This window comes from Euprymna scolopes, chromosome 46, assembly GCF_053919585.1.
Source record: "Euprymna scolopes isolate OS-2025 chromosome 46, ASM5391958v1, whole genome shotgun sequence".
NCBI classification, from domain to species: domain Eukaryota; kingdom Metazoa; phylum Mollusca; class Cephalopoda; order Sepiida; family Sepiolidae; genus Euprymna; species Euprymna scolopes.
In genome coordinates this window covers 22,122,638-22,194,726 of record NC_136527.1, presented here as the reverse complement: position 1 = coordinate 22,194,726, position 72,089 = coordinate 22,122,638, and positions in this window count along the sequence as shown.

Sequence of the window (72,089 nt, the reverse complement as noted above, 5' to 3'; positions counted from 1 at the left end):
TTTCCCCAGTTTTAGCGTACATGCGGACCAAACTACAACCGTCGTTCGTTGGAAAAAATGGATAGACAGGTTAGAGAATTATTTTCACTATGAACATTCACGACAATAAAAAAAGAAAGCAACACTTCTCCACTATGCAGGAGACGAAGTTTTCGATATTTTCCATGACGTCACAGACCAACAAAAGGGCATAGACGCAACCAACATTTTGGACAACGGCAAATGTAGTTTCAGGTGAAGATGAAACTACAAAAAATCATTGACAAATCATTTTACGCCGCAAAAGACCACGTCCCAAAACATTTTCAAGTTTCGACGGGCCGTGCACAACCTGAATGAAAGCTTAGATTCATACCATGCACGGCTACGGACTCTAGCCTCCACATGCGATTTTGAAGATAAAGACAGAGAGATCCTAGCGCAAATTTTGCAGGGGTGCACATCCTCTAAAGTCAGAAGGAAGGCGCTAAGGGACAACTCTACGCTAAAGCAAATCCTGGATGAAGCTAGGGTAATCGAATTGGCTTATATGCGTGCCGCAGACATGGAGTGTAATGAACTACACGCTCTTTACAGCAACGAGAACCGCACGTAAAATAAAAAATAGGAAAAATTAAAATAAGACAGGTCGTCCCACCAAGATGGGGAGGGATGTGCACAAGTAAAGGGACATAACCCTAGATGAGAACTTCTCTAATAAAGTAAGTTAAAAAATAAAGAAATAAAAAAAAAAAATTGGAAAAATTAAAATAAGACAGGTCGTCCCACCAAGATGGGGAGGGATGTGCACAAGTAAAGGGACATAATCCTAGATGAGCAATTCTCTAATAAAGTAAGTTAAAAAATAAATAAATAAAATAAAAAAATAGGAAAAATTAAAATAAGACAGGTCGTCCCACCAAAGATGGGGAGGGATGTGCACAAGTAAAGGGACATAACCCTAGATGAGCAATTCTCTAATAAAGTAAGTTAAAAAATAAATAAATAAAATAAAAAAATAGTAAAAATTAAAAAAAGACAGGTCGTCCCACCAATATGGGGAGGGATGTCCACAAGTAAAGGGACACAACCCTGGATGAGCAATTCTCTAATAAAGTAAGTTCAAAAAATAAATAAATAAAATAAAAAAATAATAAAAATTAAAATAAGACAGGTCGTCCCACCAAGATGGGGAGGGATGTCCACAAGTAAAGGGACACAACCCTGGATGAGCAATTCTCTCATAAAGTAAGTTCAAAAAATAAATAAATAAAATAAAAAAATAGGAAACATTCAAATAAGACAGGTCGTCCCACCAAGATGGGGAGGGATGTGCACAAGTAAAGGGACATAACCCTAGATGAGCAATTCTCTAATAAAGTAAGTTAAAAAATAAATAAATAAAATAAAAAAATAGGAAACATTAAAATAAGACAGGTCGTCCCACCAAGATGGGGAGGGATGTGCACAAGTAAAGGGACATAACCCTAGATGAGCAATTCTCTAATAAAGTAAGTTAAAAAATAAATAAATAAATAAATAAAAATGGAAAAATTAAAATAAGACAGGTCGTCCCACCAAGATGGGGAGGGATGTGCACAAGTAAAGGGACATAATCCTAGATGAGCAATTCTCTAATAAAGTAAGTTAAAAAATAAATAAATACAATAAAAAAATAGGAAAAATTAAAATAAGACAGGTCGTCCCACCAAGATTGGGAGGGATGTGCACAAGTAAAGGGACATAACCCTAGATGAGCAATTCTCTAATAAAGTAAGTTAAAAAATAAATAAATAAAATAAAAAAAATAGTAAAAATTCAAATAAGACAGGTCGTCCCACCAAGATGGGGAGGGATGTCCACAAGTAAAGGGACACAACCCTGGATGAGCAATTCTCTAATAAAGTAAGTTCAAAAAATAAATAAATAAAATAAAAAAATAGGAAAAATTTAAATAAGACAGGTCGTCCCACCAAGATGGGGAGGGATGTGCACAAGTAAAGGGACATAACCCTAGATGAGCAATTCTCTAATAAAGTAAGTTAAAAAATAAATAAATAAAATAAAAAAAAGTAAAAATTCAAATAAGACAGGTCGTCCCACCAAGATGGGGAGGGATGTCCACAAGTAAAGGGACATAACCCTAGATGAGCAATTCTCTAATAAAGTAAGTTAGAAAATAAATAAATAAAATAAAAAAAAGTAAAAATTAAAATAAGACAGGTCGTCCCACCAAGATGGGGAGGGATATCCACAAGTTAAGGGACATAACCCTAGATGAGCAATTCTCTAATAAAGTAAGTTAAAAAATAAATAAATAAAATAAAAAAAATAGTAAAAATTCAAATAAGACAGGTCGTCCCACCAAGATGGGGAGGGATGTCCACAAGTAAAGGGACACAACCCTGGATGAGCAATTCTCTAATAAAGTAAGTTCAAAAAATAAATAAATAAAATAAAAAAATAGGAAAAATTTAAATAAGACAGGTCGTCCCACCAAGATGGGGAGGGATGTGCACAAGTAAAGGGACATAACCCTAGATGAGCAATTCTCTAATAAAGTAAGTTAAAAAATAAATAAATAAAATAAAAAAATAGGAAAAATTAAAATAAGACAGGTCGTCCCACCAAGATGGGGAGGGATGTGCACAAGTAAAGGGACATAACCCTAGATGAGCAATTCTCTAATAAAGTAAGTTCAAAAAATAAATAAATAAAATAAAAAAATAGGAAAAATTAAAATAAGACAGGTCGTCCCACCAAGATGGGGAGGGATGTGCACAAGTAAAGGGACATAATCCTAGATGAGCAATTCTCTAATAAAGTAAGTTCAAAAAATAAATAAATAAAATAAAAAAATAGAAAAAATTAAAATAAGACAGGTCGTCCCACCAAGATGGGGAGGGATGTGCACAAGTAAAGGGACATAACCCTAGATGAGCAATTCTCTAATAAAGTAAGTTAAAAAATAAATAAATAAAATAAAAAAAATAGTAAAAATTAAAAAAAGACAGGTCGTCCCACCAATATGGGGAGGGATGTGCACAAGTAAAGGGACATAACCCTAGATGAGCAATTCTCTAATAAAGTAATCTAAAAAAAAATAAAATAAAATAAAAAAAATAGTAAAAATTCAAATAAGACAGGTCGTCCCACCAAGATGGGGAGGGATGTCCACAAGTAAAGGGACACAACCCTGGATGAGCAATTCTCAAATAAAGTAAGTTCAAAAAATAAATAAATAAAATAAAAAAATAGTAAAAATTAAAATAAGACAGGTCGTCCCACCAAGATGGGGAGGGATGTGCACAAGTAAAGGGACATAATCCTAGATGAGCAATTCTCTAATAAAGTAATCTAAAAAAAAATAAAATAAAATAAAAAAAATAGTAAAAATGAATTAAGACAGGTCGTCCAACCAAGATGGGGAGGGATGTGAACAAGTAAAGGGACATAACCCTAGATGAGCAATTCTCTAATAAAGTAATCTAAAAAAAATAAAATAAAATAAAAAATAGTAAAAATTAAAATAAGACAGGTCGTCCCACCAAGATGGGGAGGGATGTGCACAAGTAAAGGGACATAACCCTAGATGAGCAATTCTCTAATAAAGTAAGTTCAAAAAATAAATAAAATAAAAAATAGTAAAAATTAAAATAAGACAGGTCGTCCCACCAAGATGGGGAGGGATGTGCACAAGTAAAGGGACATAATCCTAGATGAGCAATTCTCTAATAAAGTAATCTAAAAAAAAATAAAATAAAATAAAAAAAAAGTAAAAATTAAATTAAGACAGGTCGTCCCACCAAGATGGGGAGGGATGTCCACAAGTAAAGGGACATAACCCTAGATGAGCAATTCTCTAATAAAGTAAGTTAAAAAAATAAATAAAATAAAAAATAGTAAAAATTAAAATAAGACAGGTCGTCCCACCAAGATGGGGATGGTTGTGAACAAGTAAAGGGACATAACCCTAGATGAGCAATTCTCAAAAAAAGTTAGTTCAAAAAATAAATAAAATAAAATAAAACTAGTAAAAATTAAAACAAGACAGGTCGTCCCACCAAGATGGGGAGGGATGTCCACAAGTAAAGGGACATAACCCTAGATGAGCAATTCTCTAATAAAGTAAGTTAAAAAATAAATAAATAAAATAAAAAAAAGTAAAAATTCAAATAAGACAGGTCGTCCCACCAAGATGGGGAGGGATATCCACAAGTAAAGGGACATAACCCTATATGAGCAATTCTCTAATAAAGTAAGTTAAAAAATAAATAAATAAAATAAAAAAAATAGTAAAAATTAAAATAAGACAGGTCGTCCCACCAAGATGGGGAGGGATGTGCACAAGTAAAGGGACATAACCCTAGATGAGCAATTCTCTGATAAAGTAAGTTAAAAAATAAATAAATAAAATAAAAAAAAGTAAAAATTCAAATAAGACAGGTCGTCCCACCAAGATGGGGAGGGATGTCCACAAGTAAAGGGACATAACCCTAGATGAGCAATTCTCTAAGAAAGTAAGTTAAAAAATAAATAAATAAAATAAAAAAAAGTAAAAATTCAAATAAGACAGGTTGTCCCACCAAGATGGGGAGGGATATCCACAAGTTAAGGGACATAACCCTAGATGAGCAATTCTCTAATAAAGTAAGTTAAAAAATAAATAAATAAAATAAATAAAATAGTAAAAATTAAAAAAAGACAGGTCGTCCCACCAAGATGGGGAGGGATGTGCACAAGTAAAGGGACATAACCCTAGATGAGCAATTCTCTAATAAAGTAAGTAAAAAAAATAAATAAATAAAATAAAAAATAGGAAAAATTAAAATAAGACAGGTCGTCCCACCAAGATGGGGAGGGATGTGCACAAGTAAAGGGACATAATCGTAGATGAGCAATTCTCTAATAAAGTAATCTAAAAAAAAATAAAATAAAATAAAAAAATAGGAAAAATTAAAATAAGACAGGTCGTCCCACCAAGATGGGGAGGGATGTGCACAAGTAAAGGGACATAATCCTAGATGAGCAATTCTCTAATAAAATAATCTAAAAAAAATAAAATAAAATAAAAAAATAGGAAAAATTAAAATAAGACAGGTCGTCCCACGAAGATGGGGAGGGATGTGAACAAGTAAAGGGACATAACCCTAGATGAGCAATTCTCTAATAAAGTAATCTAACAAAAATAAAATAAAATAAAAAATAGTAAAAATTACATTAAGACAGGTCGTCCCTCAAAGATGGGGAGGGATGTGCACAAGTAAAGGGACATAACCCTAGATGAGCAATGCTCTAATAAAGTAAGTTCAAAAAAAAAATAAATAAAATAAAAAAATAGGAAAAATTAAAATAAGAGAGGTCGTCCCACCAAGATGGGGAGGGATGTGCACAAGTAAAGGGACATAATCCTAGATGAGCAATTCTCTAATAAAGTAATCTAAAAAAAAATAAAATAAAATAAAAAAAATAGTAAAAATTAAAATAAGACAGGTCGTCCCACCAAGATGGGGAGGGATGTGAACAAGTAAAGGGACATAACCCTAGATGAGCAATTCTCTAATAAAGTAATCTAAAAAAAAAAAAAAATAAAATAAAAAATAGTAAAAATTACATTAAGACAGGTCGTCCCACCAAGATGGGGAGGCATGTGCACAAGTAAAGGGACATAACCCTAGATGAGCAATTCTCTAATAAAGTAAGTTAAAAAAATAAATAAATAAAATTAACAAAAATAGTAAAAATTAAAATAAGACAGGTCGTCTCACCAAGATGGGGAGGGATATCCACAAGTAAAGGGGCATAACCCTAGATGAGCAATTCTCTAATAAAGTAAGTTAAAAAAATAAATAAATAAAATTAAAAAAAATAGTAAAAATTAAAATAAGACAGGTCGTCCCACCAAGATGGGGAGGGATGTGCACAAGTAAAGGGACATAATCCTAGATGAGCAATTCTCTAATAAAGTAATCTAAAAAAAAATAAAATAAAATAAAAAAATAGGAAAAATTAAAATAAGACAGGTCGTCCCCCCAAGATGGGGAGGGATATCCACAAGTAAAGGGACATAACCCTAGATGAGCAATTCTCTAATAAAGTAAGTTAAAAAAATAAATAAAATAAAATAAAAAATAATAAAAATTAAAATAAGACAGGTCGTCCCACGAAGATGGGGAGGGATATCCACAAGTAAAGGGACATAACCCTAGATGAGCAATTCTCTAATAAAGTAATCTAAAAAAAATAAAATAAAATAAAAAATAGTAAAAATTACATTAAGACAGGTCGTCCCTCAAAGATGGGGAGGGATGTGCACAAGTAAAGGGACATAACCCTAGATGAGCAATTCTCTAATAAAGTAAGTTCACAAAATAAATAAATAAAATTAAAAAAAAGTAAAAATTAAAATAAGACAGGTCGTCCCACCAAGATGGGGACGGATGTGCACAAGTAAAGGGACATAACCCTAGATGAGCAATTCTCTAATAAAGTAATCTAAAAAAAAATAAAATAAAATAAAAAAAAAGTAAAAATTAAATTAAGACAGGTCGTCCCACCAAGATGGGGAGGGATGTCCACAAGTAAAGCGACATAACCCTAGATGAGCAATTCTCTAATAAAGTAAGTTAAAAAAATAAATAAATAAAATAAAAAAATAGTAAAAATTAAAATAAGACAGGTCGTCCCACCAAGATGGGGAGGGATATCCACAAGTAAAGGGACATAACCCTAGATGAGCAATTCTCTAATAAAGTGAGTTAAAAAAATAAATAAAATAAAAAATAGTAACAATTAAAATAAGACAGGTCGTCCCACCAAGATGGGGAGGGATATCCACAAGTAAAGGGGCATAACCCTAGATGAGCAATTCTCTAATAAAGTAAGTTAAAGAAATAAATAAATAAAATTAAAAAAAATAGTAAAAATTAAAATAAGACAGGTCGTCCCACCAAGATGGGGAGGGATGTGCACAAGTAAAGGGACATAATCCTAGATGAGCAATTCTCTAATAAAGTAATCTAAAAAAAAAAAAAATAAAATAAAAAAATAGGAAAAATTCAAATAAGACAGGTCGTCCCCCCAAGATGGGGAGGGATATCCACAAGTAAAGGGACATAACCCTAGATGAGCAATTCTCTAATAAAGTAAGTTAAAAAAATAAATAAAATAAAATAAAAAATAATAAAAATTAAAATAAGACAGGTCGTCCCACGAAGATGGGGAGGGATATCCACAAGTAAAGGGACATAACCCTAGATGAGCAATTCTCTAATAAAGTAATCTAAAAAAAATAAAATAAAATAAAAAATAGTAAAAATTACATTAAGACAGGTCGTCCCTCAAAGATGGGGAGGGATGTGCACAAGTAAAGGGACATAACCCTAGATGAGCAATTCTCTAATAAAGTAAGTTCACAAAATAAATAAATAAAATAAAAAAAAAGTAAAAATTAAAATAAGACAGGTCGTCCCACCAAGATGGGGAGGGATGTGCACAAGTAAAGGGACATAACCCTAGATGAGCAATTCTCTAATAAAGTAATCTAAAAAAAAATAAAATAAAATAAAAAAAAAGTAAAAATTAAATTAAGACAGGTCGTCCCACCAAGATGGGGAGGGATGTCCACAAGTAAAGCGACATAACCCTAGATGAGCAATTCTCTAATAAAGTAAGTTAAAAAAATAAATAAATAAAATAAAAAAATAGTAAAAATTAAAATAAGACAGGTCGTCCCACCAAGATGGGGAGGGATATCCACAAGTAAAGGGACATAACCCTAGATGAGCAATTCTCTAATAAAGTGAGTTAAAAAAATAAATAAAATAAAAAATAGTAAAAATTAAAATAAGACAGGTCGTCCCACCAAGATGGGGAGGGATGTGACAAGTAAAGGGACATAACCCTAGATGAGCAATTCTCAAATAAAGTAAGTTCAAAAAATAAATAAAATAAAATAAAACTAGTAAAAATTAAAATAAGACAGGTCGTCCCACCAAGATGGGGAGGGATTTCCACAAGTAAAGGGACATAACCCTAGATGCGCAATTCTCTAATAAAGTAAGTTAAAAAAAAAAAATAAAATAAAAAAAATAGTAAAAATTAAAATAAGACAGGTCGTCCCACCAAGATGGGGAGGGATATCCACAAGTAAAGGGACATAACCCTAGATGAGCAATTCTCTAATAAAGTAAGTTAAAAAATAAATTAAAAAAAAAAAAAATAGTAAAAATTAAAAAAAGACAGGTCGTCCCACCAATATGGGGAGGGATGTGCACAAGTAAAGGGACATAACCCTAGATGAGCAATTCTCTAATAAAGTAAGTTAAAAAAGTAAATAAATAAATTAAAAAAATAGTAAAAATTAAAAAAAGACAGGTCGTCCCAGCAATATGGGGAGGGATGTGAACAAGTAAAGGGACATAACCCTAGATGAGCAATTCTCAAATAAAGTAAGTTAAAAAATAAAATAAAATAAAATAAAAAAAGTAAAAATTAAAATAAGACAGGTCGTCCCACCAAGATGGGGAGGGATGTGAACAAGTAAAGGGACATAACCCTAGATGAGCAATTCTCTAATAAAGTAAGTTAAAAAAATAAATAAAATAAAATAAAAAATAATAAAAATTAAAATAAGACAGGTCGTCCCACGAAGATTGGGAGGGATATCCACAAGTAAAGGGACATAACCCTAGATGAGCAATTCTCTAATAAAGTAATCTAAAAAAAATAAAATAAAATAAAAAATAGTAAAAATTACATTAAGACAGGTCGTCCCTCAAAGATGGGGAGGGATGTGCACAAGTAAAGCGACATAACCCTAGATGAGCAATTCTCTAATAAAGTAAGTTCACAAAATAAATAAATAAAATAAAAAAAAAGTAAAAATTAAAATAAGACAGGTCGTCCCACCAAGATGGGGAGGGATGTGCACAAGTAAAGGGACATAACCCTAGATGAGCAATTCTCTAATAAAGTAATCTAAAAAAAAATAAAATAAAATAAAAAAAAAGTAAAAATTAAATTAAGACAGGTCGTCCCACCAAGATGGGGAGGGATGTCCACAAGTAAAGCGACATAACCCTAGATGAGCAATTCTCTAATAAAGTAAGTTAAAAAAATAAATAAATAAAATAAAAAAATAGTAAAAATTAAAATAAGACAGGTCGTCCCACCAAGATGGGGAGGGATATCCACAAGTAAAGGGACATAACCCTAGATGAGCAATTCTCTAATAAAGTGAGTTAAAAAAATAAATAAAATAAAAAATAGTAAAAATTAAAATAAGACAGGTCGTCCCACCAAGATGGGGAGGGATGTGACAAGTAAAGGGACATAACCCTAGATGAGCAATTCTCAAATAAAGTAAGTTCAAAAAATAAATAAAATAAAATAAAACTAGTAAAAATTAAAATAAGACAGGTCGTCCCACCAAGATGGGGAGGGATGTGCACAAGTAAAGGGACATAACCCTAGATGAGCAATTCTCTAATAAAGTAAGCTCAGACGGCAGTTCTCTCACGACTGTTCTATTGTTAACGTCTATGTCTGTGTTATCGTTCTTTAATGCTGTTTGATTCCCGCCAGACAAGAGCCCCCCCCCCTCAACATTATAGGGGGTCTGGTATTTTTTTTATGGGGGTTATTTGGTAATTGTGACCTGGTAGACCAACACAAAATCTGCTTTCAAAAACTTGTTTACTAGGGGTTTTCATGTGTGCTGAAAACGAACATCTTTTATACATTTAATAAATAAGGAGACAACTCAGTTCGAACTATCGAAGCCTTATAATGGATACATTTACTCTTAAATCAAATTTTCACGCTACTGAAAAGATACTTTTCCGCATGTTTCATGTAGCGTAACAGTGTAACACGACGGCCATAAGCGATTTTTGAACCGAATAAAAGCATTAAAATACATTAAAATACATAACTTATCCAGGTAGGTAGAAGAGTAACCTAACCTATCGAACCGAATAAAAGCATTAAAATACACAACTTATCCAGGTAGGTAGAAGAGTAACTTATTGAAACAAATAAAAACATTAACATAGAAAACTTATCCATGTAGGTAGAAGAGTAACTTATCTTGCTTTGTCACTTTTTTGGTTCGTTGGCTTCTCTTAACAAAATTCCCCAAACCGGTGAATTATTATTTTAATTATTTTGAATGCAACTAATATATTTTTTTATTACAAAATATTTTTCTACTTTATTTTTTGTTGCGGTGAAAAGTGAAGATACAGAAGAAAATAATTAAAATTAATTATTGCAGTATTTAAAAAAAAAAAAAAAAAAAAAAAAAGGAAGAGTAACCCTTTTCGGGTTTGTATTACTGTACACATAGATTCGAAAAAGTTGTCAAAAAAACAAATATATAACAAATAAATGTTATCAAAGGCAAGATAAGTTACTTTTCTACCAAACTGGATATAATTCTGGTGTTTTTATTCAATGTAACATGTTTATTCAGCTCGAAAAGCATACAGTGTTTACCGATGTATTGGAAAATTCAAAATGGCGCCCGACTCTCTTTAACACGGTAAGTTCGGGAAAAGGTGTTATAAATAATAAACTAGACAAAATACTATTAGAAATTCGCTCAATATATGTTACCGTGACATAAGTTGACATATATTCGGTATGTTTTTTATAGCATTTTGTCTAGTTTATTATTTATAACACCTTTTCCCAAACTTACCATGTTAAAGAGAGAGTCGGGCGCCATTTTGAATTTTCCAATACATCGGCAAACATTGTATGTTTTTCGAGCTGAATAAACATGTTACATGGAATAAAAACACGAAAAATATATCCAGTTTGGTAGAAAAGTAACTTATCTTGCCTTTGATAACATCTATTTGTTATATATTTGTTTTTTGACAACTTTTTCGAATCTATGTGTACAGTAATACAAACCCGAGTTTTCTTTTCGATTCCGTTCTTACATCAAGTTCCGCTTTTTGATACAACTTTGGGACGAACTATTTTTCGTTACGGGAGCCGGTAAGAAACATGACAATATTACCTTTTATTTTACTAATTATCTTTGAAATAGGCCCAGAAAACTAGTATTTATTCTTAATGGGAATTTTGAGGTTTTACAAGGAATTTATTTAACTTTTAAATTTAGATGAATTTGTCAGTTTCTTCCAACGTGATAACAGTTTTCATTATAATTTTTTTTTTCACCTGTAATTTTTTACATTTAATATCTTTAATTTTTTCTCGTATAGATTAACTTTAGATTAATCGGATTTGTATTACTGTATACATAGATTAATCTTTTAAACAAAATCCAGAAATAATCGGAAATCTATATAAAAAATAAATAAATAAAAATACGAAAAGGCGGCTTTAAAAACTATCATTTTCCGCCATTAAATTGCACGTGCAACGAATTAGAGAATTAATAAAGATGAAACTTGTAATCTGTTCTCTCTCATGTAAATATTAAAATGTTAAATAAAATAATACTAATTTTATCCGTGATATTCACCAAATAGATCGGCTCTATTTCGAAATGATTTCTTTTTTTATTTTTCCTCTTCAATTTTGTTTTCTGCGAACTTGCTCTTCCGTTCGTCATCTTGAATGTTAAGTTGAGCTTGTAAAGTCAATCACATTTGAAAAAATCGTTTCCTTTATAAAAGCAGATAAAGTTAATCGAAAGCAGATTATAAAACAAAAACGTAAGTATTACTTCATGGCGCACGTATGTGTATTTTTTATTTTCATATTTTTTTTTTCACCGGATTAATATCGAATGGTCACTAATCTATCAGATTTTGTTTTTATACTGACTTAAACATAAAAAAAAGGTCAATACGTAATTCTTTATGTTATCAGTGGTGACCAATTATTAATGCGCTTTCACGTACAGAATTGATAACATTTTTCTTGATTTTTGCTTTTTAATGGAATCAAAAAAAAAAGCGAATAATCCTAATGAAAATGTTGATTTATTGTTGAAATTTTTCGCTGTCGATTGTTTTTATTTTAAACTGACTTAAACAAAAAAATAACTTCTTTATCGTTCACCAAAAATAAATAAATAATTTTATAAATTTAATTTTATGTTTTTAACCGTTGCACAAGTTTAAAAAATCAGGTTTTGTTTTCACTAATGACTTAAATATAAAAAAGGTCAATTTCTAAAATCTTTCAAAATTACAAATATTCTTTACAATGACGACTTTTATAGGTTTTCAAGGATGCTGAAAATGAATAAATACTTCAAAAGTTGTGCAGAGAACTAGTTTCTATGACATGAGGAAATTATTTTTTTTCAAAAGGTGAGGATCACTTTTCTATACAAATTTAATGTAACATGAGCACCGACTTTCTGGCCACGCGGTAATATTTGGGGGAGGGGCTGCCTGAAAGCCGTTTTGGTAAATTGTTACTTACTTTCAACCTTAACAGTCATCTTTACCATGACGAATTTTATAGGTTGTTGGGTATGCTGAAAACGAATATCATATTTAAAATTGCCGCAAACAAGTAGATTTATGGATCGTAAGCTAAGTAATTCTTTATGTTATCAGTAATGGGAACCATTCATAAGGAATTACATTGCTTAATATTTGAAAAATTCGTTATTGTCTTGTTAACTGAATTTTTTCTTTCCAAGAATAAGTTTCTTTTCTTCTTTTGTTAAATGTCTTAATATGGGGAAATCACGATGCATGATGAATACCATCTGATAATTTAAAATTAACATCGGTAGATGACACTCGATGACTTTGATGCTCGAGTTTAAAAACAAGAAAAAATATTTCTTTGGTTTTTCTCATAATCTTTTCTTTCATAACTCATTCATAACACTTCGCATACTCTGACAAAATTGTTAGCCGAAATCATCTTCCAAATTTTCACATATAGAACAAACCCTGAGAAAAGAATATTTTTTTAAAATAGAATATAGATCTTACCCAACCTAAACAATTCCCTCTCACTTGTTCCTCTTCCCCACTTCCAAACTCCGAGCCAACTCTAGGCCTTTCCAAATGGATCCTATTATTGTGGTTGACAACACAATTGATGCAAATGGGAGATAACTCGTGTTCAAAATATTTGCAATTTTCAATGTCATGCTATGTGTCATGACTCTCCGTTCCATCAATAGCCTTTCCCATTGATGTTGACTTCTCCATATTGGGATATCAGTTTGTTCTGTGGCTCAATCACTATCCAACTCATTGGACTTTCATCAATCAACGTTGTCCACAGATGTTCCACATGCGCCTTCTGGTGGTTCTTATAAAAAACCAGATCTCCAATCTTAAAATCTACTGACTTTATTTTCTTATCCTTGTTCTCTATCAGTTTTTTCCTAACTTCCTGAATATTATTCCTTACCAAAAATATCGATGCATCACTTTTTGAGTGATCCAGTGTTACTCATCAGCATAGTATACTCTACAAGGCATTACTATATTATCTAATGGCAGAATCACGTCTCTGTTGTCGAGCAAATAGTATGGTGATAATTTCGTTATTTGTAGTTTAGCTTACATGAAATCTGACAGCTGCCAACATTTGGTTTATATATATATATATATATATATATATATATATATATATATATATATATATATATATATATATACATACTAGCATGAGTGCCCAGCGTTGCGCAGGTGTTTGGAGGTGTATGCTGAGCAAAAAAGAAAAAAAAGGTCAATTTTTTTAACTTTAACCCCTATTATGACCCCTTAAAATTTATTGTTTAGGGCTCAAATAAAGTTATTAAGTTAGATCCCTGTCCAAGAAATCTATATCTAAAATTTCACGTGTTTAGACCCAAAATTGTAGGAGGAGTTTGGTAGAGTTCTCAAACGTGAAATCGTTGAACTTTGATCCCTTAATCCCCAAATTTCTGTCTGAAAACCAATGACATCGATTTTCCCAAATCTCAGTACCCTGTATATCAAACTCCGAATCTGTAGGCTTAAAATTGACAGAGTTATTGCATAGGGAAATGTACACAGACACACACACACAGACAGGCACTTTCAGTTATATATATATATATAAAAAAAAAAAAAAAAAAAAAACTCTCTCTCTCTATAGATATTAACTGTAGCGTCTCTAAATCAAAATACGCTAACGGAAACAATTTACTGCACGAGCGTCGCCCTTTTAAAATTCATCATTCAATAAAATAAAAAGCTATAACAAAAATCTAAATGACTACTTTAAATACAGTTCCTGATTTCAAAAAAAGAAAAACCAAAAGGTAATTATATATCTATATATTTTTAAATCAAATTTATTATGTAAATTCAAAAATATATATATTTTTTCTACTCATTTCTATCTCTAACCTATACCAATTTTCTTATTAATTTTCTTATAAATTTTATATCCAAACCTTTTACTCCAATTTTTCAGATTCATCTGCCTTACTTTTAATGCTAGGTTTATTTTTGGTGTCTTTTCAATTCAATAGAAATCCTCCTAAATTTGCTGATGAGGAGACCGTGCTTACCAAAAACACTATGTATAATTATTCTACGTGACTTCATGTATACCACAAATAAAAAGCATGGATTTCCGAAACGATCGTACAGATAATTGACTTTGTTGTTGTTCCTTCTTATGAAACTGATTTTTAATTTAATTAAATTTTGATTTTTAAATTTTAAAAATTTTAAAACTTTTAAATTATAAATCACATTACTTAATATATATATATATATATATATATATATATATATATATATATATATATATATATATATATTGGCTTAACTGTTATGCATCATCCTATGAAATCTTCCTATTTCTTTCTTTGTGTGATAAACTGATGTTGTTACATGATGTATGTTGAGGTCCTTCAATGCCTTCTTCATCACTTTGTTAATATTTTCCGGTCCATTATCTTTTAACAGCTGGGTTGGTGCCCAAATCTGAGGAGAATTTCATCCAACAACAGATGCACCACCATTTCTGGCTTATTAGGAACTGCAAAAGCCTCCAGCCAACCAATATACGATATCAATGAAAATCACTATGTACTGGTTACCCAAAAGTGTCTTTGGGCCTGAAAATATCCAATGCCAGTTTTATGAAAGGAAAAGGAGGCAGACTGCACTTCTGCATTTGAGGTTATTGCTTCATCAGATCTCTGGTTTGGTACATTTGATACATTTCCTTCGTATTCATTCAGCTCCTTAAATAAACACCACCAGAAATATTTCTGCTAAATTGCATAAAACGTCTTTTCCATGACCATTATTGTCCTGGTATTATACTACCACTATTTTTTTATTTTAAGATGCGACGGTACATATAACCTCATCAATAGTTTGTTGTCGGGTTGGGACAAGTAATACACTATTTTGTCCATCTCTATGAACTTTTTCGTTCTGCATCTTTGAATCTAAAAATTTAATTATCTTTCTCTGGTTCCCTAATTTAATAAAAACCCAACAACGTAGGATGGTCGTGCGATACTGATGAACCCTCAAGCTTCTGATATGTTGAAAACTATTTTGGCTCAAACAAAATGATTGAAGTAATTGCTATCATCTATTTCTACCAGGATCCTCATTGTCTCGACTAGAGGTCCACACAAACAGCGTCCTTCCTTCTCAAGTACCATCTCGTCTGCATATCACTAAGTTTATGAAATAAGAAGCAAATTTGTTTTTAACATCATTACCCTCGCTCAGATCATTTTTTTTACAAGGTGGTCACCACTTATCAAGGACTGGAAGCCACTCGGGGTTAAGGGTTATAGTGTGTACAGTACGTTAGTGTTGAGATTTGATAAAGTGTCTTAGTAATGAGGACGCTTCATCCGGAATTTGTTTATGTTGGACTTGAAGACATCCAGGTTGTAGTGAGGTGGGAAACAGGCAGACGGAACAGAGTTCCACAGGCGTGCACTTCTAAGAAAGAAGCTTTGTTCATGGAATCTGCGTTTTGGTTTTGGCACAGATAAAGAGTGGGGAAAATTTTTGACAGTGGTTTCAGCTAGACGTGTGTTTTTTCATGAAAGATCTGTGAGGGGGCACCAGTGATTGGAGCTCAGACGAGCACTTGCCATGGAAGTAACGATAAAACAAAGACAGGCTCGCAACGTCTCTCCTGAGAATGGAGTATATAGCCAGAACTGGACAAAGTCAAATCGATAAAATCTGTGACACAAAATTTGTAACAAACATGCACCAATCATGCGATTGGAGCATCTGTGTACATTCTGTAATTCTTCTCAGGATCAAGATAAGCCAGTATAACCATATCTATGAGCTTTGGTTTTAGGCTATCAAAGGCAAAATGACATGTAATGTCACATTAAAACTCCACATATTTCATCATTAGATGAACTAACTGCTCGACAATCTCAGAAATATATTTTATAAATAATCAATAATATGACGTCATACAAATCCAAGCTCTGACTTTTCTCACACAAGTTGGAGTTGGATTTTATCGATTTGACTTTGTCCAGTTCTGGCTATATACCCCATTCACTAATTTGAACCCCAGATTCTGTACTTCTCCTTAAACCCCACACTGATAGCGTTCACCCTGAGCTTGTACTTATGTAAACTGGCTAGTAGTATCCTATCTATGTGATCTAAGTGACTTTCCATAGTATCTTAGGATATTAAAATATCCAAATACAGTAATTTTACCTGTCTGTACCCTGATTTCAGATCTAAGTTTAGCAAGTATTTGGCTGACCCAAGTGGGGCTTTTATGGCATCAATGACTGGTAAGCTTGTTCCTTTTAGATAATGAAGGACTTGTTTTGCATGAGTTAAGTCCTTAATTGTCAGTTTTGATAAGTTTTTGGATAGCTTTGTTACAGTGTAAAATATATCAGGCATAGTGACAGTCATCAAATAAATTAGATTTCCAATAATTTCTCTGTATAATCGATCGTCTCTTAATTTAGTTTCGATCTCTATATTCTTATTTATATCAATCTCAATGGTGGTGGTTGGCAATCTCACATTCCAAACTTCATCAGGATTTTTTCAATGTACCATGATTGGTTCATTGTTATAGTTTCATTTTCACAGGTAAACTTTATACCGAGAAACTATGACAATTGTCGAAGATTGGTAATTTTAAATTTTTTGTTTCACTTATTTTTTAACATCTTTTAAAGTGTTGTCTCAAAATTGTTGTGAGTAAAATCAAGTATTTATTGCACATATTTTTGGTATGCATGTACACCTCTATGGGACACTGCCTGAATTCTTGTTCTATTAAATAATTATGAAGTGTTAAATTTTAATTGTTAAATTTTAATTGTAAAATTTTAATTGTGAGCGCTTTCTTTTAGACTGTACAGTGATTTATTCAGTTTCCATACAAAATTTGTATTTTTCATTTTAAATCCCTCTGGGGGACTCAAAGTAAATCAGAGCATTTAAATAAGCATTTTTTTATATCCATTTGATGTATTTTTAAATTGTATTGAGCGGCAAGTTTCAATAAAATGGCAAAATATTTTATTTGAGAGTTTTAATGCATTTGCTGAGGTTTCAATCGTCTTTGTTCAACATAATGTTTCAACACTTTACAACTACCATCCTTCTTTTCTACTTACACTATCAGAATACTCCATGAGCAACTCAATCTTTCACTTAAATCTGCCTATGATGCAGGCAGATGTAAGTGAAAGATTGAATTGCTCAGCTTAATCGAAGTACATCCTCACCCCATTTTTCTTAAGTACTCGCAGTTTTTATCACACTTATGTTGAGATTCTCTACAACAAACAAGTCATGGTGGAAAGACTGACTTTCTATCTCTACTCTTAATCGAGCAAGTCCTTCTACAATTAATGGGGACCTATTAGCTGTTCTTAAATTTTTATCACATAATTCAAGTTCCTGTCAAAGTGCGTTAAAAACACTGCTATTTATTACTGACACCTCTGAGCCCCTATCCACCGGACTTGTATAATTCTTTCCCTCAATTTTAATCAAAACAGAATATGATGCACCCATGTTATCAACTATGGCATCAGTATGCCCTTGTTAAGCTGGGTGGCATTGCATGAATGGAGCTCTCCTGGTTTCTCTGGATATGGTTCTTGCAGAATTTCTGTATGTTGCCCACCTCAACAAAATAATAACACCTAATTATCTATCTGCCTCTTTCCTTCTCTCTAGTTTTAAATCCTAGTCCCCTACTCTGTACTTGGTTTCCTCTTTTACGTCCGTCTCCATATCTTCAGGAACTGGCTAGATCCATAGCCTCAACTAGTATCTGCTACAAACCTCCATGGGATAGTTTTTATACTCATTGTATGTATTCGGCCAGATTCTCCATTTAACTTCTTCTAAGGCTTTCTGATAAGCCACTTAAAGATCATGTGGATTGTGTCTCATCACAAGCATCTCCACCTTCCTATCTTTGAGATCTTCTATACAGAATCCCAGTACCTGTTATTTAACTAGTCTGGACTATCCCACTAAAAGCGCCTTATTCTCATCTAACTATCCTGTGCATATAGTCAGGTACCCCTTCTAACCTACCCTGTCTCATGTTTGCTAATTTGACTTTGTTTGTTAGGGTTTGCGACAATTCCATAGTAGTTCTCTAAAGACATTTTCAAATTAACCCATGTTAAACTTTCATTGTCTAAGATGAGTCTGGTCATGAATTGTTCAACTAGGCCCCATGTAATTAAGAGAGCTATCCGATATTTTTCCTCATCCAGTGCTCTGGTCACCCTAAAATACTGCTCTACATGGTCCACCCACCCCCTGTAGCCACCGTCTTTTCTATTTTCCAACATTGTTTTCCTTAGAAGAGATTTCTCTCTTCTCAATCTTGTTACTGACCCCACTGCCTTTTTCAATTCTCTACATCATCCATCCACCTCCTGTAGCCACCGTCTTATCTATTTGAAAATAGCTGCTACTCCATCATAACAATAGCAAATGCTACTGATGAAAGAATAAGATCACAATACAACTTACAATCAATTTTTGTTAAGATGGAGAGTTTGGATTGCGATGTTGATTTGTTTTTGTATAAAAATATAAATTTTATTTTCTCTTTCTCATACTGCATGATATGTGTGTGCCTAGCTAGAGATGGAGAGTGTGAACCAGGAGGTTGGTAGAGTAAACAATGCTTATGCAATGCTCATTCCTGGCTGACTGTAGGCCTCTCATCCTTTTCCTTTTTCTATGGTTTATATATATGACATGCTTTTTGCAGATGCTCTCACCTTCGACACTTGCATGCGTCAAATAGTGAGCCATGTTATTCACTAAGAGTAAGGTTAAAAAAAACATTGAAAAGCTGTAATATGTGGAGAAATTGAAAAATCAGTTATGTTGGAATATATATGGATGGAAAAGGGCAACCCTCTACCATCTATAATACAAGGGATAAAAATCTGTTTAAATGTGTGTATGTATATATGTATGTCTCGCAAAAAAGTTTAAGACGCAACGGATTTTCTTTTTGATTGTCTAGCTTTAATTTATACTTATGTCACTTTCGATGGGCGCAACATCTAACACGTTACATTTTTTTCACTTTCTTTTCCTCCTTCAGGCTAGTTATGCAATAAAGAAGAAATTATAGATGGAGGTGAACAATAAAGCATAATCTGCTTAAGGGAACAATGCATATTCTGATGATCAACTACTAAGCATATCTAGTATAGTATTTAACACGATAAAGAAACCATTTTTTATAAATAATGTTAATATATACATATATATATACTAACATGTGCATGTATATATTTAGTAATAAGTAATAAAATCTGTCTAGAAACAAAATAATTCCGCAAATTCATACTAGGATTGTCTGCTAGGACCATAGTGCTATTGTTATAGTTCTAGGTAAATTCAGTTGTAAGTTACATACTCCTGAATTTTGAAGTTTCAATCCTCAATTTTTACCCAGTCATCACTAACAATCTAAGGGTGTGCTAATCTCATATACTAAATAAAGAGTTCGATTCAGAATTATGTAAAGATTTCTTAGTTCAAAGGAAAGATTCGACAAAAAACACCTGAATAAGATGGAAAGTAAAATAGAAACATTATGAAAAAGATGAGAACATTATTCTGAAGAATCCAAATAATATAATCTAACTTCACCCACAAAATGAAAAAAACGTGATTATTTTTAGTTAAATTAAAAAAAATACTTTTGTTAAATAACCAGTATTTAATGCAACTATACTCATTTTTTTAAAATTCATTACCAATAAATGTTTTGGGTATTTAAGGTTTAAAATAATTATAAATTTCTTCATTAAATTTTTTTAAAGTTGAAATTTATTAGCGTGCCTATCATAATACACTTCATTGGATTTTTCATTTTTGTGGAATCAGATGCAAGCAAACATGAGAGACAAACCACATTCTTGTGAAGTATGTGGTTCTTCTTTTGCATGGAAGTCACATTTGTTGAGTCATATGAAAACACATACGGGAGAGAAACCACATTCTTGTGAAGTATGTGGTTCTTTTGCATGGAAGTCAGATTTGTTGCGTCATATGAACACACATACAGGAGAGAAACCACATTCTTGTGAAATATGTGGTTCTTCTTTTGCACGGAAGTCACATTTATTGAGTCATATCAAAACACATACGGGAGAGAAACCACATTCTTGTGAAGTATGTGGTTCTTCTTTTGCACAGAAGTCAAATTTGTTGCGTCATATGAAAATACATATGGGAGACAAACCACATTCTTGTGAAATGTGTGATTCTTCTTTTGCACAGAAGTCATATTTGTTGAGTCATATGAAAACACATACGGGAGAGAAACTACATTCTTGTGAAGTATGTGGTTTTAATTTTGCATGGAGCTCAAATTTGTTGAGTCATATGAAAACACATACAGGAGAGAAACCACATTCTTGTGAAGTATGTGGTTCTTCTTTTACTCAGAAGTCACAGTTGTTGAGTCATATGAAAACACATACGGGAGAGAAACCATATTCTTGTGAAGTATGTGGTTCTTCTTTTGCACGGAAGTCACATTTATTGCGTCATATGAAAACACATACGGGAGAGAAACTACATTCTTGTGAAATGTGTGGTTCTTCTTTTGCACAGAAGTCAAATTTGTTGCCTCATATGAAAATACATATGGGAGACAAACCACATTCTTGTTAAGTATGTGGTTCTGCTTTTGCACAGAAGTCATATTTGTTGAGTCAAATGAAAACACATACAGGAGACAAACCACATTCTTGTGAAGTATGTGGTTCTTCTTTTGCATGGAAGTCAAATTTGTTACATCATATGAACACACATACAGGCGTTCGATGTTGTGAACTAAGTTCAAGAGAAATATAATAAATTGCTCTGACAGGGATAGTTAGAATCTTTAAAAGATCCCTCGGTTGGAGTAAATTAATGGGAGAATGTTTGACATTTAGCAGAATGCCCTATCCCATCAAAAACAAATCAAATGAAATAAAAAAAACTCGAACCCTATTATTGTGGAGTATATTGTTCTTTTGCATGGAATTCTCCTTTATTTCGTCATATGAAAACATACAGGAGAGAAAAAATATTCTGATTTAATATTTGGGTCTTCTTTTGTATCAAAGTCAGATTGGTTGCAGCATCTGGAAACATACAGGAAACAATCATATCAGTTATTCTAGGTGCCACAGGACTTATGAAGAAGAACCTGAAGTATTACCTAACTAATATTCCTGGTGAACCAAAGGCAAAAGAGATGCAGACAATTGCACTTAAGGTAACAACGAGGATACTAAAAAGAGCTTCCCATTGGTTTCAATAAAAAGCAGGGCAATGTTGACAACTGGAATCTTAGGGAAATATCAATCATACCAGTTATTATAGGTGCCACAGGGCTTATGGAGAAGAATTTGATTTCCTACCTAGCTTATCTTCTTGGTGAACCAAGTGAAAAAGAGATCTAGATAATTGCACTTAAGGGAACATCGAGGATACTAAAAAGCTCTCAGTTGGTTTCAATAAAAAGCAGGGAAATGTTGGTGGCTGGTTCGGCTGCCCCATACCCAGCATTACAAGCTTCAAAGGAAGAAAATTTTAAAAAAGGAGACAAACCATATGCTTGTGAAGTGTGTGGTTCTTTTGCATGGAAGTCAAATTTGTTGAGTCATATGAAAACACATACGAGAGACAAAGCACATTCATGTGTTATATGTTGTTGTGCTTTTGCACTGAAGTCAACTTTCATAAATCATATAAAAACACATACAGGAAATGGAGATAGACACAAAAAACAATACACCAGAATCGAGATAGACACACAAAAAACAATACACCGAAATCGAAATAGACACAAAAAAACAATACACCGAAATCGAGATAGACACAAAAAAACAAGGATGGGAACAAAATAAAAGAGCAGGAAAGTTCCTAGAGGAGCTTAAACAGGAATATATAGACAAAGATGCTTCACTCCAATGGCTAAAGAGCGGGAGACTTCCATTTGATGAGGAAAGACTCATCATGACCAGTCAAGATCAGGGCTTATTCACAAATGGATTAAAAAAAATGGCCGGTTTACAAGCAATGGCCAATGCCGGTTTTGTCACTCAGCAATTGAGAGCCCAAGCCACCTAATGTCTGCATGTCCAATCTTATTGGCCGATGGCCTTTACACTGCCCGTCACAACAAAGTATTTAAGTACCTCCATTGGAAGATCTGTGGAGAGATGCAACTTGACAGAGCAACGAACATATTGGAACATGAACAACCACCGATAACATCAAACAGAAAAGTGAAAAGTGATCGTGTTCTATGACAAAGACATATAGGCGGGCAGATACATAAAAGACAAAGCTATCAAACACGATATTGTAATATGAGACAAGCCCGAACGAACTGCGCTCATTATCGATGTCACAATCCCAAATGATTTTGGTCTTAATAGAGCTGAACGGGAAAAGATAACAAAATATCAGGACCTAAAAAATGATATAAAAACATGGTCTCTGAAAGAAATAAACATTATACCGGTTGTGATAGTAGCAACTGGTTTAATAAAAAAGAACCTTCAGAAATACTTAGAAGCAGTCCCTGGAAGACCAAGCTGTAATGAGATACAAATAGGAGCCATAAAGGGAACAGCATCTATTATTAAAAGAGCCCTTGGATATAAATTTAAATCATAACAGAAAGTGTAATATCCCTAACCCCTCATCCCTTGAATGAACTCTTCCGTTAACTATAAATGCTGCGTAATTAACGCTATTTGTGACTTGTTTTCTTTTGTGAATAAAACCTTTACAAAGGTATTCGGCTTTTCGTTTTTCACTACAATTTTATTCACAAAAGAAATGGACCCAGTACTTCGCCCCGAACGATTCGGCACCGAGTCTACAGCCTTCAATGCAGAAAAAAGTACAAACACTGGAAACTCACGTTTTTGAATTACTTACATATCGTTAACGGCACTGAAAAAACTGGAAACACCCAAACTGACTTCTATGCTTTGATAAATAGCATATAGGCTGATGTATACGAAATAATCAGTGACACAAGCGACTATGCATCTGCGATGAGAGCTCTGGACGCGGCATACATCAGGCCTACTAATATCGTTTACAACCGACACCAACTTATTACCATGAAACAACAACCAGTGCAAACAGTGGATTCTTTCAGGCTACAGTTGGAAAACCTCGCTAAGACATGCAACTTCCAAGCCGTGAGTGCTGAAACAAATAAAAGCCAGTATATGCGGGAGGCTTTTATTAGCGGTATCTCCTCCTCAATTCGGCAACGACTTCTCGAGAAATCCTCGCTAACTTTTCGGGAAGCATACAAGATGGCAAGATCTCTGGAACAAGCAGAAAAACACCCTGCGTGTTACAACCTGGAGAGTGTTATTTCTGCGCCAATAATCGCTTCAGGAGAAAATACGAGTCTGGCTGCAACACAAAAAAAACGAGGCCAAAGGAAATTTGTTTTTTTCTGCAGGAATTCTCGTCATCCGCATCGCCTTTGTCAGCATGGGAGTCGAACTGCAATAAGTGTTTGAAAAAAGGACACTGGGCCAAAGTCTGCAAATCTTCCGTGTCAGCGGTGTTAAATGAAGACACTGATTTCCTGAGTCTCGCATGTCTAGGAAGGAAAAAAGACACTTTTACTAAGTGTAAAATAAATAGATTCACTGTCAATGCCATGATAGATTCTGGTAGTGTGGGGACTTTCATTAACGACAATATTGCAAAAAAATGAACCTCGAAATTATTCCCAAACACAAAGAAATATCATTAGCCGACCCTAAAATGTGTGCAAAAATTGTGGGAGAAACTAAAGTCGATATCTCTCTAAATAATAATGTACACTCTAACATAATAATTGTCGACTTAATCATAGGAAAAGATATTCTCGGCAGATACAAGATGGTAACTTTCAAATTCGATGGACCGGAGGAAGAACTTATTATCGGAGCAGTCACCAAGAATACCTTTTTTCTATCCATGAACGTTTCTCCTCCCCCATTATTTTCTCATCTCTCTACGAAAACAACACCAATCAGCACCAAGTAACGTCGCCACACAATTGCTGATAGCAAATTTATAAGAGCAGAGACTGCAAAATTCTTGGAGGAAAATGTTATAGAAACAGCTACGAATGCGATCCCTCATTATAGACTATTTAAGTACAGCCGTAAATCCACTTCTGGTACTTCTATTCCCCTGTGGGCAAAACCAGGCTAAGTATACGTCAGAGATCATATTAGGTCTAGTAAAAATGACCCTCTGGTTACACCTGCGACGTTACTGGAGATCAACCCTCATTATGCCCACGTACGACTACCTTCAGGCATCGAAACTACCGTCAACATCAGAGATTTAGCTCCCAACACAATTAATGGAGACAACACGTTAGAGAATGGTTGCATGCCACCTGTGAGTAAGCCAGGGAGTGAAAACGAATGTATACAATATCCTGAACATATAGAAGAAAACACCCGTGGGGAACCAGTTGAGAGCGAAATGCTAACTGAGCCGCTGAGTAGATCTGGCAGAATACTGAAATTTCCTGAGAAATACAAGGACTTCATTACTAAGTAAGGCACGAAAAAAAGTTTAAATTATAGGTAAAAAAAAGTTAGAGAAAAAAAATAATGAAAAAAAAAACTTGGAGGGGAAAGTGAAATATCCCTAACCCCTCATCCCTTGAATGAACTCTTCCATTAACTATAAATGCTGCGTAATTAACGCTATTTGTGACTTGCTTTCTTTTGTGAATAAAACCTTTACAAAGGTATTCGGCTCTTCATTTTTCACTACAAAGTGTTAGCTCCAGGAGGGAGCCCCTTGATATCTTAAGACTGTCTGAAGTTAAATCGAAAAAAAAGAGAAAATTTCTTTACTAACTCAGTGTTTGAGAGATAAAGAACTTAAATGGAACATTCGAATATCTATGTATCTCATATAGAGTTCAAGTGTTAGCCCCTGGTTGTGGGCCCCTTGATTTCTGAGAAGTTCGTTTATTTCAGAAAAAGAGACAAACCATGTTCTTGTGAAGTATGTGGCTGTTCTTTTGCAGATAAGTCATATTGGAAATGACCAACCATTTTGCACATGGCTTTCTTAAAAAATATGTCAGAATCAGAAAACAAATTTGCTACGAAAATCACACAAAATAGTAGTTAAAAATACTCCAACTTGCATTTCAGAAAATTGGAAAAATGGGGCAAATAAGAGTGTGACAAGTCTTTTCTGGAGTTATTATTATTATTATTATTATATAAATAAGGGATACGTTATAGACTGATTTTAAAGAGAATGTCTTCACTATAAGGACAGAGTAATAATGACTGCTCACAATCAAAGTTTGATTACCAATGCTGCTAAGTAGATAGAAAGGAAACTGGAATCGTTGGAAAAAATTTTTATAGGAGATAATAAAATTAGACAAAAGAATTTAAAAAACTACCTGGCAAATATATCTGGTGAACCAAGTGCAAAAGAGATTCAAACCAGAGAGAAACCACATTCTTGTGAAGTATGTGGTTCTTCTTTTGAACAGATGTCTACTTCCTTGAGTCATATGAAATGCATGTGAGAAACAATATTTGATGATTTTCCGAAATCAATACCTCAAAATTGTATTCAGCATCACAAAACAAGAACCAGCAGAACAGCGTCTGTCAGGAAACTGGCCAATCATTTTTCACAAGACTTTCTTACAAATATGACAAAATCAGAAATTAAATCTGCTTCAAAAATCACACAAAATAGTAGTTAAAAATACTCCACAACTTGCATTTCAGAAAATTGGAAAAAGTCTTTTCCTGATTTTTTATAAATTTATAAATAAATAATAAGAATAAGTCTTTTCTTGATTTCTTATAATAATAATAATAATAATAATAATAATAATTACTATTATTATTATCATTATTATTATTATTGTTATTATAAGGAATGTTTTGTAGACTGGCTTTAAAGAGGATGTCTTCACTATGATCAGGCTAGAATTATTATGATTGCTCACTATCAAAATTTGATTATCAATGCTTCTAAGTAGATAGGAAAGAAGCTGGAATTTTGGGGAAATCTCTGTTCCAGTAATCATAGGAGCAAATAAAATTACTTAAAAGAATTTAACAAAGTACCTGATAAATATATCTGGTGAACCAAGTGCAAGAGAGACGGTTTGAATCTTAAAACTTCCAACTCCCAAACTTGACACTCTGTTGTCAAAATTTTCAACTCCCAAACACAAACTCTGTTGTCAAACCGTCTAAATCCAAAACTTGACACTATTTAAAGTTTATTTGCACACAACTACGTAGCACGCCTTCTTCTTACTCGTCTTCTGTTTACGTCTGTTTTTATTTACCTTTTTATCATTTGTATAGAAATGCAACAGTCTGCATCGCTCTCGTGATCGGCTATGATAAAACCAACTTGGTAACTTATTTAGTGTTTTTTTCTGTTTTTGTTACAAGACCAAACTTTTAAAGCATTCACACATGCCAAGTAATTTCGATATTTCCTACAAAGTAAAATAAGAAAAACTAAAAAGCTATATTTTTGCAATGTATGTGGCTCTTCTCTAAAAATAGAAAAGAATATAATCCTTTGATTATGTTGATAATTTTATTTAAATAAAAAAAGGTTTTTATTCTCAAGTAAATGTTTAAAATGAAAAAAACACAACTTTTATGCCAAGGTCACGTCTTAACATGTTTTTTTACTACTAAAATTTACTACATCTCAATAAAACATCTATTTTATATCGAGTATTCATGTTTAAATATCTGCTAAAGCGTTATAAGCTTTTTTTAAAGAACAAGGAACGTTCAATAATGACAGGAATGGAGATGAGAGATTTCCCGGCAATGTTTAACTCAATTACAGGAGATTTTTTCACTTTATTTTATAGGAAATTAAATAAAGCTATCAACATTAAGAGGCTTATTGTACTTCATTTAATAGAAAATTAAATAAATTAAATCAACATTAAGAGGTGGGATTAGATCAGCAAATATGTCCCTGCAAAATATCACTCCGATAATGAAATGATGCAACTTGATTTCTCAATTTCTGCATCTTCTACAAAAACTTTCTCCAGAGATGCATTAAACGATGTGAGAAATGTGTAACTCTGTGATGTTTAAATCTAGAAAAAGAAACTAAAAACTGTGGCAATTTTTGTTGTTCTAATTATATTTGAAATTAGACTGTGGCATTATTATTTACTTTTGCAGCATCATGATATCGACAAAGTATAATTTTGTTTCCAAGAACACTAGGTATAAATTGCTTGGTTTACTTAATGTAATATTTTAATCGTATAGTCTTTTCATAAACACATAGTTTTTCTCACTTGCGTTTTCGTTTTCAAGTGATGAAGGCTTTTTGTTTAATGCTCGATTGAATTAGGGTAATTGACTTCTGATCTCGTGGTGGTTGAGGTCTGACCCTCACTTTAGATGAATTTAACAGACAAAAATTACACGTGTAGTAAAACAATGAAGATTTTCTGGTTTTCAAAGCTTTTATTTAAAGAGAAATTTTCGAGAGGAGGAGAGACCATTATCTTATTAACTAATTACTTCTTGATCAGTTTTTCTACGTTAGTTTTAAGGATGAAATTTTAGAGACGCAGACAGTTAGACATGAAGGTTTTAATGGTTTAGATTTTCCTTCAATTTTCAGACTTATTTCGCTTGTATAGAATCCAGATTTAGACTCCCTCAAAACTCTATTCCATACTCAAATACGTGATATACTTTTTCGCTATATCATGTTACACTTGCATTTCTTACGTGTTTAATTATTGAACGAAACTTTCAATCACACCACCTGCAGCATGGCATATTTCTGTTTGCTGACAGATTTTCCTGAGATGTACGGCTCTAAAATTCAGACGTATAATCCCAATTTATAACATTAAGAGTCTTATTTTTCTAGTTTAAAGGTTAGGGGGAGAGAACGAGGTTGACGGGGAGAACGAGGAAGGGAAAAGTAGGGGAAGTGAATTAAAAAATAAAAAAGAATATAAAACGAAAAATACATATAAAAAGTAGTGTTAATGAAGAAATGTAGTATTGGGAATCCCAGCTTAATTGCTATCTAGGTAGTTTGGAAATAGAAAGTTATGTAAGCATATTTTGATTTCTCATCAGCGAGTTAGCAGGGTCAGAAGGTTAGGTTTTACAGGCATCAAACTCAAGTCATCCTTGAACGACCTTGATAGAATGCACCAGAAAGTAAGGTGTGATATGGGAATTGTAGGTAAGCTTCGGATTGACGACCACATGGGCTGGGAGTTGGTCTAGGCAGCAGATGAAGCAGACGGAAAATTGGGTTTCTCCCGACAATCAGGGCCCGAGATGATAGGCTGTCCTTGAATAAAAAATTTGAAGCTTCCAAGCCCATCTTGTTGTTCATTAATGAATCTGTCTGCAGCAGTAAGTACCACTCCCCAGCAAGATGGCAGACCAGCGACCAGAAGATATCATCCGCTGGCCAAAGCAACCAGGTATGTTCAAACTACATTGCGCATACACATCTCAGAAAGCTTCTAAAGCAAAAGAAACTGTGTAAGAATAAGAACACACACACATAGCAGTGAATTGCACGTAAGATACGCAAGATCATGCACACCCACACACGTATATGTAAGAACAGTGATAAACGTAAAAGTATTTGTAACAAGAAAACGTAAAAGTAAACGATTACTAAAAGCAAACGTTTAATAATAATAATAATAAATAATAAATAAGCACACAAGCTCCCCCCTTTCACATATAACTGTTGGAGTAAATTTAAAAGAATCTTGTTGAGGGGAATATCGATAACTCAACACATTTTCATGGGTGGAAGTGCAGATGTAATAGAATCATCTTCAAACATTTTAGCATGAAAGTTGGAATTGTAGTTCAAAATTTGCTTCCTTTAACCTTTAATCACGTATATTAATATAAACTGAAAGTAAGGAATCACAGTCACAGCAAGTAGCGACCAAATTTTTGAATGAGCCAAATCCGCCTAAAAATCAAAATAAAAGGACTTGTATTAAACCCAAATATAATAGTATTGTATCTGAAGATGTACAATTTATCGTCCACTTAAAAAATTACAGGCTCTCCTTGATAACCAGTCTGTGGGAAATCCCAAATGTTATTCTCGTATGTTCCAGGTGGAACCGAGAAGGATCCAATAATTCTGCAGTCTTCATATTGTCTGAAAACTTGCAGATAATCATCATACAAGTCTTTATTATCTAAAGATTCTGTCATCCTTTGCCTTAGTCGCAGAGCGGGCACATAATGAGACCTTTCCTTAGAAAGTTTCTCAGAGTCCGACGGCAGATCAATATAATATTTTCCGGATGATTCTTTAAATTTATTTATCTCTCCTCCAGCATGAGAAGACAAATTATTGTTCTCATCAATTCCAATAGAATCCAAAGAGAAAAACATGATTCATTAACGAACAGTTTAAGTGCATCCTCATAAATAACAGTAGAATTCAGCACGCTATCAATCAAATAAGAATTGCTTGTAGGCAGAGCATTTACCACCTTATCAAAGGCCGGTAACTCTTCCTTAACATTTGAATTAAAATTAAAAAATTTAAACCTTTAACCGAAGTGAATTATGTACTTGGAAATCTTCCAAGCAGTACCTTCCAAACATTTGTTTAAACGGAGCTTTTTTATCCAGTGAATCAGATTCAGACCTAGTATTGCATAAATAACAAAGTCATTCAATTCGGGGTATCTTGGCCAAAGACGAAAATCCTCATTAGTCAAATTTGACGTGATTTCGTCAAACCTGTTCACGTGAAATTTAAACTGCAGGTCGTTAGCAAAGAGAGCAGAAAATAGAAAGTGGTTTTGAAAACCCAATTTAAGGAATACTTCAAGTTCCCGAAGTTTCAAAGAATTAGACCCAATAAGAGTGTTTACTGGCATCTCAACCGTCCCTGGTTTTTAATTTTTCCCGGGACCAATTAAGGTTTAAAACTGCCTGTGAAAAAAATGACCTCTGACTGCTCCTGTGTAATAGGCAGTAGAAGCAGATGGTGTAGGCCTTTACTTTCATAGCTCTTTTAATTACAGGAAAAGTAAAAATTTCCTGTCCTGTTAAAGAGGTATGTCCCACATAGGAGTTGGGACTTTTAGGGCACATAATAGAATAGTGGTTCTTTAGTTCACAAATAGCGCAACGATATGGAAATCCTTTAATGAGCTTGCAATTAATCCCAGAATGCCCACCAAGACACCTGGCACACAATTTTAATTCCTTGAAATTTTAGCGTCAAAATGTGGGGCACTGGGGCAGTCCTAAACAGAATAATTTACAAATTCTATTAGAATTCGTGCAGTGGAATTACAACCGAACGAAAATGATAATGTGTCGGAGTATGCAGTAAAGTGCGTGATTGTAAAGGAAGATTTCACTCATCTACTTGGGGGCTAATGCAATACAGCAGATGTTCCTGAATAATGACACGTTAAAGACAGTTACCAAAATATAAAAACTCGCGGAACTTGCTGACATTAAAGTTTTCTCGATTCTGGATCTGAGAAATGGGTTTGTCATCTAAAATTAAATGAATCCAGTAGTGGCTTGATTACATGAGTAATTTCTATATATTTTATTTTTGGTTTTATTTTTATTTTATTTTATTTTGTATATTTTATTCGTTGTGTTTTCTTTTATTTAATCTAAAAGATTTTTATCGAGGTAATTCTTAACGATTACAGTTTAGTGTTTTTATTTTATTTTCATTGTCAAAGATTTTATTATGTTGTATATATTATGTATATCTTTATTATTTTATATATTTTTTGCATATCTTTATTATTTTATATATTTTTTGCATATTTTATATATATTATGTATATTTATATTATATATATTTTTTACATATTTTTATTAATGATATTGTTATTTCTATTCTTTTCTGCATATTATTCCCTTCCTTTTTCCTTTACGTTTTTTCTCCTTCATAATTTTCATTACGCACTAATTGTCTGAAGAGGGCTCTAGTTACTGTAGTCTGTGTTGCATGAGGGACTGAACAGGAGCTTTCACCGGCTGGAGTTACGCCCCCTTACCGGTGTACTCATGTTTGGCAGATGTAAATAAAGACGCCATTTTTATAGAAGCTGATCTGTCGTTATGTCTTATTCAATCTATTGACATCCTCGATAATGACACCTCGATAATGACACATAAGGCTGATCCATACCTAGCAATGTTGGATCACAGGAATACGCCAGCCAAAGGTCTCTTATCACCAGCTCAGAAGCTGAAGTCAATGAGAACAAAAACACTTCTTCCAACCAGGGAGGATTTACTCAAGCCAGAATTACTAAAAAATCTGAGAAAATCAGTGAAGCAAGACCGCAGGAGGCAAGAACATTCTTTCAACCACAAAGTAAAACCACTTAAACCATTGTATCCTGGAGATGTAGTACGGATGAAACCACAAATAAATGGTCAAAAAGAGTGGAGGAAAGCTGTTGTATGGAGGAGACTGGATGGGCGATCATACCATGTAAAAGTGGATGGGGACTTATATCGACGGAATAGAGTAGATTTGAAGAAAACTGCAGACACACCCCCACTCACATCAGGAATACACCAGCCATATGAAGTGCAGAGCGAGTTACCCAAGAATACAGGGCAGAGTACAGAAGAGATATGTAACTCAGAACCACCCCAATATGAAGGTGAAATAAGAGAAAACCTCAACCCGACCCCATCACCGACAAAACCAAGTCCAGAAAGGTTGCGGACAACACGGTCAGGAAGAATAATAAGAGATCCTGTGAGATTCAAGGATTTCACAACATAAGTGAAAGGGCAGAATAATCCCTGTTAGGTAGATATTCAACACAAATACACATATACATTATATTCAACACAAATACACACATACATTATATTCAACCCAAATAACACATATCTTATATTCAGCACAAATGCACATATACATCATATTCAACAGAAATACACATATACATCATATTCAACACAAATACACATATATATCGTAATCAACACAATACAGACATATATATCGTATTCAACACAAATACACACATACATTATATTAAACACAAGTACACATATACATTATATTCAACACAAATACACACATATATTCAACACAAATACAAACATACATTATAATCAACACAAATACACACATACATTATATTCAACATAAATACATTATATTCAACACAAATACATTATATTAAGCACAAATACACACATACATTATATTCAACAAAAATATACACATACATTATATTCAACAAAAATACATTATATTCAACACAAATACACACATACATTATATTCAACAAAAATACATTATATTCTACACAAATTCACACCTACATTATATTCAACACAAATACACACATACATTATATTCAACACAAATATACACATACATTATATTCAACACAAATACACACATACATTATATTCAACACAAATACACACATACATTATATTCAACATAAATACACACATACATTATATTCAACACAAATACACACGTATATTATATTCAACATAAATACACACATACACTATATTCAGAACAAATACACACATACATTATATTCAACACAAATACACGAATACATTATATTCAACACAAATACACATATACAATGTATTCAACACAAATACATTATATTCAACACACATACATTATATTCAACAAAAATACATTATATTCAACACAAATACATTATATTCAACACAAATGCACACATAAATTATATTCAACACAAATGCACACATACATTACATTCAACACAAATACACACATACATTATATTCAACACAAATACACACATACATTATATTCAACACAAATACACACATACATTATATTCAACACAAATACACACATACATTATATTCAACACAAATACACACATACATTATATTCAACACAAATACACACATACATTATATTCAACACAAATACACACATACATTATATTCAACACAAATACACACATACATCATATTCAACACAAATACACAAATACATCATATTCAACACAAATACACACATACATTATATTCAACACAAATATACACATACATTGTATTCAACAAAACTACATTATATTCAACACAAATACACACATACATTATATTCAACACAAATATACACATACATTATATTCAACAAAAATACACACATACATTATATTCAACACAAATACACACATACATCATATTCAACACAAATACACAAATACATTATATTCAACACAAATACACACATACATTATATTCAACACAAATATACACATACATTATATTCAACAAAAATACATTATATTCAACACAAATACACACATACATTATATTCAACACAAATATACACATACATTATATTCAACAAAAATACACACATACATTATATTCAACACAAATACACACATACATCATATTCAACACAAATACACAAATACATTATATTCAACACAAATACACACATACATTATATTCAGCACAAATACACACATACATTATATTCAACACAAACACATTATATTCAACACAAATATATTATATTCAACACAAATACACACGTACATTATATTCAACACAAATATACACATACATTATATTCAACAAAAATACATTATATTCAACACAAATACACACATACATTATATTCAACACAAATATACACATACATTATATTAAACAAAAATACATTATATTCAACACAAATACACACATACATTATATTCAACACAAATATACACATACATTATATTCAACAAAAATACACACATACATTATATTCAACACAAATACACACATAAATCATATTCAACACAAATACACAAATACATTATATTCAACACAAATACACACATATATTATATTCAACACACATACACACATACATTATATTCAACACACATACACACATACATTATATTCAACAAAAATACATTATATTTAACACAAATACTCACATACATTATATTCAACAAAAACACACACATACATTATATCCAACACAAATACACACATACATTATATTCAACACAAATACACACATACATTATATTCAGCATAAAAAGGAGAAGGTAGTAAGGGAAAAAGAACGTGTAAGGTAGGGTGAGAATTAGAGAGAGGGGGAGTATACAACAAAAAATAAAAAGTACAAATAAGAATAAGGCAGAATTATAAACATAAAAGTTTTTATTATTCGAAGTTTTTTTTATTATGCTTGCAATAATTCTTAAATAAAAAAGATTTAGAACTTAATAATTTATATATAGTTTTTTATAATTGTTTCGAAAAAACTGTTAAAAAGCTGTTTACACTAAAACGTAATAAAAAATTGGGTACATGCGCACGAGGAGATATAGACAGGTATGAACGTGCAGAGGGGGTCTTAGGGGTGCCTGAGTAACTGCCACTTTTACTCCTGTTTTACAAGTGCCCTTTTCAGAGAAATTTATTATAGGCCTGCGCCCCATCATTACTATATTTTTTGCTATGTTTTTTTTGTTCGGTTCAGCACATTCTCTAAAATAGTCAGTAGAGATGTGAAAGAAAATAGCAAAGAAACCTTTTTCATTCTTCAAGGGTTTTGGAAGAGCCACGCGGAATATATATATATATATATATATATATATATATATATATATATATATATATATATACTAGCAAAAGTACCCGTCATTGACTGGGAGCAAAAACAGCCTACATAAAATGGACTCTGATTTATGAAAGTATGATAGGTTATGAAAAGGAAGGGTTGTAAAGAGATAGCTTCGAATTTGGGGGTATCAAAATCAAAGCAAAATATGATGAAAGTAAAAATAAAAAGGATAAACTCCATAATTTATTGTACCATACCTGTTAACACTGAAACACTTATCACAATATTCTGTGGATCTATATTTAAAAAAAACTTGTTAAACTTTGTGACATATTTCCATTCTATGGAGGTCAGGTGCGAACGAACACCCCATAATTTTATTATACCATATTTCTTCAAACTGAAACATAATTATCAAAGTAGTTTTACGCAGATAGATATGAAAAGTCATTATTAAAGTTTGTGCCTATTTCCATTCTATGGACCCTACAATTTTATTATACTATCCCTATTTAAGTTAAAATATACTTATCAAAGTATCATTATGTACATCTATATCAAAAACACTTGCAAACGGTTTTTTTTTAATTTTTAAATTTTTTATTTCCATACTTTGTGGACATGGCGCGTAGGCAGACCCCACAATTTTAATGAATCATCATTATACCAGATCAAACATACCCATTCCTGTGTCTCGATACATCTTCTATCATTGTATGTGATCAGTTTTCTATAATAGTCAAACATATAGGAGCCTATTCGTGACCAGACACACACAGACGTTCAGCTTTATATCATAGAAGATATATGGTGGAATGAAAAAATGTGGCAATAAAAAAGAGGATATGATTCCATATCCGTTTAATAAAAATCCAGAAACACTTCAGGGCAAACTCAACGCATCGAACAACCTTTTCCGGACAGTTTTGGTCTTTGGTGTGGTTTCATGCCACCTCACATCTTTGAAGTCGGTTTAAAAGTCTACACCAAAGTGTTTGAAGAGTGTGGTGATCCCCTGGTGCAATCAGCTGGCCGCTGGCAGATGCTGAGTGCGGCAGCCCGCTAGTCCAAAGAGATCCAGGCTTGGTTTTAGAAGGAGTCTTACTGTGTACTCTTCTCTTACTGACCACCTCCTATGTTGACCTGAACGTATTAAGCAACTTTGTTTGGTCATACATCGAAAATATCACAAACATGACTTCGCACAAAAGCAGAACATGCCTGACGACCGCCATCTACCGAGTATTCGCCAAGCTCCTTCCAGTTTGTGTGAAGAGGCATGCTCCCACTTCCTAATATGTGTCGAGGCGGTGATTGAGGCTGAAATCGGCTACATTGAATAGATATCAGCTCTATTACTCAATAAAAAAACCTGATTGATTGAGGCCGCAAAATAATGTACTTGATTCGACATTAATATATAGTTTAATTACAAGTCATGAAATATTTTGGTATTAAAAGTATAAAAGCCAACAAACCGGAAGTCCAAGACTCAAGTTTCGCCCTCATTTGAGCTCATCAGTTAGACATATCCATGCTCAGTATCTGAAACCCGAACCTACTCATCGGCTTGGGTTAAAGCTGGTTTGATACCTTGTCCCTTGTTCAATATGAGGCAGGTTCCTTCCACTGTCGGATCTGTGCCGCGGGTTACTTGATCTGTGTAAGTTAATAGACGTTCTTGTGTGTGTGACGTGTTTGCTCAGTTGGTAGAGTAGCACGCAAGAGGTTCGGGTTTTAACTCCTGAGCGTGGATATGTCTAACTGATGAGCCCAACTGAGGGCGAAACTCGAGTATCGGACATATGGTTTGCTGGCTTTCTTGGCTCTTGTAGGCTTCGACATTGGTTCGGCTGTGGAAAATCATTATATATATATTCCCTCACACTTTCTGAACATATATATATATATATATATATATATACATATATATATTACAAATCAAGGCCCATAGGCTACTCGAGGATAAGTATTGAAGAGTGTACAGTAATAAATGGGACAATATCATAGTAATGGTTAGTAATACATAAATTTGGTAAATTAGATTACTTAAAGGAAACGGCTCATCAAGAACTTGTTTATGTTGAACTTGAAGACGATCATATTTCAGCTGGAAAGCAAGCAACCGGAAGAGAGTTCCACAGGTGTGCAGTTCTAAGAAAGAAAATTTGTTCATGGAATCTACGTTTTGGTTTAGGCACAGATAAAGAGTGGGGGAAATTATTGATAGTGTTTTCAGCTAGAGGAGTGTTTCTCGTGAATGTTTGGCAAGGGGAACCATAGATTGAAGCTCAGACGAACACTTTCCATGGCAATAACTATAAAGCAGAGACAGGCTCGTAACGTCTCTTCTGTGAGAAAGAGGTTGCAGGGAAGTGAAAAGGGCACCCCTACTACGCTACAATGTCTATTTGGAACTCTGTCAATGCAAGATAGGGTCTTTTTAGCAGCTTCTGTCTAGATGTTACAGCAATACTCCATCCTTGGACATATCTGTCTCTTATACAGATAGATATTTTCATCAGCAGGTAGGTATCTACTGAATCGATAGAAGGATCCCACCATTTTTCCAGCGAACTTAGCAACAGATTTTATGTATTTTTTCCATTTTAGATTAGGAGTAAAGGTTAATCCCAGAAGCTTATCAAAACATGGAGCCTCCCTAAGCCGAGAGCATTAATTTCAATTGATGCCAGATGGGGATCAGAGCGTTGATGATGTAGAGATAGAAGCTTGGTTTTAGATGCATTAAAAGTAATTAGCCACTTTTTCCCCATTGTACCACATGCTCAAGATCAGAGGAAAGAGACTCAGAGAGAACTTTGGGTTTTACGTCCTTTGATGTGTTGCCATAGATGGTAGTTTCGTCAGCATAAATGTCTACGAATTATGTAAGGATGTGATTTGGAAGATAATTGATGTGGATCAGAAAGAGAGTTGGGCATAGGATGGACCCCTGAGAGACTCCAGCATTAATACTATGAACTGACGAGAACTGGTGTGTCAACGTGATTATGTCATATATCTACCGTCTTAGTTGCTGTAAGGTTTAAGGGAGTGTAAACGTTATTACCACCCAGACTATGACAACATAATTGTGTGAAATTGGCAATTCTCATAGGCGTAGATTGAAATATAAATTGCATACGATTATAAAAATAATTAGAAAATCGAAACAATTGTATTAAGAGAAGAAACATTTTTAACTAAAATATTAGCTAGGATTAAAAATAGGAATTAATCTGTAACATTATTATATTTTAATGAAATTTGTCTTTCCATTTCGATTAAATGTCTGAATTCTGTTAGATCCCCATGGATACATGTTTCGTCATCTCTTAAGTCTCATGTGTGATTAAGCGTACATGGAGTAAAGACTGAAACTTCAGTTGTTGGGACATAATAGTGCTCTACAGGTTAAGCCATAAAAAAACTGTTTGTGACAGTGAGAGAAACTTGAATAAAGCTATTCATCTTATCCTCTTTTACACGGCGGCTTAATAACGCATGTGAGTCGGAAAGTGGGATTTGAAGAGTCAGTACCCAAATGTAGGATCACTTGCCTGAAAAAAAATGCCTTGGAAGCCCCGTCCAAATTCCACAGTAGATGTTTGTCAGGATATTAGCAATAATAATAATAAGCGATGAGTGAAGATCAAAGTCAAGTATATGTTTTGTTTCATTAATTCATTATCTCAGGTATTATGTACTTATTTCAGATCACACATTTTATATAATTATTGCGTGAAGTATGCTGATAGTACTTTGAAAACTTAATTCTGAATATAAATTGACATTTTTATTTGACCGAATAAAACAATGCGGAGTATAATAAACACATTTTTATTTGAATCCGGGTGAAAATGTATTATTTTAAAACAAAAACACCTTTACTAAAGTTATGCTTTTCTGTAGTAAAAAAAATGCAAGAATTTACTTGTGGATCAGAAAAAAAGAAAATAAAGCATTGTAAATTGTAACAATTAAATAAAAATTAAATTTTACAGGAATATAAAGAAAAACACCTAAAGTTCGTATTAACGAAATCGATATAACTCGAAGGAAAATTCATTTCTCGAACTACCGCATCGGTTATTTAATATTTTCCCGCAAAAATATTATTGAATTTTTTTTTTTTTACGGTTACATTTTTAACATAATCTTCATATAAAAGATTCTAATATTTATATTGCACACAAGAACATATACTCATCAATGTAAGATAATTTTCGGATAATCTCAGAAAATAAAGTAAAAAGAACTAAATTGAAAAACAGAAACTTTCAAAAATAATTAAAAATAGAAAGAATCATACAAACGTACCATATCTGTAAGTACGCATGCATATTCTTGAAAAGAAGAGGAAAACATGCTCGATATGCCGGAACATTGTTAAATAATAATGGCATTATATCATTAATGTGTTTATGTACTTATTTGAATTTCGCCGCCATGTCTTTTTTTTACACGAAACTAATCTTGTTGCTACCATGTCCACATTTTTGGATAATTATTACCCTTTTTAGCAAAAGTTAAGTACATTTATTGTATTAATTCATTATTTTAAGACTATAACTTAATACTTCATTTGGAAATTATCCCAGAAAACTTATATATCTCTTGGCAGAAAAATGTAAACACGATCTTGGTCATAATGAATTATTATGTGAAATATACGGTTTTTCAGATTTGAGATACAATTATTCCATGTATTTTTTATTTCACACACTTATTTTTTCTTTGAGAAATTAACTTTAAGTTGTAATCTTTTAAACATAATCAAAAAGTAATCGAAAATTCTTATTAGAAAGATTCGTTCCCATAAATATAAAACAATCCTACAAACTATAACTGCTACACAACTTACTATCTACGTCGACGTTGTATATGGCTAATCAGTTTATAAGTGTTTATCGATATCTTGATGCTGCAACAGTAAATGATAATGCAATAGTCTAATTTCTAATATAAGTAGAGCAATGAAAATTAGCAGTTTTTTTTGTTTTTTTTTTGTAGATAAGAACATCAAAGAGTTACACATTTCTCGCATCTTTTAATGCATCTCTGGAGACAGTTTTTGTTGATGCAGCAATTCAGAAATCAAGCTGCATCATCTGTGGATCAGCGTGAAATTTTGCAGGAGGATATTTGCTGATCTGGCCCCGCCTCTTGATTTTGATTACTTCATTTAATTTCCTAAAAAGTAAAGCATAAGCTTCTGTAATTGTGGTAAAGTTTGCCAGAAATCTCTCATCTCCATTCTGTTCATAAAAGAATGAGAGCATGACGTTCCATCTTTTGGATGTGGTCGATCTAAGTGCTTCCAATGCATTAACTGGGCTTTGGTTTCTGAATCGCAGTAATAGACCCAGGTTTCATCCCATATAATCCGTCTTTTGAAAAGTTTTGGCTCATATTCTTAGCACATCTCCAAATCCCTCCTAGAGCAATCGACACATGTCATAATCTCGTTGCATACCAGTTCTCCTTATATCACCCAAGTTAAACAACAGATCAGCGACTACTTAGGAATAGCGGAAGCTATATGTAGAAGAACGTTGCTACCCCGCTGCAAGATTTGCAAAAACCTAATGTCATCATTTTGTCTGAAATGGATATACATACAACGAGAAACTGCTTGTGAATTTCATAATACCATGAAACTTTCTTTTTCTAGTGAAGCCACTTTAACCCATCTAGAATGAATACTGCTTCTGTACAATATGGTGATCGACGCATTTTTGCTTCGGAAATATTGTTAGCAACCTTATCCATCAGATAGTTTCCACAGACCCTAAAATAATCATGACCTTTGAGGCGATTTGGCAAATGTTCAAGCATGGATCTTCAAAAAAGGTAAACTACCTATGGCTGACAGTTGCCTCATCAATTTCCTCATAAATTTACTGTAGTATGCGTGATTTCAAATAACTGCATGAACCTTGACAGGTTCCATTTCACACTTTACTAATTTCAAACATATGTAAATCAGGAACAACAATTAGTTCAGTTTTAATTTGCCACATAACCCATAGAGATATAGATCATTGCATATGAGGGCCATTGCATATACAACGCCCTCATATTTAAAAAACATTGCACAATAAACATATGAAAACCACAATAAAAGGTTAAATGCTTAAGTAGATATTTAGACATGAATACTCGATACAAAATATACGTTTTGTTGAGATGTAAATTTATAAAATAAAAATCTTAAGATATATCCTCAGCACAAAAGTTGTATGTAATTCGTTTTAAAGATTTACATGAGAATAAAAACTTTATTATATAACAATTAAGCAACGTTGAACCTTGACAGTAACAGATCAGTGAATATTAAGGAATAGCAGCCGCTATATGTAAACGGTCGCTACCACCTTCCTGCAAGATTGTGAAAACCTAATATCACAATTTCCTCTGACAGGGATATACATACAACAGGAGATTGCTTGTAAATTCCATGAAACTTTGAGAATAAAAGCTTTGTTTAAAGCAGATTTTTAACATAATCAAAGGATCATATTATTTCCTATCGTTTGAGAAGAGCCACACACATTACAAAAAAATATGGATTTTCGGTTTTTCTTACTTTAATTTGTCGTAAAAATCGAAACTTGACTTTCTATGCAAATGATAAAAACGTGAAAAAAAACAGACATAAATTAGACAGAGGACGAGTTAGAATAAAATATTGGGTTTTGGAAGTTGGAAGTTTTGACAACAGAGTGTTGAATTTATGAGCTGTATTTTTTTACAACAGAGTGTTGAATTTCGGAGTTGGAAGTTTTTACAACAGAGTGTTGAATTTGGGAGTTGGAAATTGTCACTACAGAGTGCTGAATTTACCTGATAAATTGTTAGTTAAAACATATAATTTAGTTCGAAGAGATCCTTCTGGAACTTACATGTGATTTTATTACGATATGAATTCATATGCAAGGACAAATTTATAGACAGTTTGATGTTCTAGGCATTATATCTAAATATTTCTTAGGATTTTTCATTAGGCCAGCATTAAGATTTCATATACTTTTTATCTCTTGTTTCAATTTCCTTCAGTCAGGGTTCTCAGAAATAAGAAGGCTCCCTACTTGAGGGCTCACATTTGAACTTTATATGAGAGACATAGATATTGAAATGTTCTATTAAAGTTGTTTTGTATTTCGTATGTCTTTGCATATAACACAACAAATTGTCAAAAAATTATCAAACCATATCATAGACAAGTGTCACTGGAAGTATCTTATCAGCTAACCCAGAACAACGTGTGTGTTACCATGTGATCAGGTTCGCTGAAGATCACATTGTAGTTGGAAGTTGGACTCAGAACAGAGCGGTTTGGTTTAATGGTTGTCTCGCTCCCCCTTGAGAGAAAGATGACGTGTCTCAAAAATAGTCATTAATAGAATTAATAAGAACCCAACATGGCAAAAAAGAAAATCATTTTCATATTTTCATAATCATCTGCAGTCGACAGCCTGGAAACTGAATTAAACATTAATATAAAAATCAATAATCGTTTTGTGAGTGAATCATTTGTCCAACAGGTTCCAGCCTCCCTCTTTCAAGAACAAGATGAACCCAATTCTAATCCTCTCCTTTTATGGAATGGTTTGAATCTCTTTTGCACTTAGTTAACCAGGTATATTTGCCAGGTTGTTTTTAAAAATTCCTTTGTCTAATTTCAGTTGCTCCTGTTATTACTGAAAGCATTGGTAATCGAAGTTTGATCGTAAGCAGCTATTATAATTGTGCTGATCATAGTGAAGACATCCTTCATAAAACCAGTCTATAAATCGTTTCTTACATATAATAATAATAATAATAATAATAATAATAATAATAATAAATCCAGAAAAGACTTGTCAGACTATTGTTTGACCCATTTTTCAAATTTTCTGAAATGCAAGATGTGGAGTATTTTTAACTAGTCTTGTATGATTTCTGTAGCATTTTTCTTTGAAGATTGGTATGCTGGGTATGAGGCAAACCAGCTGCCACAATTCCCCTGCTTTTTTCTCCCGTATGTGTTTTCATTTGACCCAATATAGTTGATAAAATGAGGCCCACACACTTCACAATATATTTTCATATGACACAATAAATCTAACTTCTATACAAGAATGTTGTTTCTTTCCCGCATGTGATATGTATGACGAAATAAAAAAATCATTCCATACAATCATGGGGTTTGTCTGTTTTAATTTTCTTATAATTTTGTTTCTACCATATGACATTCTGCCATTAATTTCTCCACCGAGAGATCTTTTAAAGATACTAACTCTCCCTTAAAGTGCAATTGCTTGTACATCTCTTGCACTTTATTCACCAGATATATTCACCAGATAGTTTTTGAAATTCGTTTTCATTAGCTCGGTTGCTCATATAATGACTGCTAAGATGAATACCTTCTAAAGATTTCAGTTTCTTTTAATATCATACATAATTCCTTCGTATTTTGTTATTTTCTCCTCTCAGCTCTGTTAATGCCAGAACCATTAGCGATGTCTCGTATGTATTTTCATGTGATGTCTCGTATGTGTTTTCATATGATTCAACAAAGTTGACTTCAATGCAAAAGAAGCACTACATACTTCACAAGAATATGGTTTCTCTCCCGTATGTGTTTTCATATGATTCAACAAATAAGACTTATATGCAAAAGAAGAACCACATACTTCACAAGAATGTGATTTCTCTCCCGTATGTATTTTCATATGTCTCAACAATGTAGACTTTAGTGCAAAAGACGAACCACATACTTCACATGAATGTGGTCTGTCGCCTGTATGTGTTATCACATGACTCAACAAACGTGACTTCCATGCAAAAGAAGAACCACATACTTCACAAAAATGTGGTTTCTTTCCTGTATGTGTTTTCATATGACTAAACAAACTTGACTTCCACACAAAAGAAGAACCACATATTTCACAAGTATGTGGTTTGTCTCCCGTATGTGTTTTCATATGATTCACCAAACTACACTTATATACAACAGAAGAACCACATACTTCGCAAGAATGTGGTTTCTCTCCTGTGTGTGTTTTCATATGAGAAAACAAACTTGATGATTTGTGTGCAAAAGAAGAACCACATACTTCGCAAGAATGTGGTTTCTCTCCTGTGTGTGTTTTCATATGAGAAAACAAACTTGATTTGTGTGCAAAAGAAGAACCACATACTTCACAAGAATGTGGTTTCTCTCCTGTATGTGTTTTCATATGATTCAACAAAGTTGACTTCAATGCAAAAGAAGCACTACATAATTCACAAGAATATGGTTTCTCTCCTGTATGTGTTTTCATATGACTCAACAAATTTTACTTCCATGCAAAAGAAGAACCACATACTTCACATGAATGTGGTTTCTCTCCTGTATGTGTTTTTATATGATTCAACAAAGTTGACTTCTGTGCAAAAGACGAACCACATGCTTCACAGAAATGTGGTTTCTCTCCTGTATGTGTTTTCATATGATTCAACAAATGTGACTTTTGTGCAAAAGAATATCCACACACTTCACAAGAATGTGGTTTATCTCCTGTATGTGTTTTCATATGATTATACAAAGTTGACTTCAATGCAAAAGAAGAACCACATACTTCACAAGAATGTGGTTTGGCTCTCATGTGTGCTTGCATTTGATTCCACAAAAAGTATATGCAATGAAGTGTATGAGTATAGGCACGCTAATAAATTACAACTTTAGAAAATTTATACAAAAGGAACTTATAAATGTTTTAAAGCTTTTAAATCACCAACGCAGAAGGTGCTTCTTATCCATTAATGAATTTCTTTTCATTTTTCAAATTCTGGAAATATAAAACAAATTTGAAAAAATACATTTCATGTTGTACAATTAAATTCATTATGTTGATTTTTATTAAAATCTCGAAAACATTTATTACTATTCAAATTAAAGAAATGAGTATAGTTTTATTCAATACTGGTTTATTAACAAAATTAATGTGTTATTTTGGAACTTGGGAACTTTTCTCTTGAACTCAGAAATCTGTACATAATTCTGAACGGAACCCTTTACTTGGTACATGAAATTTTCTCTTTTATTGTTAGCGATGACTGGGTAAAAAGTCATAAGTAATTTAAAATTCTATTTTAAATCTCACTAAGGATTGAAACTTCAACGTTCAGGGTGTCATAAGAGGACATATTTTCCTCTTACGATATGAAGAAATTATGATTTATTACACAAAAGATAATATTAATTATCCAAATAATAACATATAATAAAAATAAAATATAATAAAAATAATTATTGATATAAATAATAATTATAACAACATAAAAATACTTAAAATGTTATATAAAAATAATAAAATAATTAAAAAGAAATAACGATAAAATAATATAAAAAGTATTATAAATTTGAATGTAAAAAGTTTTTAGAGTCTCTTGAGATTTTAAAAAGGATGGAACAGAAAAGTATTCTTTTTTTTCTAGAACTTCGCTAGCGACAATTATAAATAGCAGATGATTACTATTTATAGTCAGTTATAATGCAGTGCTGGGACACGTTCATTAGGCAACCAGACCTTACGACTCCAACAGAAGAAAACTGGATAACATGATACAGAGAAAAAATCTATTTCATCCATAACTGGTAAATATAGATTTTTCTGAATTACAATTGACCAAAAAGTATTTATATCTAAAAGATAAAAACAAACATTACTATAAAAACAATTACTTCAATCAAAAGGAAAAAAAATCTCTTCCGTCAATAACTGGTAAATATAGATTTTTCTGAATTATATTTGACCAAAAAGTATTTATATCTAAAAGATAAAAACAAACATTACTATAAAAACATTTACTTCAATCAAAAGGGAAATAACTAGAAAACAGATTTATTCCCCTTGCACTAACGATTGTAAAAAGCTTATTAGAAATTCATTCTCCTTTCTATTTTGATTTTGTTTTCTTTTCTTTATCAGAAAATTTCTTTTTCCAAATTATTTTTTCAATATTTTTATTTTTAAATATTTTTAAAAATCTTTTTTATTTAGAATTAATTTTTAAAAATCTTTTTATTTTTAATTAATTTTTTTAATCTTTTTATTTTTCATTAATTTTTAAAAATTTTTATTTTGAATTTTATTTTCCAAAATCTTTTTATTTTTAATTAATTTTTTTAATTTTTAATTTTAATTAATTTTCATAAATCTTTTTATTTTTAATTAATTTTTTTATCCTTTTATTTTTAATTAATTTTTTTAATCTGTTTATTTTTAATTATTTTTTATTTTTTATTTTAATTAATATATTTAAGATGTTCAAAAAAATCCATAACACAGGGGATGTAACTTAGAACTGAATAAATGGGTCCTAGCAAACAATCCTACTATGAATTTTAGAAATTATTTATATGGATATATAGAAACTTTTTACTACTTCTTGCTATATATATTATTTATTATATATAATTAATGGTTCCTATATCGTGTTAAATACTATACTAGTAGATATATACATATTTGAAAATTATATTTATTTGTGTATATATATTTGAAAAGTTTGCATATACATGTGAAAAGTATTTGTGTATATAGATGTGAAAAGTTTGCATATACATTTGAAAAGTATATTTGTGTATATATATATTTGAAAAGTTTGCATATACATGTGAAAAGTATTTATTTGGGTATATATATTTGAAAGGTTTACATATACATTTGAAAAGTATTTGTGTATATATATTTGAAAACTATGTATATCTGTATTTTTATAGCATTAAAATCTGATTTTTTTTCTTTTCAGATAATTGTTCTTTTATCAAAGTGCATAAATAGAACTATTAAAAGATGTTTAAAACCGTTTGAATCATGCAAATACCATCAGTAGTTCAAAAGTTATGTGAATGTTAAGTGCAAAAATTTAGGCTTTTCCGTGGACATTTTTCTTTAGAAAAAGTAGGCTAAATTACGGACCTCAAAATTTCAAGAAATTTGGTAATTTCACCACCATATATTTATTTTTCAATCTATTCTCTTGACACTTGGAAGTCTTATATAAAATTGTGTTATTTCTGATAATGCATTCAAATCTGATGTATCTCGTAACCATAAGCCATAAATTATGAATTCAGATGTACAATTTCAATTTTTTAAACTGGCGCAAGATATCATACAGTGCATATCTATTTATGAACAAAACTAAGTATTATAGTAGTATTTTCATATAGCTTTATTGAGAATAGGCCTTTTTCTGTCTCCTCCCCAAAGGAGGGCTTAATCTGGGGTGTAGCCATTGAATGCCTAAAGGGCTTTCATGGCCAGTATTTACTATTCCCTCAAAGAAAAAAATTGAGTAGATATGAATTAATCTCAGAAATGAATCAAAGAAAATTTTTCATATAGATTTTGGATTTCTGTAAAAGTCCAATTTTCAATTTTGTAAATCCTCTCTATCTGGTAAAAAATATACCCCTATTTTCTGAGATGCAGCGATAAATCGTACTCTACATGAATCCTAGAATGTAACTTCCACAATACCAGGAATCCTAATAAGCAACAACTATATATTCACCAGTTGATGGTAATTTTTGTCATTTCTATTCGGTTGTTTTACTGAAAATTCAATTATGTAAACAAAGAAATAAAACGGTAATTTTTTTACCTTGTTTCCAACTGAACATTTAAAATGATTACTTCTATAGGTTTAGGGTATGCTCAAAACGAATATCGCATTTAAATTTTCCGGTTCTTAAGCCATGTCATTTCTTATGTTATCACTGGTGGCCGTCTTGGTACATGCAAACGCAACCTGAGAAACTAGGCAAAAACGCACATACCAAGATGGCCACCATCAATAATATAAGAAATGACATTGCTTAAAATCCGGAAAGCTACTTATTTGCAGAAATTTTAAATGTGATGTTTGTTTTCAGCCCGAAAACTTTTAAAGGTAGTCATTTTAAAGAAAAATGTTCAGGTGAAAACACGGTAAAAATATATAAAATGCATCACAATGAAATTCTTTATCGAACTGCCTAATTATTATTATTTAGATATCCTCAGTTTAAAAAATACGGGTGTGTTTTACAGATACGGGGAAATGGTTTTGACAATGAGTTAACAATAAATTAAAGTTTCACGATATCTTATTTATTTAATTGTAAGGTGAAAGTACAGAATAGTTAAAAACACCCTTCCTTACCCATGTTAAGAATGGGTTTCTAAATAATAACGTCATTATTTCAGCATGGTAGAGCACAAGTAACTTTTATTTGTTTTACATTTGTATAGTAAGTAGGTGTAGTGTGAGGTTTTAGGAAAAGTACAGTATCTGGGGTTCAAATTAAGTGACATGCGTATATAGCCAGACCTGGACAAAGTCAAATCAATAAAATCTCGACTTCAACTACCGTGAGGAAATATGTGAGGTTCTACTGTTATTTTGCCTTTGCAAGCCTAAAACTGAAACTCACAGATATGATTATACTGTCTTATCCCGATCCTGAGAAGGACTTCCGAATGTACAAGGACGCTCCAATCATACGAGTCTATGACCTAAAAATGGTCTATGATCTGAGCGAGAGTAAAGATGTTAAAAAAATTTACTCCTTATCTCATGAACTTAGTGATACGCAGATGAGATAGTACTTTAAACTGAAGGACAATGTTTGTGTGGACGGCTAGTCGAGACAATGACAATTCATGGTAGAATTAGATGATAGGAATTACTTTAGTTTGCATTATATGAGAAGGTTGGGGGCTTATCAGTATCACATGACTGTCTTACGTTGTTGGGATTTTATTAAATTAGGGAACAAGATGGAGATAATGAAATTTTTAGATTTAAAGATGCGGATGCACAAAAAAAAGTTCATAGTGATAGATGAGATAGTGTATAGTTGTCCCAACCTGACAACAAACTATTGATAAAGTTATATGTACCATCGCATCTTAATAAAAAGTGTTAGTACAGTACCATGACAATAATGGTTGTGGAAAAGACGTCTCATGTCATTAAGCAAAAATATTTCTGGTCGTGTTTATTCAAGGAGGTGAATGAATATGTAGGAAATGTATCAAAAATGTGTCAAACAAGAGATCTGAGGAAGCAACACCTTTGAATGCAGAAGTGCAATCTGCCCCATTTTCCTTTCATAAAACTGGCGTTGAATATTTTCGGGCCCTATCCAAAGAAACTTTCTGGTAACAGTACACAGTTACTTTCATCGATATGTATAGTGGTTGGCTGGAGGCTTTTGCAGTTCCTAATAAGAAGGCAGAAACGGTAATGCATCTGTTGTTTCACATAGTATAACAGTGAAAATTGCCAAAAATTTGAACACAAGTTATCTCCTATTCTGTTTTCAACATTGTTATGGAGTACAAAGCTGTGGCTACAACAAAGTACATAGCTACGACTACAACCTCCTGCAAAACGGTGCATGTACAGGTGGGTACAGTCCTTTCACTAATCAGCAAGAAATGAGCAGACACAAGAAAAAATTCTGGAAAGACTGACAGAGTACTTTGAACCCAAACAGAACATCAGATACCAACAGTATATGTTTAATTCCTGTACTCAGGAACAAGGCGGAAAATTTTATGTGTATTTGATCAAACTAAGACACTTAATCAAAACATGTGACTACAGTGCCCTTGAGGATGAGCTACTGTGAGACCGAATAGTAACAGGCACCTGTAATAATAATGTTCGGGTCACCCTAGACAGGGTGATAGATATTTGCAGGAACACTGAACAGGCTGAAAAACAGCTCGGCAAACTGAACAACCCAACAGAAACTATCCACTACACCAAAGGAGATGAGAAAAAGCCACGAGAATTCATAAAGGACAACAAATTCTGTGGACAGAGTCATGACAAAAGAAAGTGTCAGGCTTATGGACTCATATGTGCTATCTGCATAAAGTGCAACCATATTGCCAGAGATACCAATCACAGGCGCAACCCACCCCATCACAAGGACAAAATAAATGTGGCGATGTGTTTTATTTATAAGTTCAGTCACTGGACTGGTTCACGGATTCGGCTAGACCGGCATGGAAGCAGTTCAATATTCAAAGGACTGGCTGGTCTCTGCGAATTCTCTATATTTTCTGCATTAGGTGTATTGTCAACTGGATTTGTTTCAATCAACTAGGCCGGGTTTGCAAGGTCGGGTCGAGTATTCTCAGCAGGAACCTGAGGTCCAGCAGAGTGCAGAAAACGAGCCAAATGTCTTGCCGCCACTGAATCCTCGTGGCCATCATTATGCCGTATTCTTGCATGCATAGGGTTGGTCTCAAGGAGTTCCATTACCTCGACGTGAAGTGAAGGGAATAAAAAAGGTCACCTTCCAAGTCGTGGATAGCAACTCACCATCTTTACTTTCTGGACGGGCTTCCTCTGCACTGAAGCTCATAACTTTTAACACAGAATGTGTGCGCCAGCTGAATGAAGTAAAGGAGGCAAAACCAATTACAAAATTATTAAAATGGTTGTATCCTTCTATCGATCCAGTAGATATCTCACTGCTGATGCAATTCTCTATTTATATAAGAGCCAGATACGTCCAAGGATGGAATACTGTTGCCACATATGGGCAGGAGCTGCTAGAAAAGACTTGTCCTGCCTTGATAGGGTTCAAAATAGACTTCATGGCCTGGTGGGAGATGTCCTTTTCTCTTCGCTGCAACCTCTATCTCACAGAAGAGATGTTGCGAGTTTGTCTCTGCTTTATCGTTATTTTCATGGAAAGTGTTCAACTGAGCTTCAATCTATGGTCCCCCCTCGCCAAACTTTCACAAGAAACACTAGACTAGCTGAAAACATTATCAATAATTTTCCCCACTCTTTATCTGTACCTAAACCTAAACATAGATTCCATGATCAAAGCTTCTTTCTTAGAACTGCACGCCTGTGGAATTGTCTTCCGTTTTCCTGCTTTCTAGCTGTCTATAATATGGTTGTCTTCAAGTCCAATGTGAACAAGTTTCTGATAAGCCGTTCCACTTAAGTTAACAAATTTACCAAACTTCCATTACTATCGATTACTATATTGTCCTTTTGACTACTCTACACTCTTTAACCCTTATCCTTAAGTGGCCTTTCAGCCTTGATAAGTGGTGACGTCTATGTAAAAAAAAAAAGAAATCCTCAGCAACTACAGCGACATTTTCTCTCGACTGGGAAGGCTACCAGGTGAATATAAAATTGAAAGTGACCAAAACGTCAAATCTATGCAAAATAGTCCTCACTGAGTTTTTCTGCCACTGAAAGCTGAGTTAAAAGGAAAACTTGAGGAAATGGTCAATGAAGGAATAATAGCCTGAGTCACTGAGCCAACTTCATGGATCGGAAACCTAATAAATTGCAAATATGCATTGACCCATATCACCTGAATAAGGCAATCCGGCACAACCATTACCCAACAGTCGAGGAAATCCCAATGAAAATGAAGAACGCCAGACTTTTCTCAATTGTAGATGCCAAAGACGGCTTCCTTCAGGTCATTCCTCATATTTAACGACATGCTGGACCCCTTTTGGCAGGATTTGGTGGCTTCGAATGCCATTTGGAATCAGCTTAGCCCCCAAAGAATGGCAGCGACGACTTGACTGCTGTTTTGAAGGACTCCATGTCATACAAGTGATGGCAGACGATACCATACTCTATGGATCCGATGACAGCAATGCAGAAGCTGAAAAAAGCTATGATGCTGCCTTTGTGGCACTTCTAGAAAGATGCCACAAAGAATGAGTAAAGCTCAACCCTAATAAGTTCAACTTGAAAAAATTCTCTGTTAGCTTTTTTTTACATGGAAGTCACCACTTATCAAGGCCCGGAGGCCACTCAGGGATAAGGGTTATTGTGTTTACATAAATCAATGAAATAGTATTGTAGTAATCAATAGTATTGGAGATTACTTACTTAAGAGGGCGGTTTGTCAGGAATTTGTTTATGTTGGACTTGAAGACATCCAAGTTGTAGTCAGGTGGGAAATAGGCAAATGGAAGAGAGTTCCACAGTCGTGCACTTCTGAGAAAGAAGTTCTGCTCATGGAATCTACGTTTAGGCACAGATAAAGAGTGGGGAAAATTATTGACAGTAGTTTCAGCCAGACAAGTTTTTCGCGTGAAAGATTGGCGAGAGGGACGAGAGATTTGAGCTCAGACGAGCACTTCTCATGGAAATAACGATAAAACAAAGACAGGCTCACAAGTCTCTTCTGCGGGAGAGAGGCTGCAGGGAAGAAAAAGGGGCATCCCCCACTAAGCTACGAAGTCTATTTTGTACTCTGTCAAGGCAGGATAGGCTGTTTTTAGCAGCTCCTTCCCGGATGTGGCAGCAGTACTCTATCCTTGGACGTACTTGGATTTTATACAGATAGAGAATTGCATCAGTAGTGAGATATCTTTTGGAGCGGTAGAAGGATCCCACCATTTTCCCAGCATCCTTGGCAACAGACCTGATGTACATGTTCCATTTCAGATCAGGAGTAAAGGTCAGACCCAAAAGCTTGTCAAAACATGGAGACGAGAGAAATCCATTTCAATTGATGCCAGATGGCGATCAGAGCATTGATGATGTAAAGATAGAAGCTTGGTTTTGGATGCATTAAAAGTAACCAGCCACCTCTTCCCCCACTGTACCATGCGCTCAAGATCAGAAGAGAGAGAATTAGAGAGAACTTTATCATTTACGGTCTTTGATGTGTTGCCATAGATGGTCGTGTCATCAGCATAGATGTCAACGAATGATTTAAGTATGTGTTTTGGGAGATCATTAATGTAGATCAGGAAGAGAGTTGGGCCCAAGACGGACCCCTGAGGGACTCCAGTATTAATACTGTGGACCTCGGATTTCTGCCCATCAGCCACTACTCTTATGGACCTATCGGAGAGAAATGATTTAATGATTGAGAAAACATTACCAGTGATACCGTAGGTCGAAATCTTGTGAAGTAGGCCCTTATGCCATACCTTATCGAAGGCTTTCGATATGTCAAGAGTAATTGCTCTAGAAAGGAAGCCTTTGTCGAGAGATTCACTAATCCTATGAGATATAACTGTTAGCACATCTGTTGTAGATCTTGCGGAGTATAAACCATATTGCATAAGAAGGTTGTTTCTGCTGAGGTGGTTGACTACTTCTTTATTTAATATTATTTATTTAATTCCAACAACTACATGGAACATACTTTCAGTGCACAAGGGTTGGCACCAGATCCAGATAAAGTCAAAGCAATATCAAAGATGCAACGCCCTACAGACATCCAAGGTGTTCATGATTACTAGGAGTGATAAACTACCTCGCTAAGTTTTCACCCAAACTCAGTACAGTATGTGAACCACTGCGATGCTTACTGGACAAAGAATCTGTCTTTGACTGGCTGCCACAACACGAAACAGCATTTATTCAGACATAAAAGCTCATCACTGAAGCCCCTATTCTTCACTATTATGACCTCAATAAGAAGATCTCACTTGAATCTGACAGCACGGAAGTTGGTCTTGGGGAGTCCTAACACTGGAAGGACATCTCATTGCAAATGCATCCCGAGTCCTCACAAAAAACTGAGCAAAACTATGCCCAGATTGAGAAAGAGCATCTTGCCATCGTATTCGCCACAGAACGTTTTGAACAATACATTCTTGGTAAAGAGAAAGTCAAAGTATTCTCCGACAATAAACCACTGGAGACAAAACTCGCAAAACCCATTCATGTGAGCCCAAAGAGACTTCAGCGGCTGCGGCTAAGGCTTCAAAAATACCTCTTAGACATGAGATACAAGCCAGGACCGCAAATGTGCATTAGCGATACCCTGTCTTGTGCGTGACACTCATGAAGCCACAACAGAAGATAACTTCATCATATTCCAACTGCAAGAACAGGAACTCACAAGAAACTTGGGAAACATCAATATGGAAGAGAGCCTCTTTGTTACAGACCAATCAATATGGAAGAGAGCCTATACTTGTTACAGACCACCGCCTCTGACAGATTCGAGAAGAGACCAGTCATGGCACAATAGTAGACACTAATAAAGATTACAAAAAAGGGCTTGAGGACAGAAATCGAATGGACCGAAGAAGCAGTGAAATTGATGAAAGGCATGATAAAGACATCGACAAAGGAAGGCACAGACATGTGGAAAGCCTTATTGAAATGGTGCAATGCTACAACACCTGGTATGCATAGCTCACCAGCACAAGCATTCTTTTCCAGGTGCACTCGCTCCATGCTACCTTGCAAAACCACAGATAAAACACCGCAAGTGCAAGCAGAGTTACAAGATAACCTCATAAAAAAACAACAAACGGCAAAAACATATTATGACTGTCATACCAAGCCACTACCCAATCTCACCATAGGTCAGGCTGTAAGAGTGAAATGCCACCCACAAAGCCCTAACAGCAACTGGTAACTTGGAACAGCCATTAGTAAAGTAGCACCCCGCAGTTTTGGGGTCGAAGTATAGAAGAAACAGAATCCACATCCATCTCTCTCCACAACATGCCTCCACGCCATCTGAAACAAAGAATATCAGGCAAACCCAGAACCACCACGAGAAACAACCCATGAGAAACAACTTTGTAAGTCTAAGCAGGTGATCAAACCTCCTGCACGATTGAGAGACTGCACATGCTAACACACACACACACACACACACACACAAACAAAATATAACAAAGCACACGTCTCGTTCAGTCAAACCAAGAACCAATGAGGAAAAAGAGGATGTCAATAAAGCTGAGGTATATTCTTAATTCAATATCGGCTTCATGTTCTCTCTGCTTCTCGCTACTTAACAAACATATTTTCTTTGCTTGGGGTTCGTTCTATATATGACACTTTGGAAGATGATTTCGGTTAACCATTTTAACAAAGTATGCAAAGCGTTTGGATGAGTTGAAAGAAAAGATTATGAGAAAAACAAAAGAAATGATATTCACCATGCATTGGGTGTTCGCCGTATTAAGATAAAAGAAAAAAGAAACTTATTCTTGGAAAGAAAAAAATTTGTTAACAAGATAATAACGAGTTTTCCGAATATTAAGCAATGTAAGTCCTTATGTTATGATTGGTGGCCACCACTGATAACATAAAGAATTACTTAGCTTAATATTCAGAAAACTACTGATAACATAAAGAATTACTTAGCTTAATATTCAGAAAACTACTGATAACATAAAGAATTACTTAGCTTAATATTCAGAAAACTACTTGTTTGCGGCAATTTTAAATGCGATATTCGTTTTCAGCATACCTAAAAACCTATAGAAGTCGTTATGTAAAAGCTGATGGTTAAGGTTGAAAGGAAGTGACAACTTAATAAAACGGCTTTAAAGCAGTTCCTCCCCCAAATATCACCATGTGGTTAGAGAGTGGGTGCTCATTTTACATTAAATTTATATAGAAAAGTGATCCCCACTTTTTGAAAAATTAATTTCCTCATATCATGAAAACTAATTCTCTGCACCACTTCTTCAGTACCCTCAAAAACCTATCCAAGTCGTCACTGTAAAGAATTTGTGGAGCTTGAAAGATTCCAGACATTGACCGTTGTCTTTTAGCTTTCAATAGGAAAAATTCACCACAGAGGTACCCCACCCCATATGTAAAACGATGTAATTTTATTAAAAGTTAATATTATAATAACTTTCATAGCATTTTAAAAAAAAGGGAAAAATAAAATAGTAATAATTTTTAAAAAATGTTTTCATCGTATGAAAATAATGAAATTGTGAGACGAAAACTGTGTTCACATAATTGACATTTTAAAATAACGTTCCCATGTAGTAAGCACGTGAAAACATACCCGTGTTTAATAAATCAATTAAACAATCAACTAATGTGTTTAATAAATCAATTAAACAATCAACTAATGTGTTTAATAAATCAATTAAACAATCAACTAATGTGTTTAATAAATCAATTAAACAATCAACTAATGTGTTTAATAAATCAATTAAACAATCAACTAATGTGTTTAATAAATCAATTAAACAATCAACTAATGTGTTTAATAAATCAATTAAACAATCAACTAATGTGTTTAATAAATCAATTAAACAATCAACTAATGTGTTTAATAAATCAATTAAACAATCAACTAATGTGTTTAATAAATCAATTAAACAATCAACTAATGTGTTTAATAAATCAATTAAACAATCAACTAATGTGTTTAATAAATCAATTAAACAATCAACTAATGTGTTTAATAAATCAATTAAACAATCAACTAATGTGTTTAATAAATCAATTAAACAATCAACTAATGTGTTTAATAAATCAATTAAACAATCAACTAATGTGTTTAATAAATCAATTAAACAATCAACTAATGGTCAGATTCTAATTAAATGTTCGATACTTATCCATTTCAGAATGAAATTTCATATAAAATGCAGTTTCTGTAAAATATATGTGAGGAAATATATTTTAGTGCGTGTCCACCCCCCTATATATTTTTTCAAAATTTGAACAAAATATATTTAAATTTATCGAAATTTCTTTTTATTAAGAAACATAAAAATTCAAATAAGTAACAAATATTTATTTTTTAAAAGTTTAAATACACGTAGTGAACAAAAATATATGTAGAAGTGAACAAAAATATATGTAGTGAACAAAAATATACGTAGTGAACAAAAATATATGTAGAAGTTGCAATGAAAAAAATTGATATATATTTAATTTATTTTTTTAAAATAATTTAATTGGGCCTATGAAAAAAAAACATTAAAGAAATTTTTTTTTTATGTATGTACCCGTCACCGAACGAAGATGTCATATTCCAAAAATCATATAAACCGATTAAGTATTTTTTTTATCTAAGAAAATGACATATTCTGACAAATTTTATCGGAGTAAAACTTGAAAAAAAAAACAGATTTTATTTAATTATTTCTAACGATAATGATGAATATTTTTTACATTTCGATAATTTAATGTTTAGGTAAAATAAATTCCTATTAAATTTTATTACAGTAGATAATAATTAAAAAAAAAAAAACTTCGCCGTTGCTCGTATCAAGCGCATAATGATGTCACAAGATCATGTGTACATTTTTGGAAAAGATTCACATAAAAATGATAGTTCCTATTAGTCACTTAAAAATTAGAGAATTAATAAAGATGAAGTTCGTAATCTGTTCTCATGCAAATATTAAAATAGTAGTTAACGATAAATCAACATTTTCATTAGGATTATTTGGTTAGTAAATGTAGTTATCTCCCTTACATTTTTAACGTATTCTGCAAATGCACAAAAATCGATGCTAAATTCATGTAGTAATACTTACGTTTTTGTTTTATAATCTGCTTTCGATTAACTTTATCTGCTTTTATAAAGGAAATGTGATTTCTAATGTGATTGACTTTACAAACTCAACTTAACATTCAAGATGACGAACGGAACAGCAAGTTCGCAGAAAACAAAATTGAAGAGGGAAAATAAAAAATAAATCACTTCGAAATAGAGCCGATCTATTTGGTGAATATTATGGATAAAATTAGTATTATTTTATTTAACATTTTAATATTTACACGAGAGATTACAAATTTCATCTTTATTAATTCTCTAATTCGTTGCACGTGCAATTTAATGGCGGAAACTGATAGTTTCTAAAGCCGCCTTTTCGTATTTGTATTTATTTATTTATTTATTCATCTTTTTTAATTCTCTATTTCGTTGGCGGAAACTAATAGTTTGAAAGCTGGCTTACAATTTTTTTTATTCATAGATTTTCCGATTTTTTTTTATTGCGTTTCAAAGATTAAATTTTAAAAATCACAAGTGAAAATTTTTTTACGGCGTCAGAAACTGACAAATTTAGCTAAATTTAAAAATTAAATAAATTCCTTGTAAAACCCGAAAATCACCTGAAAAGTAAATATTAGTTTTCTGGGACCATTTCAAAGATAATTAGTAAACTAAAGGCTTCTTACCTTCCACGACGAAAAAGGTCTCAAAGTTGTACCAAGAAGCGCAACTTGATGTAAGAACGAAAACATGAAATCCGATCCTACTAAAACGAAAACGAAACGAAACATCTTTCGTTTTTTTTTAAATTACTGCAATAATTAATTTTAATTATTTTCTTCTGGATCTTCACTTTTCAACGCAACAAAAAATAAATTGGAAAATGACTAAAACGAAACAAAACTTCTGTATTTTTCTTTTCTTTTTTTTTTTGTTATTGCAATGCTTATGCTGCTTAGCTTTAGGTAGGTAAGAGCAACTTATCTTGCCTTGATTGAGATTGTCGGGCTGCCTTCCTTATCTTGGTTGTTATCGTCACAACATTTCGGCCGTTTTGCCCTCCGGCCTTCATCAGGTGCTTTGTATCGAACTGGTGAACCGTTTGTTAGGAGTCTCGAACCCAACCCTTTATTATTATTACGGGGGTACCGTGTTCGGACGCCAGCTATGAGACATAGTTGCTGATTCTCTGTTTTGAATGTTACTTTTTACTGCCTTCGTTCAGGATTGAACTCAGCACCTTTGGGTAACTGTAAACTCTGATACAACGTCTAGGACCACTCGGGGGTACCGTGTTCGGACTCCAGCTAGGCATAGTTGCTGATTTTCTGTTTTGAATCTCACGAACACGGTACCCCGTAATGATGATAAAGGGTTGGGTTCGAGACTCCTAGCTGGAGTCCAAACACGGTACCCCCGTAATAATGATAAAAGGTTGGGTTCGAGACTCCTAACAAACGGTTTCCCAGTTCGATACAAAACACCTGATGAAGGCCGGAGGGCAAAACGGCCGAAACGTTGTGACGATAACAACCAAGATGAGGAAGTCAGTCCGACAATCTCAATCAATGAAAAAACCTCATCTCAAAAATACAGACAATTATTATCTTGTCACTTTTTTTTTAATTACTGCAATAATTAGTTTTAATTATTTTTTGTGTATCTTCATTTCGCTGCAACAAAAAAAAAGTAGAAAAATATTTTGTAATAGAAAAATATAAGTTGCATTCAAAATAATTAAAAATAACAATTCACCGTTTTGGCGAGTTTCGGCCACAAACAAAAAAACAGTGACAAAGCAAGATAAGTTATTCTTCTACCTACCTGGATTTTAATGCTTTTATTAAGATAGATGAGTTACTCTTCCTGGATAAGTTATGCATTTTAATGTTTTTATTCAGTTTGATAAGTTACTCTTCTTCCTATCTGGATTAGTTATGTATTTTAATACTTTTATTTGGTTCGATGAGATACTCTTCTACCTACCTGGATAAGTTATGTATTTCCACGCTTTTATTCGGTTCAATAAGTTACTCTTCTACCTACCTGCATAAGTTATCATTTTGATTGCTTTCATTCGTGTCAATAAGTTACTCTTCTACCTACCTGGATAAGTTATGTATTTTAATGCTTTTATTTGGTTCGATAAGTTATTCTTCTACCTACCTGGATAAGTTATGTATTTTAATGCTTTTATTCGGTTCGATAAGTTACTCTTCTACCTACCTGGATAAGTTATGTATTTTATTGTTTTTTTTTCTGTTTGATAAGTTACTCTTCTACCTACCTGGAGAAGTTTTGTATTTTAATGATTTTATGCAGTTTGATAAGTTACTCTTCTACCTACCTGGATAAGTTATGTATTTTAATGTTTTTATTCGGTTTGATACGTTACTCTTCTACCTACCTGGATAAGTTATGTATTTTAATGATTTTATTTGGTTCGATAAGTAACACTTCCACCTACCTGGATAAGTTATGTATTTTATTGGTTTTTTTTTTTCGGTTTGATAAGTTACTCTTCTACCTACCTGGAGAAGTTTTGTATTTTAATGATTTTATGCAGTTTGATAAGTTACTCTTCTACCTACCTGGATAAGTTATGTATTTTAATGTTTTTATTCGGTTTGATAATTTACTCTTCTACCTACCTGGATAAGTTATGTATTTTAATGTTTTTATTCGGTTTGATAATTTACTCTTCTACCTACCTGCATAAGTTATTTATTTCAATGCTTTTATTTGGTTTGTAAGTTACTCTTCTATCTACCTGGAGAAGTTTTGTATTTTAATGATTTTATTCGGTTCGATAAGTTACCCTCCTTCATACCTGGATTAGTTATGTATTTTAATGCTTTTATTCGGTTTGATGAATTACGCTTCTACCTACTTGGATAAGTTATGTATTTTATTCGGTTTGTACCTACTTGGATGAGATATTTATTTTAATTCTTTTTTTTGGTTCGATAGGTAACACTTCTACCTACCTGGATAAGTTGTGTATTTTAATGTTTTTATTCGGTTCAATAAATTACTTTTCCACCTACCTGGATAAGTTGTGTATTGCAATGCTTTTATTTGGTTGAATAATTTACTCTTCTACCTACCTGAATAATTTTTGTATTTTAATGCTTTGATTCGGTTCGACAGCTTTCTTTTCTACCTACCTCGATAGGCTTAGTATTTTAACGTTTTTATTTGGTTTGATAAGTAACTTTTCTACCTACCTGGATAAGCTATGTATCTTAAAGTTATGTATTTTTATGCTTTGATTCAATTCGATAAGTTTCTCTTTTACCTACCTGGATAAGTTATGTATTTTCATGCTTTTATTTGGTTCGATAAGTTACTCTTCTACCTACCTGGATAAGTTATGTATTTTTAATACTTTTATTTGGTTCGATAAGTTACTCTTCTACCTATCTGTAAAAATTATGTATTTTAATGCGTTTATTCAGTTCGATAAGTTACTCTTCCACCTTCCTGGATATGTTATGTATTTTTAGCTTTCATTCGGTCCGATGAGTTACTCTTCTACCTACCTGGACAAGTTATGTATTTTAATGCTTTTTTTAATTCGATAAGTTACTCTTCTACCTTCTCGGATAAGCTATGTATTTTAATATTTTATTTGGTTCGATAAGTTATTCTTCTACCTACCTGGATAAGTTATGTATTTTAATGTTTTATTCGGTTCGATAAGTTACTCTTCTACCTACCTGGATAAGTTATGTATTTTAATGCTTTTATTCGGTTCGATAAATTACTCTTTTACCTACCTGGATAAGTTTTCTATTTTAATACTTTTATTTAGTTCGACAACTTACTCTTCTACCTATCTGGATAAGTTATGTATTTTAATGCTTTTATTTATTTCGATAAGTTACTCTTTTACGTACCTGGGTACATCCGTACATTATGTATTTTAATGCTTTTATTCAGGTCGATCAGTTCCTCTTCTACCTGCCTGGATAAGTTGTGTATTTTTACCATTGGTATATGATGTTCTGTTTGGTTTCAAAGTACTTATGCCGCGTAGTTCTCCCATGTTAGTTTGGCAAGCACCCAGTTTTCTTGCAAATCGCCATCCATTTCCATTTAGTTGATGAATAGGTTTTGTCAAAATTTCAATCTTGTTTTAATCAACGTGGTCCGATAAATGCCTCTTCTGTATGGACGAGCATGTACATAAGTCTAGAGTTTATACTGCATGGGTTTTTGCCAAACATGTGTTGGAAGTGTTTACTGAGTATATGTGGGTCATCCCGAATAGAGAAATCCCACTGACACCATGTTAAGTAGAAAGAAGCAGAGAGAACACTAAACCAATATTGAGTTAAGAATATGCCACAGCTTGCTTGGTGAAGTGTATGGAAAAGTGAAGAGAGCTTTATTAGCAAATACTGTAATCTGATGGTGGTGGGCTCAGATGAGTTAAACTCAGGTACGTGCAAAATGAATGGCCGGTCCCCAAAATACATAAACATTTTGACCCCTACCTTCATTTAAAAATTCACCAAAATTCAGGAAATTAACTGATTTTAATGAAATTTTCAGTTTTTATTAACCATCACAGAATATACTGAACTCGTCATTTTTTTTTAAATTTTAGTGAAAATGTATTATTTTTTTTATAAATCAAAACAATTTTACTAAATTTAAAATTTAAGAACTAAAAAAAAAACTCATGAATTCCTGTTTGCTTCTTTTATATAAAAAATAAAGAATTGTCGATGTTAACAATTTAAAATATTTTTAATATTTCAGGAACATTACGATAAGCACTATTCATTCAATATTTTCACAAAAAATAATATAATTTAAAAAATATTTAATGTGGTTTTAATGATAAAAATTCTCGCGGAAATTTCAAATGTAATATTATAATATTTTTCTTGTATGGCTGGTGTAGAAATCAGCGTAAGAATTTTTTTTTAATCCCGAAGACAAAAAAAATAATAAATAAATAAATAAAAATTTTAATAAAAAACAAAGAATTTTTTTTTTTAAATTTAAATCCAGGACCATTAAGAAAAATAATCGAAAAATGGTATTATTTTTAATAATGAGTAATTTATTTTATTTTAATTTTTATTTTTAATAATTAATTTAGACAAATACATGCGTTGATTGATTGTACTTGCTTGGGCAAGGGGAGGGGGCTAATTATTTTTTTTTTTTTGCACAAACAAGGGGTATTTTTTAAAATCAATATTTTAAGATTTTATTTACTAATTATCTCTGAAATAGTCCCAAAAAACATTTCACGTGTATTTATTTATTTTTTTCGTATAGATATTAACTATGGTTCTTTTTCAATATCTCCATTTTTGATGTGTTTAGTAAACTGCACCAGCACCAGATTAATATTTCAAACACAATTTAAAAAAAAACAACAGGAATCTAAAAAATTAATTAGTAAATAAATAAATAAATAAATAAAAATACGAAAAGGCGGCTTTAAAAACTATCAGTTTCCGCCATTAAATTGCACGTGTAACGAATTAGAGAATTAATAAAGATGAAACTTGTAATTTGTTCTCTCTCATGTAAATATTAAAATATTAAATAAAATAATACTAATTTTATCCGTGATATTCACCAAATAGATCGGCTCTATTTCGAAATAATTTCTTTTTTTTTTTTTTAATGTTCCTCTTAAATTTTGTTTACTGCGAACTTGCTCTTCCGTTCGTTATCTTGAATGTTAAGTTGAGCTTGTAAAGTCAATCACATTTGAAAAATTGTTTCCTTTATAAAAGCAGATAAAGTTAATCGAAAGCAGATTATAAAACAAAGACGTAAGTATCACTACATGAATTTAGTATCAATTTTTGTGCATTTGCAGAATACGTTAAAAATGTAAGGGAGATAACTACATTTATTAAGCGAATAATCCTAATGAAAATGGTGATTTATTGTTGAAAAATTTTTCGCTGTCGATTGTTTTTTTTTCAATATTGACTTAAATGTAAAAAAAAAGACAGCTTCTTTATCGTTTACGAAAAGAAAAAATGTAATTAATTTTAAATATTTTTAACTAATGTTGTTTTTTGTTTACAAAAAAAAACACAAAAAAAACTATATATCTTAAATGTTTTTCATTGTTTAATGTTTTTTTGTTTGTTTTTCATCTTTTTTTATAATTTTCTCAGTGGATTATTAGGGACTGCCAAAAGTCACCACAGAATTACCCCACCTATATGTAACACGATGTAACTTAATTATGAATAATTATTATCAGTATAACTTTTGTACCATTTAAAAGAAGGGCAAAATAAACCAGTAATAATTTTTTAAAATTTTTTTCATCGAACGAAAATTATGAAATTGCGAGACGAAAATCGTGTTTACATAATTGGCGCTTTAAAATAACGTTCTCATGTAGTAGACATTCCAAACATGAAAACATACCCGTATGTAATAAATCTAGCAAAAATCAACTAATGGTCAGATTTCATGAAATTTTCCATATGTATCCATTTTAGAATGAATTACATATAAAATGCAGTTTTCGTAAAATATACGAGTGGAAATATTTTTTTAGTGCGTGCCCCCCCCCCATATTTATTTTTTTCGAAATTAGAACAAAATATATTTAAATCTATCGAAATTTCTTTTTATTATGAAACATAAGAGGTCAAATAAGCAAAAAAAAAATATTTTTTTTAATTTAAATACACATACTGAACAAAAATTTACCTTGAAGTTGCAATTAAAAAATTGATATAAACTTAATATCATTATGTTTTTTTGATAGCGTTTTTTGTTTCGAATTAATATATACTATAATCAGTTGAATTGCCAAGGAAAAGAAACTTTGTAAACATTAATTAATTTTTAAAAGATTAAAACGATTAAAATTATTTCAAAATGTTCCATTACAACATAGATTTTTAATTGTGTTTAATTTTTTTTTTTTAATATTAAGTTTTATTATAAACATGACTCCTGTCAGCTATTTTATCGCCAGATTAAAACCAATTTGAAAATATTATTACACAAATATTAAGCATTTTGTAGCCCCCCCATATTTTGTTGGTCTTTTTTTTACCAAACAAAATATGGAAGCTCATAGGCAACCAAATGAACATTCAGTAAAACCGTATTTCATATTTAATATAAAAATGTTTATAATATTATTAATTATTAAACTGTGTAAATCTTAAAATCTAACAAAATTATAACAAATATTAATTAAAGTTGCTTCTGCTTTTCCATAGTTCATATAGTTAACATAAATCTTGACGTCATGGAAACATGCGGTCCATTTTTCACAATCGTTTGGCAGACCCTATGGATTATTATCATTAATCTATTATTTTATTTTCAATACTTAAACATAAAAAACAACAACGATCAATGTCTTGAACCTGACGTAAAGCAAAAAAACAAAAAATCTTTACAATAAAACCTTTTTATAGTTTTTCGGGTGTGCTGAAAACGAATATATACTTCAAAAGTGTCGCAGACAATTAGATTTCATGATATGAGGAAATTACTTTTTCCAAAAGTGGGAATCACTTTTTTTCATATAAATTTAATGTAAAATTAGCGGTATTAGTGCACTTATTGATCCATGCTGAAATAATAATGTTATTTTTAGAAAACCATTCTTAACATAGGGAGAGGAGGGTGCTTTGTACCTATTCTGTACTTTAACCTTATAATTTAATAAAAAAAAATTTTAAACTTTAATTAAACTTGAAAATACTATTTTAAAAATAGCACGGATCAATAAATGCACTAGCACCAAATAAGCATGCACTTTTAGGCCACACAGTGATAATTTTTTTAGGCGGGGGCTGCCTGAAAGCCATTTTGGTAAATTGTTACTTACTTTTGACCTTAACAATCATCTTTAACATGACGATTTCTATAGGTTTTTTGTATGCTGAAAACGAATATCCCATTAAACTTTGTCACAAACAAATCCTTTTCCGAATATTATACAATGTAAAGAATTGGCAATCAATGATTACATAAGGAATTACACTGCTTAATAATCAGAAAACTACTTTGCGGCAAAAATATGTATATGCTTACACATACAAAAATGGTCACCATTGATAACATAAGGAATGACACGTATCTGTATGCAGATCTTTCTCTTTTTTTCTGTTCTTTAATGTCTTTGGCCTTTAATGAAAGATGAAATCAGAAAAAGAACTTTTATCTCCACTCACTAGGTTGCCATAAAGTGGGTGCTCATTTTGCATCAAATTTATAATGAAAAGTGATACACCACTTTTTAAAAAAGTACATTTTTCATATCATGAAAACTATTTCTCTGCGCCACTGTAAAAGCATATATTCGTTTTCAGTACCCCCGAAAACTTATAAAAGTGGTAATCATAAAAGTTCTTTTGGGAGGGGGCTTGAAAGATTCTAGACATTGACCAGTACAACTTCTTTATAGTTTACAATGAAAAAAAAGTATGAATTTTAAATGATTATCACTGGTTTAAAGTAAAAAAAAAAATGCTTAACACATGTGTGGAAGTGGTATGCTCCTGTGTACTTGTAACTAATCTTCCAGATTATCAAAAAAATTTCAATATTTACAATTTTTAAGTTGTGCTCTGTTTCTAATACAAAGTTCTAGTAAATCGATCCCCCATTTTGGAAACATCGACTTTTTCAGCCAATTTTGCGAATTTAGCCTTTTTTTTAGCTTTTTTTTTAAATATTAGTTGTTGCTTTCTCCTTTCTTTAATTAAATGTTTGTATTCTCGTCTAGTGGTTTCAATATGAAAGATCGATGTATTAGTAACTGTTTACACACGTAAGTATACCAAAGTGTTTTCCTGTTAATTTATTTGGAAATGCAGTTATCAAATGTTCTGTTCGTTTGGTTAAAGAATGCTGATAATTAAAGAAACATGTTGTATTTAAAAATTCTCTCCAAAATACATTCAACAAACCTTACAAATATTTTGGAATAAATTAAAAAATAATGATGATTTTAAACAAATTACAATATTCTGTTCTGAATGTTTTTAGATTATTTATTGTGCAAACATTGTAAAAATAACATTTAAGATGAGGACAATAATCCAAATGATACGAGCAAATAACATTTTTTCTTTATTTACATGTATTTTTTACATGTTGAAAAAATGTTTTTGTTTTTCCTTTTAATAATTGAGATTCCATAATTACTTACCAGATTGTGATATGACCTTTTAATTTCAATTCTGTTTGAAAAGTGAAGATGACATAAAATTAAAATATTTTGTATTTTGGCGACATTAACTGTGATAGATGAAAAGGAAGTTATTATAAATGGGGCTTTCATAAGTAGATGTTCTGAATTTGTGTATAGAAAATCGTAACTTATTTGGCTAGCATGTGTGTGTGCTTCAAACGATTGGTCAAAATAGAAAGGAAAGAAAGAGAGAAAGCCTAAAATGGTTGACGGTCACTTGTGCAATGCAGACTTCCTATTTTTGAAAAAAAAATACTAAAAAGGGCATTATTTCTCAGATTAGAATGAGAAGAAGCTGATCATTTTCTGACATGTGCAAAATCATCAAAATGGTTTCTGATTTCTGACTCACAAAAAAATCTCAAATCATGAGAAACTACCAAAAATACTTTCTCTTCCCTTTCTCATTCCACAGTCAACTTTATGCTTGCATAGGTTAAACTTCTTTCTTGAAAAAGGAAGAACAAGAGAAAGAAAAAAAATAAGAATATGCAATCAAAAATGCATATTGAACAATTCGAGTTATATATACAGCATTATTGTGTTAACACACCAGTTCTTGTCAGGTCATCAAGTTAAGCAACATTGAGCCTGGCTAATACCAGATGGGTGACTGGGAATTCTAGACGCTGTATGTACTTTCTGCTTATCTGTGCATTGTTTCCAGTCGTCCTGAACCTTCACTTGCCACTGGTATTCAACAACGTTGACTCAGGAGAGGTGTGGTTGGAGATTGCACAACTTCACGCACTAGCACCGTTGCAGTGGCTATCCATAGTCTGTCAGGATTGAAGGAAGCCACTACTATATATACATATTTTGTGACCATATGCTGTGGCACATATAACTTTCACAATTGTTCATCCTCGGTTGCAATCATACACTATTTCATTCATCACCATAAAGGTTTTGGTTCCATTTTAGACGCATTACCGTTCTTCATCTGCATCTTTAAATGATCTAAGTTTATTGGACTTAATGAGTAATTTCTACAATCTATTTCTACCAGGGAACTTCATTGTTTCTGCTTAAATCCACGGTGCATAATAAGAGATCCACACAAATATTTCCCTCTCCTTCAAAGCCCACCTCTGTATTTTCCTATTCTGTATAGACGAGTTTAATATTAATATTGAATGAATATTCTAGAGGTATTTTAAGCTGACTGTCTACCCTCTCGGGGATTAAATGCTTTTGTTCATCAAGTATAATAATCACAGTAATGTTAAAAGCCACTCTGAACTTACTTATTTGGCAACACATTCCCAATGTGACTGGTTGATAATGTTCTTTATTAGCAATCGAAACTTACAACAATTTCTCAAACCCTCACGAATCATACATGTATGCAGATGCTGGTGTTTCAACATAATTTTCTGTGCTGACCTATCTATTGATTAAATATGGGCATCATCTTCCAGAGGTATATACTCGTCAAATATTCTAATCGTTCCTAAACTGAAGTACATCCTCACCTCATTTTTCTTAAGCCAGTAATGGTTTAGTATCATATATTTATTACTGACACCTCTGCTCCTCTATAATTTTTCCCTGAATTCTAATCAATTCTATGTGCGTTGGTACGCCCTTGTTCAGTAACACCTAATTATATACTTAGCCTTTTCCTTACTTTAGTTTTAAATACTAGTCCTCTACTATCTACTTTGTTTCTTCTTTTACGTCTGTCTCCATATCTTGTAGAATCCGCTATATTGTGTGACAAACCTCCATGGGCTCGTCTTAATACTCCTAGCTTGCGTCAATCCATTTCCACTTAACTTCTGCTATAGCTTTCTGATTATCCGCTTGAAGATCTTGTGGCTTGTGTCTAATCACCCCCATCTTCACTCTCCTATCCCTTAAACCTCTAAAATATCTCAGTACCTGTTTTCTGACTTGTCTGCTTCTACACTATATCCCACTATAAACGCCTTCTGCTAATCTATCTTTTGCATATAGACCTGTATCCATTTTAAGCTACCCTACTGATTTTTTAAAAATTCTGACCCTACTGCTTAATTTTAATTCTGAAGTCCCTGCACAAAATTAGAAACAAGCTGCTGCTTCATTATAACAATAACAAATGCAACTGATGAAAGAACAAGATAAAAAACAACTCAAAATCATTTTTTGTTACGAAACACGAAAGAGAGAAAAAAGTTAGCTTATAAAATTTTGAACATATATGTCTGTTTTTTATTATCTTATGCGCATTACATATATGTATATACATTTATTTTTTAGCAGAAACAGGAGGGTCAAAAAAATAAATGTCACTACCTCATTGTTTTTTTTTGCTTTCCTCAACTTTGTAGGACCCTTCTTTGTCGTATGTTTAGAGTTCGTCAAGATTCCCGTATTATTTGTCAGAATAACTTATTTGTTAGAATAACTTATTATTTGTTCGAATAACTTATTATTTGTTAGAATAACGTATCATTTGTTAAATAACTTATTATTTGTTAGAACAACTTAATATTTGTTAGAATAACTTATTATTTGTTAGAATAACTAATTATTTGTTAGAATAACTTTTTATTTGTTTGAATAACTTTTTATTTTTTAGAATAACTTATATGGTAGCATAATTTTTTATTTGTTAGAATAACTTATTATTTGTTAGAATAACTAAATATTTTTTGGAATAACTTGTTTGTTATAATAACTTATATTTGTTAGAATAACGTATTATTTGTTAGAATAACTTATTATTTGTTAGAATAACTAAATATTTATTAGAATAACTTTATATTTATTAGAATGACTTTATATTTATTAGAATAACTTAATATTTGTTAGAATAACTTATTATTTGTAAGAACAACTTATTATTTGTTAGAATAACTTAATATTTGTTAGAATAACTTAATATTTGTTAGAATAACTTAATATTTGTTAGAACAACTTAATATTTGTGAGAATAACTTATTATTTGTTAGAATAACTTATTATTTGTTAGAATAACTTATTATTTGTTAGAATAACGTATTATTTGTTAGAATAACTTATTATTTGTTAGAATAACTTAATATTTGTTAGAATAACTTATTATTTGTTAGAACAACTTATTATTTGTTAAAATAACTTAATATTTGTTAGAATAAATTAATATTTGCTTAAATGTGTAGCCAGTCAATTCTTACAATCTATATAATGTAAACAATGTAATAGTTTGTTTCCTACAACAATAAGCAAAAACAATATGTATCAAAATGAGGTGGAAAATATGGGAGAAACCCTCCACAAGAGAGCAAGATACAAATACAGTATTCAAGAGTGATTCGCCAATTTCCATCCATATTTTGTGCATGTCATGTCGCGTATGGAAGAGTAAACAATGGTGATTTGACTCTCCAGGAATATGTGCATGTACAGACGATTATGTAAAAATCATTATGTAAATGTGGAACATACAGTAAGGTTAGCCATGTCATTCATTAATAGTAAGGTTAGAGAAACATTGAAAAGATGTAATATGTGCATGTACAGACGCTTATGTAAAAATCATGACTAATGTAAATGTGGAACATTATACAGCGGTTAGCCATGTCATTCATTGAAAAGATGTAATATGTGGAGAGATTGAAAATCAGTTATGGTGAAGTATATATGGATGGAGAAAGGAAACCATTGACCCTGATAGGATAAAGTAAATGATTATAGATTCCAAAGAACAGTGAAAAGTAAACTGTCTTAAGGAAACAAGCGTTAAACTTTGAAACAAATAAGTTTTAAACCAGCTTAATATACCACCTTTTAGGCAACAAAGCATCTCTAATCATAATTGTTGTCATTCCAGTTTAGACAACGTAACACCTAGTCCATATCGCTCAATTTCTTTTTGTGATTGTCAGGAGCTCACTACACTCCACCTTTCTGGTATATTTTTTTGAGAAATCCGCCACAGATTGAAATTTGATTAGATAACTACGAGTGATTGTGCAAAACCACCAAAAACTGGCAATGTTCGTAATGCCCTGAAATTTGGTCATGCTAGAGTTACTTCTTACACGGAAGATAATGCTGTAGATAGAAACGTCAGAAACAGGTTTGAAACGGCTTCACAAATCCAACAACAGTGTAATCTTGTTAATAAGTGTTCTCTTTCTACAGTTAAGAACAGATTGAAATAATTTTTTTCGTAAGACTCTGTTGCAAGATGCAAGGCAATGATTAATGTAAAGAACAGAAAGTGCCGTTTGGATTCCATCAGATGCATTGAAGATCATGACTTTTCATATTGGTCGAAAGTGATTTTTAGCAAAAAAGGAAAATCTAATATCAGGTAAGGCACTGATTCCAGGAATTACGTCAGTCGAAGGGAGGATAAAGTAATCCTAGGTGCAGAATTTCAATGTTATAAGGCGGTTGAGGTTCAGTATTAATGTGGCGTATTATTAATGCCTATAGTTCGCTTGCAAGCTCGAATTAATTCGACCAAGTACATTAATATGTTGATTTAGCACTTTGTAACCTACTTTGGCTGAAATGATATTCCATGTTTGAAATTTTTAAGGATAATCTCATCCTTATGTAGGATAAGAGGTTACTTGAAGGGCATGATATTCCATGTTTGAATTGGCCTGCACAATCTCCAGACCTAAATCCCATCAAAGACATTACATCAAGCTACACAATATTAAAATTTTAAATCAGGAAAAATTTTGAACAAAAATAGAAGAGAATTGCAATTCTTTCTCACCAGAGTTTCTGCTGAAGACTAATGCAAGGAATGCTGAAAAGATTGCAGGCTGTCAAATTGAAGAAGGGCTATACTACTAAATATTCATTGTGATTATGTTGTATTTGTGTTACACTAATGTTCTAAATTCCTGATAAAATACAATTTTTCATAGTGCAGAGTTTCTTTCTGCTTTCTCAATTTAATGTTAATTTTAAAATTCATGTGATACTTTCAATCTAGCTTCAATTTGCAGCTTTTGATAAAATGATCAGTGCGGACTTTTTTGTGTTTCCAATATATATATATATATATATATATATATATATATATATATATATATATATATATATAAAACATCCAGAAAAAAATGTTCATGAATTTTTTACTAGATTGTTTACCAGGCCCGTAGTGCTATGGTTAGTTAAATATTTGGAAATAAAAACACATTAATTTATTAACTAACCAGTATTGAATAAACCTCTACTAATTTTTTAAATTTCATTAATAAGAGATTTTTTTTGGTATTTTTAATATGAGAAATTTAAGATAACCACATCAAAATATAATTTTTTTATTTTTTTAAATTTATTTTATATTTTCAGCAATGAAGAGAAATTAATGGATGAGAAGGACCTTGATTTAAAAAACGTTTAAAATAATTTTACATTTTTTCATATAAATTTTCTAAAGTTAAAATCATACACTACATTGTATATACATTTTGTGAAATCAGATGCAATCGAACATGGCTGATAAAGCATTTTCTTGTGAAGTATGTGGTTCTTCTTTTGCAGAGAAGTCAAGTTTGTCACGTCATATGCTAACACATACGGGAGACAAACTACATTATTGTGAAATATGTGGTTCTTCCTTTGTATG